A 72,089-nucleotide genomic window follows, 5' to 3' on the forward strand; every position below is an offset into this window, starting at 1 on the left:
CAGCTAACAATAGTTTTTTTTATTATTATTAATATTTTACAAATTAAAAGAATACACAATCTTAAACAACTGTACTCTATATGTTAACTTTGTCAATTATAAATGTAGTTAAAGATGATAATGATGCAGTTGTTGAAATGACCAGAAACGGCTCATACTCATGATATCTTCCAAATGATATTTAACTTTTTTCCAACCGGGTCCAATCTGATCATCATCTCTCTCGTTCCAGCTCCAAAGGGATTCTCGTTTTATTTTAATATGATGGATTATAAGGAACTACAGTATATATTAGTTTTCTATGATTGAGTTATTGTAATCATATGCAGCGTCACACCCTCAGTGTCATTATTTGCACTTGACACCTGAGTCAATTATGGATGTTCTGTCAAGGCCCAATAGGCTACTACACAGAGCTCAGCCAGGGGTGGACTGGTCATCTGGCATAATGGGCATCGTCCTGGTGGGCCGTCAACCTAAAAGGTGACCAAAAAAGGCCCAAAAGTGGCAAGAAAAGAGTAAAAAGTGACTAAAATGGGCCAAAAGCAGTCAAGAGGGGCCAAAAAATGGGCAAATAAAGAGGAACCAGGTGGCCTGTATTGGCAGAGGGTAGCTTAAATGAACAAAATGTGGCAAACATTGGTGAAAAACAGCAAAATGTGGCAAACAATGGTGAAAAGGGCAAAATGTGCAACAAAAATAGGCAAAATGTAGGGAAAAAATGAAACAAGTGGGATTTATTGGACAAGTTAGCTTATTTGGATGAAAAGTGACCAAAATGAAACTAAGAAAAGGACAAAAAAAAATCTAAAGTGTCAAAAAGAACTTGTAAAAATGGACAAAAAAAGGGATATGTATTAGCAAAAGGTAGCTAAAGTCTAAAAAGGCCAAAATGTAGCAAACAATATTGAAAAAGGGCAAAAATGTGTAACAAAAATAGGCAAAATGTAGGGAAAAAACAAAACAAGAGGTATTTATTGGACAAAAGTTAGCTTATTTGGATGAAATGTGACCAAAATGAAATTAAGGAAAGGACAAAAGTTGGATAAAAGTGTCAAAAAAGTTATTCATTGGCAAAAGGAGCTAAAGTCTAAAAAAAAGGTGTCAGAATCTTTTGAAAACGGACAAAAAATGGACAAAGAAAATAGGTAAAACGGGGTGAAAAAGTTCCCCCCTCTTAAGGTTTTCTGGGGGAATAATAATTAAAAATTAAGATATGAATCCTATGATAATGAGGTGGTCTGGTCTGGATAGAAAGCACTGGTGCACTGCTTTTTGTCCCAGTCCACCCGTGGTTCCATCCAACTGCAGGGCATTAAAAGCATCTGTCAGTCCAATTGATTTGTTATTCTTCATCAGAGAGTTGTAGAGTTGTGAGGTTTCTCATCACATATTCATGTGCGTAGTGCACTGCGTTCCCTTTACTGCTGCCTCGTATCCTTCCCTCTGCTCTGTTTCTCTGCAGCGTCCTTTGTGCATATTTCTATTGACAGTGACTGAGCAGCAATTAGTGGAACAGTGTTGCCTCCCCTCCTCCTCTGAAGGTTACGTTTGAAAGAGGGGCGTGTTGTGAAATTGCAAACTTTCCTCTTTCCTGACCTCGTGGTAATGCACACGGTTAGTCAGCAGTTCTTGAGTGTTATTTTTTTATATATTAAACTCCAACCTTGTTCATTTAACATGTGTGAAATAAATATTTAGAGGTCGAATCAGTGTGTGTGTGTGTGTGTGTGTGTGTGTGTGTGTGTGTGCGTGTGTGTGTGTGTGTGTGTGTGTGTGTGTGTGTGTGTGTGTGTGTGTGTGTTTATGGGCATTGTCTACAAAGAGAAAATGTCAGCTTATGTTATTGCACTAGGGCTGGGGTTCTCAACCTTGGTTTGAGGTTATGAGAAAGTGTGAGAGGGGGTCCTCAGATGTCTTCAAGAAACTAAGAGGTTTTTTTTAAACAATTTGAGCCCATTTTTGCTTATTTTTTATCTTTTTTTCTGCAACTACACCAAACTTTCCAGTGTATAACCTATTTTATTCACTTTAATACATTTTTGCTACATTACTCTCATTTCTGACACTTCTCCATCACATTTAAATGACTTTTTTGCACATTTTTCCACTTTCACGAGTTTTTCGGCACTTATAAACCATTTCCACTACTTTTCACAACCTTTTCCAACAAATGTGACCCAATATTTCACTTTTAACCTCTTTATACCATATTTCATACATATTTTTTGCCAACTTAACCACATCCATGATTTGTCATGCCTATTATTTGCCAGTTTAAACCAATTGTTTATTTTATGCCACTTTTAATATTGACACTTTGAACGGTTTTTTCACTTTTTCCATCCTTTTTTTCTGTCCTTTTTTTGCCCACTCTAATTTACAACTTTAAACCAATTGCTGTGGTTTTTAAAATCCTCTTTCCACCATGTTTGGTCAATTTTAAACCATTTTATTTTGAATTAAAACAAGAAATTACCTCCTTAAGATGACTATATATACTATGGTGCAAATAATAATAAACCTCCTGGATAACGGTGGATATTATTCAGATAAATATATACATGTGGTTATCACAGATTCATAGAACAATGGACCATCATTTTGCTGACTTTTAAAAAAAAAAAAACCCACACGACTGGAAACATTGAATAGTTAATTAATAGGTTAACGGTGCAATGGATTTACGGTAGAAAAATAAGTGTTTCCTTTGGTATGCAGATAACAAAATGTGTGAACATTTGCACTTAAATATATTGACACTCACAATTTCCAGAGGACACAATTAAAACTGTTGAAAATAAAAAATGCCTAAAAACCTGATTAGATATACTGTATATAAACAGATATTCAAGCATTACCAGCTATAAAACAAAAATATATCCACTTAATTTATTTAGAAATACAATTAAATAAAAATTAAAAAAAAGTCACTACGGCCGAAGTTGTAGCATTGACATATGGTTTAACATTTTACCTGTTTATTTTATTAACACGAGTAAAACAGAACAATAAAAATATATATATATATATATATATATATATATATATGATCAGTTACTCCCACATGAGGCTCATTAAGATTCACCAAAGGCCTTTTTCATTGTGTGTGGGATAAAAATAAAAGCAGAGAGAGAAAAATTAAAAGTAGCGAGAATCAGGTCGGAGCAAGTTAACCTTTTGCTAAAGACTTTGCTGCTCTGCTGCTCATAAACAAACACTCCTGAGCACTGAGATATTAATGCATGATAAACGCTGCTAGTAATAAACAGAAAACTAGCGTAAACTATAAATATGTATATAAAAAGATTACTAGGCTTGTGTGTGGCGCTGAAGGGGCTCTTGACAGTAAACTGTAAAAGAAATGTGAAAATGGCTAATAACATTAAAAACAAATACTATAACGGGGACTTTAACTGAAAATAATATTCCAACATTATATTATTCCTTGGCACCATCAGCCAAGCTGCGATTACAGTACCTTCATTATTCATTTTCCTTTTTCTTTTGGACACTTTAAAAATACCGTGGGGGATTGCAGCAGGACATTCCCTTTGTTGATAAAAAAAACGATAAAATACACTGTAGCTAAAAGGCGGAGAAACAAACGAATAAACATACAGTGTTTTTGATCAGTTTTTTATAGAAGCTTTGGATCATTTTGTAAACAAGAAGCCATCCTGTAAAACAAACAATACAATGATTGAATGAATTGTATGCAAATGTGTATTTTAGTGATTGAAATATAAAACACCTGTGCAGGCGTGGATTCAATGATAGTTTTAATCGACACGAGTATCCGAGCGGCCAAAATAGCTGGAGAGATAGTCTCTTCACTCAGAGATCCACGGTTACATCGTAACCATACGTTCTCTATCGTCTTGAGACTATCTCTCCAGCCAGATACATATTTCATATGTATGGGGTAACTCTTTAAGACACCCCGTGAGGAGACGGTGCAGCCCATAAGACAATACACCAATACGATAGATGAACTATTTACAAATATACACTATTTACATGTCAATCAGGTGAGGCCCTGCAAGACGCAAGGGCCAAGCCTGAAAGGCAGCAGAACTGCTTAGGTCGGTCCGCAAGACGCCAGAATGACCCAAGGGGCTCCGATTAAGCTCCGCAAGATGCGAGGCTAACACCATCAGGGAGACTTAGGTCGATAAGTTGGTCACAAAGGAGACCTCCCACATAGGCAGAGGCCTGCTCCTTGTCCAGTCATCTACCGACGAGCGACACCCAGCACCTGCTCCGCAAAGGAGGGACTGGCGGCTACATTTAGGCGGTAGAATTTAGCAAAGGTGGATTCAGAAGACCATGTGGCAGCTGTACAAATGGCAGCCAGGGAGGCCCCTCGCCATAAGGCCCAGGAGGTAGCCACGCCACGAGTCGAGTGTGCCCGGGACAGGCACCCCCGAGCGTACATACGCCTGCTGAATCGTCTCCACAACCCAGTGGGATAGTCTAGATTTTGACAGGGGCATGCCCATTTTGCTCTTGTCAAAGGAGACAAAAAGTTGATCTGTCTTCCTATAGGGCCGTGTTTTCTGGACGTACTCCGCCAAAACCCTAACCGGGCATAGCATTGCCAGGCGCAGGTCCTCCTGGCCTCCCTCAGAGGCGGTAAGAGAGCGCAGCTCAATTGACTGGGACAGGTGGAACTCGGATAAAACCTTAGGCAGAAAAGCTGGGTTGGGAAGGAGAATTACACCCGACCCCCCCGGCAAGAACCTGCAACAGTCGCTGTGAACTGACAGTGCGTGGAGCTCACTTACTCTCTTAGCGGATGCTATCGCCAACAAAAATGATACGATAGAGAACATTTGGCTGGTTTCTGGAAAATGTTAAGAAGAAAATCTAAACAAAATAGACTCAGAAAAGTTTTATTCGCCAAGTACAGTTTAAAACAGTACAAGGAATATTTACTTAGTGGTAGGTGCGATGAACAAAAGAGAACAAAATACAAATCAAAAAAGTAAAAACGTACACATTTTTATAAACTGTTGTGCTGTGTCAATGGAGTTACATCATTAGTTATTTTATTTTGAAATGGAGAGGATCTGTCCAACTTTGGATCGTCAGTTATCATTTAAACAAGTATCACTCTGAGATAATATTGTTTTTTTAGTGCAGTTGTAAGCTTTATTATGCATGTAATAGTTTCAACATTTCTTTTAAAGAGGTTTAGATTTGTGCTGGTTTTCATTGAGGTGGAGGCGTATAGTATAAAAAACAATCACTCACATAGTAGCCTACTGCTAATGTTACTGCTATTGCAGGTCTGTTAGTTAGGGTAACCATACGTCCGGATGTCCTCTTTTCACATCTTGTCCGGATCGTCCGTCCAGTTTTTATGAATAGATGTAAATGTCCAGGTTTCCGAGGGACCCTGAACGCATCTCGGAGAACAAGTCAAAGCAGAACTAAGTAACTTGCGCTTAGCGCTCCCCCTAAAGGTTCCTTTTGGTTATGTCACTGTCGTAAACACTCCGCACCCCCCGCCGCCTGCACCCCCCCCACAGCTACTAGTGCACCTTTGCCCTCCCAAGACAGTAGCAACTGATCACTGAAAAATCCTAATACAACAGTGACACTAAGGGTGCTTTCACACATATAGTCCCATGTGACCATGTGAAGGAAGAGAGACAAGTAAAATAAATGAATGTTGTGGGTATGGATGGATATTTGTTCGTGTGCTGCCTGATGGAGCACTGGGTTGCGAGTGTGTGTGCGTGCCTGTTGTCGCGACGACGGTACGCGATTGTTGTGTTGTTGCTGAGCTGTCACTGCGTGAGTATGGAGTTGCTCCGTTCCTCAGACAAAGGTCTTCTCTACCTTTATTGCTGGCTCCGCCATGATATAAGTTTGAGAAAAGTGAATTTGTAGACAACCGTGTGTAGCCACAGGGCTGGTCATAATCTAGCATTAGTTTGTATTGGGCTGACGTAAAGCAGTACGTCTGCCAACGTGTCAGACGCAGGGAAAGTTGCAAGTGTGGTTTTCTGGCCAGAGACCACAGGAAGAGGTGAAACCCCGCCCCCCAATCACCCCATAAACACTTGTAATACCTTCACAGGGACTACGAGAAGGATTTATTTAAGTGAAAAAGTTACTTAGTTCTGCTTTAATATAAAATACCCTAACTCTGCTAATATTTGCTCTATCAGATAATATCCACCAGTTTCCTGAAAGCTAATGAGTTGCTCTTTACAACCAACTATTACTATTACTATTTTACTCACACGTAATGTATTCATTAAAGATGCCACTTTGACAAAATCGTCACAAATGCAGCAGAGAGACGGGAAAGACTGAGAGAGACAAAACACCTGTGAATTTATTTGATAAATGTCAGCAGGAAAACCCTCCTGGATGATAAAACCTCCATGGAGGTTCAGAAGAGAAACTTATCATATTAATTAAGGCTATTGAAGTGTATATTTAATGATTATTTAATGTTCTGTGAGCCTTGAAGGTTTTTTTTGTTACAGTTTTAGTTTCTTGAAAGAGAGATTTGTCATTGTTTCAATGATTGAGAGATTTTAAGAAGGTTTATGTTTTTCAAAGACAGATTGTTGTAAACATAATAAAGGTAATTAACTTGAGTCACAACTGACTTCAGATTGTTTTTAAGTATTTGTAATAAAGAGAGAAATTGATTTTTAAACCTTATGGATAATAACAGTTTATTTATCTACTCTACCGTTACAAGGTAGATTCAAGAAAACGTTGAGTATTGTCGGGTTCCTCTTTTATGGAAATCAAAACCCTACTGTTAGCGGGTGGCGTATTTCACATGCTAGTAGTGCATAAGGACATCAACGTACATATAGTTTGTGCCAAACCATTCCTTTCCCATAGACTGAACATCTCCAACACATATAGTAACTTGTCCAGATCCAGAGTTTCTGTCCTTATCAGATATAAATGGTGCTTTTTGTTCAATGGCTTACAGGCACATTTCTCAAACTGACTCACACATTTTTCTTCACCCTGTTTTTCTGCAGTTTGTCCTCGTTCTCTGGCGTTTTCTTCACCTAAACGTATGCATGCAGATTTGTCTTTCTGTCACTGTTTATTGCTGAATCAATGGTTCACCCAGAGTCAAGAACATATAACTAAAAAGGAGCGTCACAGAAATATAGATTTATTTCACGTTGGAAATAAAAGAACAGCAATTTATGTGTTTATGTTGCCGCCACCAGCTGGACTGATATCAGCTGGGCTGTTATTTTCTTATCACTACACTCCTTTCTCTTCATTAGTGATGCAAATATTTTCACAGTGTAAATCAAATTTGTATCTTTTGTGTGTGATGCAATAAACCATTTTCTATGCATTCTACCTTAATGTTTTGTTTTTTTTAAATATAAAAACATAAAATATTATCTGAGTTAACTTTTCTTGTAGATGAGTGAGTGCTCCCTTTTGCCCGGGGCCATAAAATGCCTGCACTTGCAGACCACATTTCTGCACATCATTCAATTTTCAGAAGTGGTTGTGGCGGCTGCTGTTGTGTCTGTGGTTAAGACGACCTAAGTTGTCTTATTTCCAGTGTTTTTAAGGTTGTCCTTGGAAAAGACTAGAAAAAAGTATAAATGTTGCCTGAAGAACTTTGGTCACAAGTCGTAGGGATCGAGAATGACTGACATGAGACAACAAGTGTTAAAAATACCTCAGAGAATATGAGTTAAATTTACATGCATTTTTTTTGCAGGACAGTCTTATTTTATTGAAGCTAATAGCACCAAATGCTAATGAAAAATGTGGTGAAATGGGATTTTAAAAACCACAGAAATTGGTTAAAATGGGGTGAGGGAGGGTTGGGGTAATGTAATTTAAAAAGTAGGAACATTTAGTTTAAACTGGCAAATAATGGGCATGACAAATCATGAATGGGGTTAAATTGGTGAAAATAAGCATGAAGTACAATGAAGAGGTTAAAAGTGACAATAATGGGTTGACATATATTACATTAGGTGGCGAAGTGGTGGAAAGGGTTTATAAGTGCTTAAAATGTCTTGAAAGTGGACAAAATTTGATGGAGAAGTGGCAGAAATGGGAGTAATGGAGGAAAAATGTATTAAAAGGAGCAAAAATATGGCAAAAAAGTGATAAAATAGGTTAAAATATGGCAAGTTTGGTGTAGTTGCAGAAAAAGGGTAAAACTAAGCAAAAATGGGCTGGAATTGTAAAAAAAATATATTCTTAATTTCTTGAAGGCATCTGGCAGTGTCTTGCAATGACCTCAAGGTTGAGAACATCTGCTCTAAACCATGCAGCACAGAAGTTTGCCATCAGACTGTGAAGACTTTCATCAAAATATGTAAGGTAAAATTTAAAACTATAACTGCGCTTTAGTACCTGAAGGTGGTTGAACACAGACATGAACATTGAAGAACAGTCATGTGGAGACAGGACCATCTATAAGGGGGAATAAAGGGGGGAGATTTTTTTGGGTCCATCCATAAAGTCAGTAAAATGATGGTCCATTGTTCTATGAGTCTGTGCAGAAAAGGAATTGAACTTTGATAAAGAAGTGGCATGAATGGGTAAAAATGCACTAAAAGGAGCAAAAATATGACAAGAATCATAGGTTAAAATATGGAAAGTTTGGTAAAGTTGCAGAAAAAGGGTAAAAAAATAAGCAAAAATGGTTTCAAATTGGATAAAAAATATTTTTAGTTTCTTGAAGACATCTGGTGACCATTTGGTTTCAGTATTCCTTTAGTTATCTTTTAAGACCAACAGGTTACTTTAACTCCCTCGGACCACAGCGCGACGGGTGTGTCAGAGGCCGTTCTTTAGCAGTGGGAGTGGAGATAGTGGAGAAAGTGAAGCAGTAATAGATATAGATGGAAAAAAGATGAAGAGATGATGAGAGGAAGTGAGACTTTGGCCGTGTAGAAATGTGCGGAGAAAGAGAGGAAAAGGGATGAGAGAACAGGTGAGGCTGAGATAGTGTGGGATGAATAGAGAGTTGTGCTCCCCTGTTGTATGCACCAGATGGTGTTCATTGATTATTCAGTGCATGCAATGATGTCACTGTCACTGCATAAGCCTCTTCTCAACTGCGCTCTGTGCCTCGGTGCACCTGGGGGCCAGAGGAAGGGGCTCTGGGGGGCTGCGTTTAAGCAGCCAGACACTCATCGCTGTTTTGTTTTGAAAATGGAGCACAAATCTCCCAAATAAAATATTGGACAGATGACTGGAAAAGGCACACGCCTCTGCACAGCTGTACTGGAGGAGTCAGCCTGTAATGCGGTATTGGTTTCTGTTTAGCCACTGATCAATAGTTATTAGTCTGCAGGCGACACTGCAAGTCCAACGATTGTTGTGGGTAAGTAGTTTCACTGTCCTTTATTATTTCTGCTCATTATTTCAGAAAGTACTTGTAGATGCCTCTCAACGATCGAATCCACATTTTCTACACATTACCATGACCACAAGTATGTGGTGCCGAATGTAAAAACTCAGTCATATTTTGAACATTTACCTGACTTTCCTTACATTTAGCTAATTTTTCTGTAATTTGAGACAGGAATTCATGTAAAACAGCATGTTCAATATCAATGTTAAAAATGTGTACACAAGAACAATAAATGTAAATGATAAATATAAGTCGAATTATGTTACGTTTATATCTAAATGTAAATGTTAAATCAGTCACCAAGTAAAAAGCTAAATGCTTAGAAATTATGCAAAGTGGGCAGTTAGTGACCAATACATTGTTCAGATTTAACTTTTTCATTTAGATGCTGTTTTAAATGAAAGTGAGCTAAATGTTCAAAATATGTGTAGAATATTTAAATCAAGCGCCTCATTGTGAAGCTCTCAGGATCTCAGTGAGTTCATGGTTGGTAATTTAGTTTGAACAAATGTGTAAAGATTCTGGAAATGATTCCACAGTGAAGAGTCAAGGTTTTATAAGTGGGTGTTGGAACACTAACTCAGCCATTTCTTCCCCTTTGATATATTTCAGATGTAGTTACAGTATGAACCATACATTAAGCTGCTGGCAAACATCCCATCACCTCTTTAAACACAGATACATAGTGTAGGTGTCATTGTTCAATAAATCAAAGATATTTTGTTACGCAAAATGGTGGAATGTTCTCAAACAAATGTTGAAGGTACAAATTGCCGCTTGCAGGATTGTTTTTGACTCAGTCAAAAACATTGGGTTTGTTGTAAGGGTGTAAGAAGAAATTGATTTGGCAATGTATCGCAATATTTCTCTTGATTGAAATATCGCATCCAGCCATTACTGTTATAATACCTAAAGATACAGAAAGACTACATCAATGTACTCTTACTTTGAAAAATAATGTCTCTGTAGTCACATTTGTACAGGATTGGTTTAATTGTATAATTATTGGTAATTGAATCTGGAACAATAGAGATATGATCATGATATATACCAAGTGTTTGGTGTGATTCATAGACGACACCAATCGTCAAACACGCTCAGACTTCGCTCCCACTGGTGGACACACTCCCTCCCTCCCTCTTATAGGTCTTGGCAAAGCTGCTTAACTCTATCTGCCTGTGATGGAACTCGCGATTGCTCCGTCACTCCCAGTTTGGATTAGTGACGACTGAGCCGCAGACAGCCAGAGATAAAATGTGGCAGGGAGTCGGCAACGGAGACAAGTTACGTGATTACAAGTCTTGAAGAGATGCCACAGAGCGCTGCTAGGTGTTTATGTGTCTGATCTAACCTTTAGTGTGCACGTTATAGAGCCTGCACACTCTGAGGTGGATGGGCCTGAGCACCTGTTCACGCATTGATAGCGAACAGAGCGCAGATTGCTTGGAGGTATTGATCTGGGACATCTAATGCTGTTTTGACTGCTTTTGTCTAGACTTAAAGTGACAGGTGAAGCAGCGTAATCAGGCAGAGCTGCTATTGAACAAAGACGATCAACATTGGCCTGAATTAGTTTACAAATTGAATAAATTGGACGATATACGTAGAGCTACCATGTAAAGAGTTCCCTTTAGTGTCAAAGTAATTGCAGCGTGGTTAGCGTTGTCACAAAGTAGAACAACTTGCAGAACCTTGTCTCGTCACAGGTGAGGAATCTGTTTCATGTCTCTTATTAAAGCCCAGGATTGATTTAGAAACTGCAGGAAACAAGTGGGGAAGGAGAAGTTTACTATTTCAATGTAACCTTTACATTTTTTTATCATCATTATAGGTTGACACGACTTGTAATGCAATCTGTTGGCGACAATTGCACGTTTTTTCTTGCAAGAAATAAAAAATCAATGTATTATTTTGCATAACTGTGATGTCATTGGAAGGGTAAGCTAATATTTACTTATGGGGAAAGATAAAATAAGAGTGAACAGAGACAAACTCAAGGCCTGGGGGCCAATACTGACCCTTTAGAGCATCCAATTCAGATAATTATTGTGTTAATTACCAAATACCTCAGTTATAAATTGTCCAATTGCTCGCAAACTATTTCATAAAATTCCTATAAATTACACATTTGGCTACAAAATCAAGAACTTCTGAAGTGAAGATCCTGCAGTGACTAATATTGAAAACTAGGGCACAATTGATGTAAAAAATGTTTTTTTTTTCCCCATCTAAAATCGGTGGCCCACTTGAGATCAAACTGGTCTATATTTGGCCCCTGAACTAAAAAGAGTTTGACACCCCTGCCATAGGCGATAATAGGCTCAACATAAAGATACAATGCAATATTTTTTGAAAGGTAAAAAGACAAAAAATAACAGTTGGAAAAATAAACATGCTTTTATTTGACTTTAGACACGCTTACATACCAGTACTTATTCAAGTAAAATATAGTCTCTATAAAAGCAAGGAATCTCTGTCTGTTTGTGTTTGTGTTTGTTCCTCAAATATCTCTGTGGATCATGGTCAAACTGACCTGAGAGTTTCAACATGGCTGCTGCTTGGTTCAAGGGTGCTCAACGTCGGATTTGTTTGGACGCCCCACCTCCTAAGTCGATGGACTCAGTGATGATGTCATCAGTCTTTTGTTCCAATACTCCCTACAGCGTCCTTGCTAAAAGTCAAAATATATGAAAACACAATAGTTATCACTCTACACATTTTACAACAAACCTAAATGTCCCTGATGTCCCACCTTCAAACACAACCTCATTGGCCATCCATGAAAAAGCTACTGAACGTCCCACTTTTCTATAGCAACACATATTTCCTACGAGCAAAAAAAAATAAAGTATAAAAAATAAAAATCAACGAGAACAATCTGGTTTGTTGTGGATAGTATAGTATTTTATCTAACCCCCTCACAGTACCACTCATACCATCGACAATACACTGACTCAAGGAAGCTTGAAAGTCCCCACAAAGACCACAATGATACACCCCCATACCCCTCCGCCCCCCAGGCTCGAGGACCCAGTGCACTCAGCCGCTGTCTTGGCCAAGGGGCGGGGCCAGGCCAGGCCAGATAGATGCAACACCAGCAGCAACTCACCTACAAACACCAACTGCAATCTTTATGTTCGCCACTTTGGTTTCATTCCAGATGACCAGCAGATGCTGAATTATTCAGTTTTACTGACACAAACTGTCCTCAAATCATCAATATGCAGGGATCAGAAAAGGCCCAAACAGAATCAGAAGCTTTGAGTCACCTCTCGTCAGCGGAATTTGAGAAATCAAGACCTCTACAAAGACTTATTCGACAACCCTGAAACTAAACTGAAGATTTCCAGTCACAATTCACATCTTTCAAACAGTTCTAAACGAAGAGCTTGGCCTTCTCCTTAGAGATACAGTACTTATGAGCATATCTACATGCATGATAGACATTTATCCTGAAAATATTCCAGCAGGTCATCTGAAACTTGATTACGTGCAGAAACCCTTGAAGTTTTTGTTCTGTGGTTGACAAGTTACTTTTATAACAAGCAATTGAGGGTTTTGTTTGTTTCTTTGGTAGAAATATTTATCAAAACTACTTTATCTTGTAGTAAAGACCAATAACTATTGTCTAAATATTACCGTTGCGACCATGTGACCCGCTAACAGGCTGGAACTTGTCGCTTCTTTGTAATAATTGGCCAGAGTCCCCGATGAGACAACTGGCACGATTCAAACACAAAACAGGAGTGTGAGTGTGATATCTCCCGTGTGCACAGATGGTACACATTTTGTCAGCACAGCCTGTTAGCAACACACACACACACACACACACACACATGCATGGTTAAGCAAAAAATTGACACGCACAGACACAAAGCTTGACCCCGTGGCAGTACGGAATCCATGTCTCCACATGTGGCTCATGAAAAGGAAACGACAGAAAATATACGACACAATACGAGTATAAGACAACATTTGCATTTATACTGCATACAAACACGTCTTCACACAAATCATGCAGCCATAAAGACAAACACACACACACATACACACACGCACAACAGCAAATGACTTTTCCATGAGGTGATGCGGAGTGTGAGCTCGTTAGTCGTCCCTGAGCCTGAGGGCGATGGAGCCAAAGTCTTTTGAGGTAGTAAAAGTAAATAAAGACTTTTATGGATTTTGACATGTAAATTACTGAAAGAAAACCATAAATGTTAGGGCTGGGACTTTAACGCGTTAACGCTTTTTTTGCACTCCAAATAGCACAGAACTTCTCATTTTAAGAGTTCCCGGTATACCCATAATACTGATACACAGACTACAAGAAAAGACGTGAGAATTCTGCACTTTGTTTGTGTTAATTATGGCTTATAAAATAACACCGGATGGAAAACGAAAGCCCAGATTAATTAATTACAGAAATAAAAATGCACACACACAAAAAAAAAACCAGTTAATCGCTTTTTTTTGCACTCCAAATAGCGCAGAACCTTTCTCATTGCACGAGTTCCCTGTATACCCATAATACTGAAGCACAGAGCACAACACAACAAACAATAGAACCAGAGGAGAAGTCGTTTCTGTGCTAATGTTAATTTTAGTTTAAATAACAACACTGAACGGAAAACAAAAGCCCAGTTGTGTGCAAATTCTCACCTCAATGCTAAACATATAGCAGCTAGCACCTCAATGCTAAACATATAGCAGCAAGCACCTCAATGCTAACATGTAGCAGCTAGCACCTCAATGCTAACATGTAGCAGCTAGCACCTCAATGCTAAACATGTAGCAGCTAGCACCTCAATGCTAACATGTAGCAGCTAGCACCTCAATGCTAACATGTAGCAGCTAGCAGGGACAACAGTCCTAGTGGAGCAGACAGTGTCTCCAATCCACACTGACACTCAGACAAGGTTCAGAGCCAAAATGAATAAATCCATGAGTGACAAATGAACAAAGTCAGTGATAAATGATTGTAGTGGACAGGTAGAGGATGTGGGCGGGGCTAGAAGCGCTGCTACAAATTTCATTGTCTGACCCACCTTATCAACTGCTATGTAGAAAAACTATTTCAAACTAAATTAATCAGCTTCATCAGTTGCTCTGTTTATTTCATGATATCCACAGATATTCTAACTATTTCACAATGTTCAGTTTACACTTCTCTGGAATGTTCTGGACTAAATGCAGTTTTTTTTTTTTATTTATTTTTTATTGAAAGTGTCTAGAGATACGTTAAATGTAGCCATAGCCCCCGGGACTAAGGGTACGTTTCCGGACCGTGTCAGGATTGCCGAGTGGTCTAAGGCGCCGTACTCAAGGATTCTTCCTTCCGCTAACGTGGGTTTGAATCCCACTTTTGACATTTACATTTTTTCATTTCAACATATTTAACACAGCAAATTCCACCTTTGAAAACACACATCTGACAAACATAAACATTTTAGGGTTAGGGCTAAAATAAAAGGGTTAGCAGGGTAGCTAAAAATAAATATGAGCTATAATACTTTAAGTTGAGTGGTGCACCTATCACGTGATCTAAACTGGCCAATGAGGGGCAGTCTGTGGATAACGTATCCATAGACACGGCCTTTTTTGTTTAAATACACAAAAACATTTGTTTTAGAGAGTTTACAAAAAATCCAGATAAGCATGAATATAAGTTTGTGCTTTGTGGACAATTCAATCATAATATTATTTATTCATAATACACATTGTTAGCACTCAGTGATGGAAATAATAAACACTATTTTATTGTTTAAGATCATTTATTGTTTTCATTGATTCAGTCAAAAACCAAAATCCATTTTAATTGAAAAACGTTGCTTCTCATGTCAAGTATTGTTATGCAAAATAATTTAGATTAATCAAGATGAACTAATTACAAAGTCTCTAATGAATTAGAATTTTTTGTTTAATCGAGCAATAGTGAATATATAATATGGAGTTTCACTACAGTATGAACAAAAGACACATTCATTACACCGTTATCAGACATTACCAGGACATCCTCTCAGGTGAATCTATTTGTTGCGTTAATGGAATTTTAATTGACTTTAGCATTTATTTAGTTATTAAACATAAACAAAAACCTAATCTCAGTTAACCATAACGCTGATTTTACTTCTAAGCTTCTCGCTCAGCTCAACATTGATAATCAATACCCTTTTGCTCCTCAAAGTTAAAAGACAATTGGATTTTTCTTCAGTGTTTTTGTGCGCGCAGAATATAAAAAATATAGTTTCGGATAACATGGATTGCATTAGTTAAAGAAATATATGTGTGTGCTGTGCATAACAGACCTCAATCTGGAAAAATAATGCAGACCGCTAACGTGGGTAGAATAATGATCACCTTTAATCACAAAATGTTCCAACTGTACGTTGATGCATGCATTGAAGGAGGTTCTTTATTCCAGAACAGGTGTTGAAAATGCTGACGAGGATATTAATTAAAGAGCAGTGGTTGCACTGATGAACCAAAGGGACATCGGAGGACGTTTGTATCCAAGAATAATTAAATAAAAGGTCTTAGCTGCTGCTGCTGTGGCTGTATTTTTCATTTTTATTGATACATTATTGATTTATTGTGAGTTCCCACATTCAGCTTGTAAAAGGCTCATTTCTGAGATTACTCCCAGCAATGACAAAAGGGTGAAATCTGTCTCTTTTTTCTGCCAATGTGAAGGAAAAAGGTTTTTAAAATGACCTTGTGTCATTTTGAGTTCGACTTGTAAGAGCTCACGTTAATTGCATGGGTTTGGAGGAGGTCCAAGAGCATGGAAATGTTATTACTGCCACGAGACCGCTCGATCTTTGACAATAATCCGGATTTATATGCAAAAAATATATATACATCTGAAGCCCTGTGAAGCACAAAGAGATATTTCTGGCTCAAACTACTGATGCTTGCTAAAAAAGCAGATTTATCTTAAGTCTACATTTATCATAACCAGCAGCCAATGCAGAAATTTAGTATTTTAACATGTTCAAGACTTAAATACACATGGGAATCAAAATGGTTAAAAATAACAAATAAATACATTCAAACATGTAAATCCCTTTTGAAAAAATAAATAAAAACTAAGGATTGATGCAAACTCATCATCTGAGCCAATATTCTTTCCTATACCACACCATAATTGTTTGTAACTTTATGGGTTTGCATAATTTCATTGGAAGGATTCCTAATCTATTCAATCACATGTGTCAAAGTCAAGGTTTGGGGACCAAATCTGACCCTGTATCATCTAATTTGGCCCACAGGAGAACGTTGAAATGACATAGAAAACATAAATCATTGTGTAAATTACCAAATATGTCAGTTGTAGATGTTTCATCCCCTTGTTACGGCTGGTTCCTCCATGTCCTCTCAACCTCTGCCCCGCCTTCCTCTCACCTAACACACCTGATTCTGATCAGTAATCAGATCAGTGATAGGTGGAGAGGGAGGAGGAGTTTTGTCTTTGTCCTTCTAGTGGAGGCCATGAAAATGTATAAAAATAGAATCTAACCTGTCTGTATATATAATATAATGTAAAATTATCATTGTAATTTTTTAAATATTTTTCATATACTGTTTTAGTGTTGTTTTTTGTTCATTTAGGATTTTTGTTGTATTTTTTATATCCTTTTCTGTAATTTTTTTTGTGTACCTTTGGAGATTACCTGTTTTTTTTTTTTTCTGTCATTTCAATATGTTGGAGTCATATTGTATGTTTACTTTCTGGAGTCACACAAAAATAGACCAAGGGCTGCATGTTGACCCCAGGGCAAAGTCTGTTCGAGGAAGTCTTCACAAAATAAAGTGTCACAAAGTTAAGTCTCAGCAGTGCTGTGCAACCTTTTTGAAAGTGTCCAGTAGGCACACACACACACACACACACACGCACACACACAGTGGCTTTAGGCTGTATTTCTGACAGTAAATGGTTTTGTCATTGGGGAAATGATGCACCTTATACAGCTGAGCCAAGCCAAGGTCAAACCTCTAAACCCTCTAAAAACACACAAATGACAACAAAAATAATCAAAATAACAACAAAAATACACTACACGTCACTAAAAATACGCAAAATGACTTAAACACACCACAAAACAACAGAATAATTCCAAAAACACACAAAATGACAACATAAATACACTAAGGGTTTATGTTACAAATCTAGATTGGATTAATTTCCGTTAGCTGGCTTCAACTAACCAAACATTCCCTGTCAGACAGGAGATGTTTTAACGACTGTCGATCACCTATGATCACAACACGCTGATTGAAGCCAAGTGTTTACAGCCTCGCTAAGTGCATGTGCACATGAAAGGGGTGGAGATTGCAGCGTGTGACCAATCAATGGAGAGAACTGGCATCTTTACAATGAATGGAGGAACAGTTTATGATCTTAAACAAATATAATGAATATAAATTCATGATAACAGTGAAGAGCAACAGTGAATTAGTGCAGCACACAGCAGGAGGCGGAGCTTTCATACTTGCTTAGATCTGATCCACTTCATAACTTGGTACCGACCAGGTTCCTTAAGTTTAAAATGATGAATAATTAAAATCCATATTTCAGACCAAAGACAACCCTGTTGTTACAGAAAAGGCAGTAATGAGAGAACTCAGGCAGGAAACTGCTGACACTGTGAATGCGTAAAAGCGCATCGATTATTTATGATTTTAATCAATTGGATGATAAACGGACAGCGCTCTGCAGTTAAACTTTATTACAGCACACACGTGTTTCTATTCAAGTAGACCTCTATCACACACAGTGAGAGCACACTGCATGTTCCTGCTGATAATGTCAGGCCCAGCATATGAATTAATTAATGAATTAATTAATGAATTAATTAATGAATTAATTAATGAATTAATTAATGTAGTTCAGTTGTAGTCCAGCACACACTGATTACCATTAGCCGCCACCAAAAAAAGACACAATTATTCCAAAAACACACAAAATGACAACAAAAATTTGCAAAATAACAACACAAATACATTAAACCACACTAAAAACACACAAAATGAATTAAACGCACCAAAAAACACAAAATTATTCTAAAAACACACAAAATGACAACAAAAACCCCAAAATAACAGCAAAAATACACTAAAAACACACAAAATGACTTAAACACACCAAAAAACACAAAATTATTCTAAAAACACACAAAATGACAACAAAAATACACTAAAAACACACAAAATGACAACAAAAAACCCCAAAATAAAAGCAAAAATACACTAAAAACACACAAAATGACCTAAACACACCAAAATACAACAAAACTACACACAATCATTCCAAAAACACGCAAAATTACAACAAAAATACAGTAAATAACAACAACAATACACTAAATGACACTAAAAACACACAAAATGACTTAAACACACCTAAAAAACAACACAATCATTTAAAAAACAAACAAAATAATAAAACAATGACTATAAAAACACACAAAATGACTAAAACACACCTAAAAAACAACAATCATTTCAAAAACACACAAAATAATGACAAAATAGTAAAATATGACTCTAAAACATACAAACCCTTTCCTTTTTTCTGCTGTGATAAAGGTTGCCCATGTCTGATTTAAATGTATCTCTTTATAAACAAAGACGTTTGTTTTTGTCAGTCTAAATGGTTTTGTCATTGGGGAAGTGATGCACTTTATACAGCTGAGCAAAGGCAAGGTCGAACCTCTCACTGAGTCTGTCCTTTAATCTCTGATACTGCTGCAGTGAATGCAACTATCAGAGGACATGATATGCACCATATAATTTACCCAGTGCATCATTTAAAGTCTGGAGAAAACAACACACAAATGAAAATGCAATGGGTGGAGAATGATGAAATAAAACGCAACTGTCAAGCTCCCAGGCATGCACTGATAGTAGGGGGTGGGGGTTGGGGGGAGGGCGGGTTAGTGAATCCACTGAGACCGCCGCCATGTCTCTTGACTCAACCAATCAGCACTTGAACATGCAAATGTATTCCAGTCCTGAGTGAAGGCTCATTGTCAAATGCTTCCATAAATTCCACCCAAGCTGTTTCTATTTACATCCTCAACGTGGGTTTATTTCAGTCCATCTCCCTAAAAAAATCCTATCTCTGACTCCCTTTTTTTTTTTTTCGGGGGACGAACAAAAGCAGCTGGTGTTGTTGGCCAAGCACTCAGAGAGAAAATAGAAGCAATCATTTATTCATCGATTGAAACATCAGAGGACTAAGAGGCGGTGGGGGAGTGGGATCAACAAAGAGCGGGAAAAGAGGGAGAGGAAGATGGATGGTGGTGGAGGTAAGTGAAATTGAGTGGAGATCACTCAACACTTTCTTATCCGTCTTTGAACAGAACTGGGCTGTTCTGTCCCTGAAAAGAAGACCAACAAACGTACACGCTCAATAAAATACTATTGATGATGAAAACAGCAGGAAAGAGATTATTTGATACGACAGCCTTGTTAGAATGTGGAAAACACACTGTTTTAGCTTAGTTTGTAGCATCCGGCACGTAGAAATATACAGGATAGAATAGACATGACCCCCCCAGAGCACAGATCAACTTTGGTCTCCATTTTACCAGCGACTGACCACACATAACACCTTATAGCTTCTGTACATGCAAATAATCAGGACAAATGTCAAATCCATCACATTAAAGAACCATTTTGTGATTAATGACAATATTCAAGACTAGTCTATCATGACTATAGTGTGATATTTATCTTATAATGCTAGGGATAAGAGTTGGAATTAGCAATAGCTATAAACTGTACAACTCATCAGTTGCAGTTATTGTATTAGAATTATGTACAATTGTATCATTTTATTCTTGTCTAAAACGCAATCAAAAGCAGTGATTGTTTTTAACCTTTATTTAACCAGGAAAGTCTCAATCTGTATTTCACAACATGACTTGGACACACAAAATAACACCCAAAATAAACACAAAAACACACAAAATGACTTAAACACACCTAAAAAACAACATAATAATTTCAAAAACATACAAAATGACAGATAATATACACAATGACAACACAAATACATTGTACGACACTAAAAACACATGAAATGACAACAACAATATACATAATAACAACAAAAATACACTAAACACTAAAAACAAACAAAATGATTTAAACACACAGATAACAAAATATTTCCAAAAACACACAAAACAACAACGCACACAAAAACCTTTCTTTTCTCCCTGTATTAAAGGAGACATATCATGCTAAATCCACTTTTTTGGCCCTTAAATGCATTTTTTTGTATATTTAGAGTGTTTAGAAGTACAGAAAAGTTCAAATTAGTCTCTTCAGGTGCTCCGTTGATGTCTTTATATTCTGTTTTGCTCATATTTTTCAATCTGGTTTGATTTTTCTATTCTCTATTACGTTTTTTGAACAATAACGTCACAGTATTTGCAGCAGAACTGCCAAATTAAGACATCAACTCCAGGTCCAACACTTCGAGCAATCCGCCATTTTTATTTCTCGCTTTTATTTTGTAGTCCAAGCTCAAGGATGTAGAAGTTACGAGAGGATAAGTCAAAATGTTGGGTTGTTGGATGTAGTAACCCACACGCTTCATTACACCGTCTCCCAGCATCAGAACCTTTTCAAAGTGTCTGGTTGAGTTTTATTTTTTATAGAAATGTACCACATCTGTGGATAAGGTCATTTTTGTGTGTGTGAAGCACTTCAATGATGACTGCTTCATCAACCTCCACCAGTATAAAGAAGGATTTACAGAAAGACTTTGTCTGATTGAGGGTTCAATTCCTTCTATCTTTGGAGACGATGAACAGAGCACTTCGGTAAGCTGTAAATAACGCTAAAAAGTGTGATGATAAGACGTCCCTGTCATTGTTTTGTTAGCATTAGCAGTTGCACCGTCTTCATATGTTAGCGCTGTGTGCTCGTTTTAGATCCTTGATGATATGGCCTACGTGATTTAATTTAAGTCCAAAGTTTTCATTAATCATTTCATTTTGCCGTTTTTGTCTCCGAAAAGACTGTATTAAAATGCATTTCGTGACATTAGCTTGGCGCTAGCGTTAGCTTGGTGCTTGTGTTAGCTCACTTGTTAACATCCATATGAAGACGTTGTTATGCAGGTTCATCATCTTCATTTTCATCTCGCTCCACTGGGTCAGACTCTGGCTGGAACATGTAAGGCTGGATGGACAAGTCTAACGTTGTTGACATTTTGTAAATAACGTGTGAATAAAAAGTTTCTGCGCCACTACATAATCGTATCTCTTCTATCAAACTACAAAAATGGCCGAACAGGGTGGAGTTGAACCGAGCGGGCATTTAAAGAGACCGCACCAAAACGAGTTGCTCTCAGAAGCACATCAGAAAAAGGGTAGAAAAGGGGTGGAGCTATAATAATGAGGAATTCAGACCCAAGCATTGCAGTTCCGCTTTATATAGACCACAACTGTATGATTTATATGTAAAAAGGAAGGATTTAAAAGCATGATATGTCTCCTTTAATGTTTTAAATGGTCATTCTTCTAAAAACAAAAATGATGATAATGTGGCCCTTATATCAGATAATAATCACATTTTTGCTGCCCTATCAAGTTGCCCATATTTGATTTAAAAACTTCCAAATAAATGTTGTAGACAAAGCAATGTTTGTTTTGTCTCTTGGTTTTATAGCTTGTATGTTTAATCCTTATTGTTCAAACCAAAAGATTGAAAATAAGAGCATTAGTTTGGATTAAAAAAAAAAAAAAGTCTCTCAATATAGAGACACAGCAAACATAGTGACTTTTCTTTTTTTTTTTTTTTATTGACACAAATCTTTAACTAACTCATCTCAGATACAACACATGTCCAACCAAGCGCAAAAAAAAGTGTGAAAAGTTTCTTTCCTTAGCACGGGAATACATTTAAACATTATCCTTCACTATCAGTGAGTGGGTGGGGCGGGGGGGGGGGGGGGGGGGGGGGGGGGTGATGTGGGACCAGATTAACCTCTGAAAAACCTCAGCCTCATACAGGCATACCATGTAAAATGGAGAACGGCGTTATCAGGATATAATAATACTTAATACATTCTGTTGTTTCTTGTTCTGTAGAGATTTTAAGCTAGATAAAATCCTGCCACACATTCCAAATAAACAAACACAGACAGGCAACACTAGTGCCAACAGTGACAAAGATACAGGAACATTGTTTCACAAAAATGAAAAAAAAAGTGTAGAAATGAAATCAAAGGAAAAAAAACAAGTTTTTTTGCTCCCTTTTCCCCCCAGTAACTCTCTACCTCTTACTTTTTTTAAAGTATCATACACAGCAGAAAGACATTCAAGGAGTGATTAAAAAAAACACTCATGCAAAGAAAGCTTTGTTCACACAGTTACCAACACAGGAAAAATAAATAAAAAATCCTCTCGAGCAACATTGCCGTCAACAGTCATTGCCTTCAGGTCTTTTTAAAGTCAGTGTTGATATCGTCTGTTACTCTACAGACTTTTTTTTTAATTGCTACGGTACGGTAAAAATGATATGACGAACTGCATTCCTGTGGCTAATAAGTCACATGACCTCCATGTTCCAACAGTTTATCAGAACAAGTTTCCAGGTTCAGGAGGACCAACATCCACCAAAAGTTCAGTTTGGACGATGTGGTCAAAGGAACTAGAGCCAGGAGTGTTTTTAAGGATGGCATCTCTTCATAAAAAAAAGTTTCTTTTCTTTTTTTTTTTTTTTTTTTTTTTAGCACCTATTCTTATTGTTTTTGTTCTGATAAATATTTCACTTTTACAATCATTTTTTCTATACAGCAAACCAATGAAAGAGTTTCATTCCAGAAGAAAAAAGTGTCCAATGTAAAAATTAAAAAAAAAGATGGCGACTATTCCAAATAAGGTAGTTATGTAATGACCTATATTTACACAACAGTTTTCTTTCTTTTATTTGGTGAGTTGATACAGCATTTTATATTTGATCCTATATCTGGTATTTTGGAATGAAACCCTTCAGTTTAAGATTGTTCTTCTCTTTTTGCACATTCAATCGACTTAGCATTCCGTATAGATGTAGTCCGTCTGAAATGATTTTCCTAGATAAGATGGTCTTTCCATTAGGTATTTCACAAGTTCCGATGTTTATATAGTGATATTTCAGCACAGACAATAGGTATATATCTTTTGATTTAATCCACTTTCAGGGTTACAGTTCCACTGAGCGGATGACGTGGAACAGCGTGACGTTGTAAAGAACCTGGTGGCCATTGTTCCACGCGTATAGGGCTCGGTCACGTGGGTTGTAGTCCAGCATAGAGATGTGCGAGTACTTATTCTGAAAGGCAATGTCGATGTACTCGTACGTGGAGGAGTTGGTGGAGTAGGCGTAGTAGACCTTGGTTCCTCCGGAGTAGCCGTTGGTTACGTAAAGGGTGCCGCAGATCATAAAAGACTCACCGGCGCTCCTCTTCGGGTGGTTGGTGGTCCAGCTCTTGATGATCTGCAGCGTGTTGGGGTTCAACTTGCTGATGACAATGTTACCGGCGTTCTGGTGGGTGGCGTAGATGGCCCACAGGCCCCCCTCGTCCACCATCAGGTCAATGTCCGAGTGGCCACCCCAGGCGTAGTGATAGGCATTGTTGAACCCAGCGTAGTCCAGTGGCCGGGACTTGCTGATGGAGGAGGTGCGGAAGTCAAACTTGATGATGACGTGGCTCTGAAACTTGTTGAAGTAGATGGAGCCGTTGTAGACCACTTGACCTGTTCCCGACCAAGGGTGGGGAAGTCGGTGGGACGTGAAGTTGTCCGTCGACATAAAGTCCTGCATCGACTTGTACTCCCGCACGAACCGGTTGTTGTGGTAACCGTCCATATACCAGACCTGGACGGCAAGAGAAACCAAAAATTAGACAAATTGCCACTTCAGAGCTCAAAGCCCCCCATTATCCTCAGGCATGCGGATCACGCAGAGAATAAATCAAATTACACCGTCAACAAACATCGCAATTAAGGTTGGTTCTCAAGGGGCAAACAGAGCTGACGTCCGGCAGCTCTCGAGAATACAGCTGAGATGACAGACGTAGAGTGGTGTGTGCCAGGCCCCGCAGGGGGAACCGCTCATCATTTCACATAAAAGCCCCATCTCAGCTGCTGCCACCCAGCTTCATCCTGGCCCCCATGGTTACGGGTAGAGAGTTCTAATCCCAGCCCCACGGGATGCTGGAACACTTCCTCAGTCCCAGTGGGGCGGATACACCTGAAGCTATTCCTGGTTGACTTATGAAATGATTCAAAAGAAGAAGAACTGTACATCTCTAGGAATAAATAAACATAAGGAAAAGGGGGAGTGGCTATCTTTACCAGCCCATAGATCTACATATTTTTAGTTCAGGGGCTAAAAATGGAGCAGTTTCAACTCAATGGGCCACAAATTTTATGCTGGAAAACAAGTAATTTCAACATTATTTTGCCCTAGTTTTCACTTCTAGAAAATAGAAAATATGTAAGAAACTGACAAAATCCAAGCAATAAGTGACAAATATCAGTGCCACCAGGACATTCACTTTACATTTCACAGATTTTGTGACCAATTTATATTAAATCAAAAGAAATATGTCATAGTTTGAGGAATATTTAAGGATTTTGTAAGAATTTTGTGTTTTTTCAACTGTTTAACATTACAAATGAATGGAAAACTGTGACAACCCCAGCAAATATTGTTGCATTTAATATACACAATGATTCATGGGCCGTCTTGATGGAAGGCAAAAGTGCTAAACAGTGATTAAAAACTATGAACATGTCGCGAAAAATGATTAGGATTTAGCAAAGTTTGATTAAGATAATATCTGTGTTCTGATTACATACAGTTAGTTTTTGTTAAAGAAAAGTGATATAGTGGTATAGTTGCACTTTAAATGTGTTTCCATTGAAGGTTGTTTTTGATTTTGTGCTTTTCCAAGGGTAATGGAAATGCAGCTACTGTCGCTAATGGCTACCAAGAATATCATAAATAGCTGTTCAATTATCTTTTTAACAATAATTATAATTAAACAAATTCAAAACCAGTTGAATGTGTTTTATTTAAAGATTTTTTTTAAAAAGTACATTTTGGTGAAATCTAAAGCTAGACCACATGTTAGCTAACCTAGCTTCCAACCATTTTCCATTTTTTTTTTTTCAAATACAAGGTCACATGACCTGTCATGACTAGCAAAAGTGTTTCACAAACAATAAAACTGATCTAGTAACTTTGTGAGATAACTTGAAGCACACGGTCGATGTTTGCTTTACAAATTGGTACCAGTCGTTGCAGCAGCTAGCCGCCGTAAAGCTAACTGCGACTGTAACAGATACAAAGCTGCTGTCCTAACTGCTGCCCAATCTCTTTTATCACACTCTCAAGGTGATATGGAGTTGTGTCTTTTTACGAATGTGTCTCATAAACCTGCTGTAGAGAGAGTATGTTTTCTCTGGAGCAGAAAAACTTGACCTTTCATTCATCACTGTACACTGGACAGATTCCTGTAAAAAGTTAACTGGATTTGTGTCTGGAAAAATCATTTTATCATCTTACTGTGAGAAGAGTGAAGTAACAAAGTTACAAGTCACTATTGTTAGCATTAGCCTAATACAATTATAATACACTACAAACTCAATGAGTTTATACTGTCTACTCCCATTGAAGTATACGTCCAAGTTTCCCATAATGCATTTGGAACCTACAACGACAAAAACCTGAATCACACTGAGGCTGATTCTCCACCTTTGAAAGTTCTGAAAACATGTTAAAGTGAGAAAGTGAAGTAGAACAGAGGTGTCAAAATCATTTTAGTTCAGGGGCCAAATATGGACCAGTTTGATCTCAGATTTTAGGTGTAAAATTTCATCATCAGTTGTGCCCTAGTTTTTAATATCAGCCCTTGCCAGATCTTCACTTCTTGATTTTGTAACCAATTTTTGTGGAATTTTGTGGAACTGTTTATCAGAAATTGCAAAATTTTGGGAAAAGTTGAAAGTTCTTTCCACAAAATGCAATCAAAAATTACAACATTTACATGTTATAAACAAAGAAAAACTGAAAACCCCGAAAAATATTGTAGAATTTCAATAAATTTGGGAATTTAAGATGTCTATGACTGCATTATTTGGTAATTTACACAATATTTCATGTTTTCACTGTCTCCTGTGGGTCAAATTGGAAGCTCTAAAGGGCCGTATTTGGCCCCTGGGCCTTGAGTTTGACACAGGTTAAGTAGAATATGAACATGTGGTCATTTGATCCATAAAACTCACATATACACATTTCATTTCAACATTTTGGACATTTTTGAAGACCCACCATTGTGCTACTGACAAAACTTTCAGTTAACTCCAAAATAAGAGTCCTATTTACAAAAGAGCTAAAAAAAAAAACCTAATAGAAGACAAGAAGAGATGCTTTTGTTTTGAAAAGGGATGTTTGATTTTTAGCTTGAAGCCGGTGTCATGTACTGAGTGCGCATCGTACTAAGATTGTCTATGCGCGCACATGTGCACTACCGGAAAATGATTTTTTGCTAAAAATAATAATTCATTTTTGTTTATTTTTGTTTTCAAAGTGAACGGACGCATGTTTTATTTGTTTGTTTATTGGATTAGGTTAGGGTTAAGGTTATAATCTCAGTACGGATTTCTAAATTTTTTTAAATTAAATTTGAATGATTGTTTACTACGTATGCCTACGTGTAAGCCATAGAACTGTAACATGGTTCCCCAGTTTTTCGTTCAATTAAATTCTAAATGACAGTTTTTATATCATTTTCAAGCCAATTACAATCACAAAGTCAAATATCTAAACTCAATTACTACGATTACAACAGCAACAGATTTTTCCAATTACGATTACAATTAAATGACATCATAATTTTAATGAATTACCAATTATGAATGAACCCACCCATGGTGCCCACTGTGTATACTTGAAAACTGTCTCCATATACTGTAGTATACATCTGGGTATTTACTTAATCTTTTCATATGATCCAATGTGAACCCACTATATACTCATTTTGACATCAAACGTATATACTAATAGTACGTTAGTACGCCAAACATGTGATGATGATACATACCCTAGTGTCTCCTTCTGGTGCCAGGGGGTCGGTCATCCAGGACCCAAAGCGAGAGCCGGACGTCTTAATGGTGATTGGTTCACTGATACCCGTCAGTTTGCCACATGCTGTGGGAAAAGAGGTGAGATGGGAACATGTGTAGCGACACATTTTAATAAAACTCCAAAAATCTCCACAGTGCATGTCCAGCTAGTGTATTGTTACATCTGTGTCCTAGTCACACAAAGCTCCCATTGTTACCAGTTCACACGTGTCTGATTTACTCTCTGTGTGTAGAAGAGTGAGAGACCGAGAGGAAAAGTGAGAATCTGGGTGTATTTTCCGACTCTGCACAACGTGTAAGATGACCCAGTGTTCTAGATCAGTGGTTCTCATACTTTTCTTTTATTTATTTATTCATAACTACAACATTTTGCTCAGAATTCTATGAAAGAAAACCACTATAGAGCAGGGGTGTCAAACTCATTTAGTACGAAGTAGTTTGATCTTAAATGGGCCACAATTTTTAGGCGGGAAAATGAGCAATTTCAACATGGCAACAATATCCAGGCAATAAGTGAGTCAGTTATCAGTCCCTGCAGGATTTTCTCTTTTAAATTTCAATTGATTTTGTGATCAATTTTGGGAAATTATGTGAAATAATTTCAGGGAAATTAAGTTTTTTTGAACAATTTGAGATTTAAATCCTCCAAATATTGTGGAGTTTTATTGGATTTGTGTATTTAGAAGGGCTGAGGTATCTACACATAAATTATTTGGTAATTTAGACAATGATTTATGTTTTTTCTGTCTTTTTAAGTTTCTCCTGCGTGTCGAATTAGATGATCTAAAGCACTAGTTCTAAAACTATGTAGGCTCACGTACCCCCTTTCTCTTATTTCTGAATCTAAGTCCCCCCTTTATCCGAACGCAACATTTTGCTCAGAATTCTGTGAAAAAACATCTATAGATCATAATGATAGAATGAATGAGTGATAACACACATTTTAAAGAATCTCATTTTGTAAATAAGTGAACAGAAACACTATTTATTGCAGCGGTTCCCAACTTTTTTTGGATCGTGACCCTGTTTTGATATCAACAATTTCTGGCGACCCCAAAAACATTTTCATTTTCAAATTAGTTTCTGATCACGTTTGAGCTCAGATTTGTTTTACTGCATTTTAATTGAACTAGATTTATATTTCACAAGGTTAAAGTATAGAAATACTGTTGCTTAAGATTGTGTTGTTTTATTTTGATTTTTAAAAAGGAATAATAATTAGAATATTTCAAAAATCTATTTTAATTTTTCAGAAATTTCAGGTGACCCCACAACAGGTCTTGACCCCAATATTGAAAAGAACTGATTTAGTGACTCCTGAATAGATTTATTTCTATAATTTTAATATTTTGGGTCATAGACTGACCCTAAGAGTGCACGTACCCCCATTTGAGAAACACTGGTCTAAAAGTCTATGGAGCATCATGATAGAATGAGTCATTTAAAGAATCCCATTGTAAATAAGTGTATTTAGTGTCCCTGAATAGATTTATTTACATAGTTTTTGTGGGACCAAAACTGACCAAAGTTCTAATTAATATCTTTTCCATCATCATTATTATGATTATCATATTTAACCAAAAATAAACACTATAAAACCCCATATTTTTAATGCTTTTATTTGTTATTCATTTCCACTTTCTCTCTCTCAAGTACCCCCTGTAGTACCATCGCGTACCCCTATTTGAGAAACACTGTATAATATGTTGTACCAGTTTAACCAGTAACCTTTGAGTATCGTTGTTGAATTTACTTATCGTCATGCTTGCTTGTACATTGTTATTAATAACTTCACCTGTATAATAAATGCACAAATCATACCTGCTGTGTTATTAAAATTATGATTTATTAGACTGCTAATTAACATTTATTGATTTAATAACTTTGAAAATGATCTAGGGACACTTTAAACTCCATACCTCGATGCGCACTGTTAAATCTAACGTTAATATTAATAATAATCAATATTATCATTTTTCCTACAAAAACATCACCCTTAATAATTGTAAAAGGCATCTTTCATAATGTGGTCAATGTTAACAACCACACGTGAAACATTTCACCTTTTTCAGTTTAATTAGTGTCTTTTTATTCATCTATGAACCTGTTTTATTACATTATGTGATTTTCCTGCACACGCTCACAGAATACCAATGACCTTTCCCGCCCTATTATTCCTCTGTGTGTGGATTAAGTGTGCGTGTCCATGTGCAGCATATGTGTATCCTGTGAATATGTGAACATTCAGAGACAAACACATGCTCACACTCGTAGCACCTACTACGGCTCATCCATAACCGACAGTGGGATTAGAGGCCACGTTAATACATCGGACATTGATTTTTATGATTTTTTCCCTCTAATGGTGCGTCTATCTTTAGATGTCACTACTACTACAGCAGGCTGCTGATGGATTTACAGTCTGGAGACGCACACATGGTCTAATCCTCTTTTGGCCTGAATTTGCCTGGACTAAAGCACAAGGGCAGGACAAATGACAAATGGAAAAACCCTAATGGACATGTAACGACAGTGTCGGTATATCCCAAAATGGATTTACATTTATGACACACATTTGTTTCCATGGATTTTGAGTATCGCTAAATGGACAAATGCACCAAAATGGGAATGGGAACACTTCACTAATGAATGTTCTCCAATTAAACTGTGTGTGTTTTTTCAAATATGTACTTGCTCGTCTTTTTATAAATAATGTGACGCCACCCTCTGAGTATCTTTATGTATTAGAATTCACTTTTAAAACTTCAATAGGCCTGATTTAAAAATATATTCAAGTTATTGAAAAAAAAAAAAAGTATGTACAGTACATGTGACTCTACAACCCATCACATAAATATACCTAAAATCAGCAAAAATGAGCAAAAATATGGCAAGAAAAAGTGATTAAAAAAAAAGGTTAAAATATGGAAAGTTTGGTGTAAGTTAAAGAAAAAAGGTAAAAAAATAGGCAAAAATGGGCTCAAATTGTATAAAAAATATTCTTATTTTCTTGAAGGCATCTGGTGACCATTTAGTTCCAGTATTCCTTTAATTAATCAATTTGCAGTATGTGTTAGCAAATTAATTATAACAAAAAATAATAATAATTAATCCACTATTATGGCTACAAACTAGCCAATTGAAATTAACTCACGTTTTAGTTACATAATATATATAAAGTTTTTTTTAATTATTTTTATTTTGAAGTTACTGTATTTCGCTACGAACAACTGGGAGACATTTATGTGTACAATTTCAGAAAGGTTGACATAAAATATATTTTCCCACAAATTAAGTTTGTTGCTTGTAAAATTAGAAAAACCTAAATACTGATTATGGGTCACCGCATGATATTTCATACAATAGTCACTATTGGGCAAGGTTTGCATGAATATTATGATGGAAATAAAAATGAAAATACTTACAGTATATAGGACTATAATATAACTACAATAGGATAGGAAATACTATTGAATACAGTAATTTTAAATATTTTAGCAGTCATGATATATTTTGACACTTTGAGTAACAGAATAAATTACAGAAGTAATTCAGTAAGTTTAAAAAAAAGTGAGTGCATATATACTAAGTTACTTCATATTTTGTATCTTTTATGCATTCAAACCTTTTTTAACTAATATAAAATGCAGTTGGACACTATTTATGTCACGTGACATAATTTACTCAAATATAAAAACTGTCACGTATCCCTTTTTCCCACTGAATGTGTGTGAACGTTTTTGCTGTGAAGTTTCTGTGCCTTTGGGGTGACCTTGACGCTTTGGTTCATCAGCGTTTCTGCTGTGACTCTGCGTTTGCCGTTAGCCTCCTCTCTCTTTCTCCCTCTGTGGAGCTCCACATTCACCAGGGCACAACTCAGGGTGATTTATTTATTTGATTATCACCCAGCAAGCTGGCATGTCCTCTTGATCGATGGCCATTGTGTCCCCGCAGCCATCGGGGCTGTTAGTCTCCTCGGCACAAAACAGCTTGAAGGACAGCTCTGTGGGGACATCGCTTATACTCTCACTCACTTTTACCCTCAAGCCTTCACTTCATCAGCTTCTATCTGCAGGAACTCCAGCTCCTATATGTATAATGCACTATGTGGTAATCTTATTTTGTTTGCTTTCTTTGGAGAAATAATGTTGCTTGGCCTTCGTGGCAATTTTCAGACTAATTTCTTTGATTAAATATACATTTAACTCTCCTATAGTTTTACCCTTTGCCTCCCTTAAATTGTTGACCAAGTTCTTGCATTGGGCACTTTGTTTATTTGTTGAATACATAAATAACACCTTGACCTGTTCTCTAGTGCCACCATTGAGCCAAACTTTTAAATTAGAATTAATTTCTTCTTTCTTTTCTAATTTGGGGTACACATGCACGACTCTCTACGTCACTTTTACTGTGAAAGAGCTGTTCCAAAACGTCATTGACGCTAAACCTTTTCCTAGAGGACATTTTCATGAGACAGAGAGATAGAGTGCAGATTGCAATACACACAAAGCACATTAAGGAGTGATTTGGATAAAAAGCAATTTTACACATGCAGTTAAAACAGACTGGGGTCAAATTGACCCCAGAGAAACACTAATGGGTGCAATAATGTGTTCAGCATGTTGAAAAAATTTCATCAAGGTAATGTCATGCTTAAGCAATTGTAGACATATAACCATTCATTTTGGAAAAGTCCTGAAATATGATATCAACTATTATTATTTTTTTTAATGATAAACATCGAATGTGGTCAAATTGACCCCAAGGATAAAAGGAGGGTTAAGGAAGGAAATAGCAAGAGTTGGAATAAAATGTAGAGACTCTTTCTACATTTGCATCCATGTGATGGTGTGAGTCTGACCATGCACCAGTTATAGTGAATTATTTGGAAAGCTTAATATCTTAGTACATTAGATTTTCTATATAGTAACTGTATCTGATCTTGTATCTTATTGGACGACCTGGATTTATCTTTGGCAAATAATGGGCGTGACAAATCGTGAATGTGGTTAAAGTGGCAAAAAAATAAATAAAATATGACCTACTTATTTTGTATTGCACTTTCTTAATATGTTTATGCTGTTTTTACTGTTTATATGTTTTGTGTTTTTACCTGTAGCACCTGTAGCAGTTTGAGATATGTTTTCATGTGTAAAGTGCAATACAAATAAAATGCATTATTATTATTACAATAATGTTAATTTGTGGCAGAAATGGGAGTAATGTAGCAAAACTGAATTAAAAGGAGCCAAAATATGGCAAGAAAAAGGGACGTAAATCAGTTACTAATATGGCAAGTTTGCTGTAGTTGCCGAAAAAGGGTAAAAATGAGCAAAAATGAACTCAAATTGTATAAAAAATAGTGTCTTGTGATCCCAAATATGGTTCTGACCCTCTGCTTTAGATGATCACTAAACCTGAGTAATAAATCTTTGCTACTAATTTGTGTCAGAAATGTCTTTTGAGTCAGTTATATGAACTTTTGGCCTCTGAACATTTGTAATATAATATTATATACACTAAGGGGCCGAGGCCCACCTGTTTCTGTCACAGAGCTGAGATGGAACGTGTTCATCGAACCAGGAGAATAAGAAGAGAAAAAGAAAAAGTAACACGGACTAGCCGTCTGCTCCTGGTCACTGGAAACCAAACGTCATGTGAACTCTCCAAAAAGAACAGTGCTCGTAGTAACTCCAACCTCATCCCAGATTCTTCCTGCCATGATGTCGCCGTGTGAATGATTGGGAACAGGGACACAATATACCCGCGATGTACCACGTCCAAGTGTCTGTGCTGGTGTAATGGATGTTAGTCAGTGTGGCGTGGGTGCGCATCTATTAGCACTGTAGGCTGTGACAGAGGTGTGAAGAGACAGAGAGGGGCTAAAAGCAAAGAGAACATGAAAGCTGCAGGAGAACTGAGCTGCCCTGTGTGTGTGTGTGTGTGTGTGTGTGTGTGTGTGTGTGTGTGTGTGTGTGTGTGTGTGTGTGTGTGTGTGTGTGTGTGTGTGTGTGTGTGTGTGTGTGTGTGTGTGTGTGTGTGTGTGTGGCAGTGGTTTAGTCTAGGGCGCACCCTTTGTGGTTAGATTGTTGGACAATAACTCAGCAACTAAACTACTACTTAAGGGTCATTCCATGTCATTTCAACAAATTTTCTGAAAATTATTCAATAGGCACACTGTACATTTTTAGTTTGATCAGATAAACACTTTTTGAGATATGGACAATTTAGTGAAGGGAGTATGTGTAGATTTTGGCTCATCTTTATTTTTCTTCCATATTCAGCTTCCAATATCTCAGGAACTACATCACATAGAAAACATAAATTTGGTATAATAATACAGCTCCACCTACTCTCACAGAATATACAAAACATCTGCTATGCGTCCTATCTGGTGGACATGTCTGCTCCTCAAATTTGGAAATTAGTTTGTCAGGATTTGGTCCTTCAGTAAACAACTCAGTATATGTCTCAGCTCTCTGTAATTTGATCAGCTTTGAGCTATGAACATAGACTGTTAACTTCACTAATGATTAGTCACATATATGCATTGGTTCTTGGGTGACACGCTCTGAAAATCTGAAATAAATACCTTTTTTTTCACTATTTTCATTGGCCCATAACTGCATGTGGGAATGTAAGAAATAATCTGATCTCTGTTTTAACTTATAGTATAAAGATGAGTTTTGGGATATAAATCGATTATTCTTTATGCGACTTCCTCATTTTATTTTAGAACCCAACTTTGGGTCATTTCACTACTCGCAAATATAGAAAATCCTTTACATGAAGCCATTGTAGCTTGCCTCTATGCATTATAATTTTATATTGTTTATTCGTTTTTTCACTATTTACATATATATATATATATATATATATATATATATATATATATATATGCAGGGTTCTAATGTAGAGAATCTAAACAAAAACAATAATGATTTGGACCATCCTAGCGTGCAGTGGCTAAAAAAGGTTGAAAACCTAAATCCCATCATTGCTTATAATGGTAGATTATTATTATTATTATAATAAAGGTAGATTATTGACGGTTGCTATTGATGTTCCTGCAGATCTCCCTTCCTGCCCTGTCTGTGTTCCAGTGTTGGTGTTGGTGCATGCACATGGGTTTTTCAGCAAAAACGTGTGTGCCAATAAACTTTTCTGTGCCTACCTAATTTTTGCATGCACGCTCGCAGTCTCTCCTCAAGATTTGACACTCTGTTGTGGAGCTCCTCGTAGTCATAGGCTCCCATCTCCTCCTGAAGTTCGTTTAGAACTGACGTCAGATTCTGGACCTCCTCCTTAAACTGCAATACCAATTTGGCATCGGCTTTGTACTCCTCCAACACTGGTATCAACGGCCTAAGCTCCTCCATTTTCGCTTTTATGGCCTGAAAGGATTAGAATAAGCTCGGTTGAGTGTCATGCGCGACAAAAAACGGAAAAAAAAAAAAAAAACGCTGTCCATGAAAAGAAAGGAGAAGAAAAGAAATAAAAACACCTGTCTGTGCCTGACTACTCTGACTCTACCCCTGCCTTTAATCCCTGAGGTGACGACACACTTTTTGTGTTGCTGCTTGTGTATTTTTGTGCAGCTTTTTGTGTCGTGTCTGCTGTGCAGGTGTGTGTGTGTGTGTGTGTGTGTGTGTGTGTGTGTGTGTGCATGTGTGTGTGTGTGTGCGTTGAAGAATATTCTCCACCCGTTGGACGAGCAGAGCAGGTAAAAATAAATAAAAGCAAGCCCTCAGTACACGGACAACAATTGGGAAAGCTCTTTATTGGTCATCATTGTTTAAAATGCAACATCGTATTAAGGGTTACATGCTTTTACATGTCACACACAACAAAGTGACTCAAATTATTATTTTTTTACTTGTATAATTTAACGTAGAGATTTGTCGAATAACCAAATATGCATAGACAAAAGCCAAAAAATAAATAAAAATCCAACGAATAACATCAATTGTTCAATAAGAATAAGAATAATAGGAATAAGAATAATTTGAAGTCTGAAAAAAGCCTTTTGATGGAAAACTTTGACAGCAATAACATGCAGGAAGAGATCAGTGGTGGGTTGGTTTGGGAGAAGGGGTCAGGGTGGGGGGGGTGGTTCTTATTTTTAACGGTGCGGAAAAAAAGGGTTAAAATTAACTGTTTGACGCCCAAAATGCTCTCAGTACTGTGGCCCAGCTCAGGGGAATCTGGGATTGACCTGCCTCTTCTTCCCTGTGGCTCTCTTTACATGTCCTAAAGTTAGCCCTGCAAGCAAGAAAACGACACACTGTTTGTCAGGGGCTAACGGCTTGCTAACCTACCTAGCAACAGATACACATACAAACAAATGCACGTACACTTAGTATAGACACGGAAACAGAAAATCTTTAGCGAAACATGCACAGGCAGAGTGGGCATGCACTGATGGGAGGAACATATATGAATGCATGTGTAGGGTAACACATCAGGTCCAGAAACAGAACTGCAAATTAAACCATTTTTTAATTCTATAAATGTTGTTACTTATGTAATAAATGGGCTTGAGTTAAGCTTATGATTGTTGGTTTGGGTTCATTAAAAAGAAAACCAATGTCATTTTTTAAAGCGTAAGTACTAAGGGTGCAAGAAAACAAGTTCTGATGAACTACGGCTGGGCCCACAGAATGTCTATCCACCAAATAGCACATAACGCGTCACAGAGAAGTCAGTAAAGTGACTCAAAACACATGCAATTACAATGTTCCTTAGAAAAAAGGAAGTGCAATCACTTCCACTTCAAAAAGGTCCCCAAGAGACTCTTGACATCCGATCATAAAATATCCATGTCAAATTACAGCCCGATTCAACGAGCATTAACAGAGAAACAGTCAGAGTAATGGGCCCCATTTACTGTATATATTGGTATGTGTCAATGATTTGGTACCATCAACCGTCATAATATTTGACTCACAAATAAATGAGAAAACAACTTTGGTTTTTTTTCTTCTTTTGGGACCCCAAATATAAAATCGGGCTCAAAGCGTCGATGCGTACACATACATAGATTATACCGACCAAATTTCAGCCCGTTTATGAATAACAGATGAGTAGCGATGTTAACTAGTGTACACAACAACAAGAAGCGTTTTGAGTCCGGTAGCTCGGCCTAAATAATGTATTTATGTTATTTCACAGCGCAATTATCGTATCGATCCAAAAATTGTCCAAATCGATTTGTTTTTTACAGGTAAAAAAAAAAACCCTTTCATTGCAAAGCCCGTAGCACAGCTTGGAAAATTATTGCACTTTATTTTCATGAAACACACTTTAAGAATTTAAAAACAGAATCAGAATCCGTTGTAGAAGCGAAAAGTGCTGTTTGATAAACGTACCACTTGTTTTTGATATTGGTACTTGAATTACAGTTAGTCACCATTTACTTGTTCTCACAAGTTAAAATTATGGGCGTGGCTCCTAGAGTAGTTAAGACACGCCCAGTCACAGCAGCCCTGCCCCCAAAAACTATACAGTTCCACATGGAGCTGTCAATCAATGCTCACTGAGGGCTGTGATAGGAGGAAACCTAGTCCCTCCTCCCATCTTTTATTATTCATGGTTTTGGGTGTAATTACACTTTAGGTAAGAAATTGTCATGAGTTTAGTTTAGGTTTGTTGGTTGGACTCAATTAAAAAAAAAAAAACAATGTTGTTTTTAAGCCTTTCTCACATAAACATAAGTAGGAGATAGTTTAGAACAGATATAGCAGATAATTTATTACTAAACAGTTAAAGGTCTGACAAAAAATAAGTTTTGGGGAAAAACTAAATGAAAGAAGTTGGTTGATATGACGACAAATAGGTCAAACTTTTGGGGGATGAGAGAAAAAATATGAATATTAAGTATTAATTAGTAGGAGTATTAAAAAAAAATACTGAATGCATGAAACTGTGCATCTACGGTTTAATTTGGGTTTGTTAGTAGAGATGTGCAATATTATCAACCAATATTCACCATAAATCTAATATTGGTTGACGTCATTATCAAAAGGTTTTCCCACCGATTATGAAAATTTACGTGTTAAAAATGATCAGAACAGAAACATGTAATACGTTTTCATATTTTAACACAGATGATGTTTATTTGTGCAATACATCACATTAAAAGTAGGCTTAACCATTTTTTTCAAAGGAGAGATACATTATGTGACCTAAAATTAGGTCAGGGACAAGAGGGGGTTTATGTTTGTATCGTATCGGTTAATATCGGAAATCAAAAATTTAGCATTGGGCAATATTGACATCTCAAATATGGGCAAAAATCTAATCTTTAACATCTCTACTTCTTAGTATTTTCTTTATCCGAGAATGCGCTAAACATCCCATAGTTTACTCTAAATATGTAAAATATTATATTAATGTTAGACCAACCCCGAATTAAAAAGCTAAAAAAGAAGAACAAGTTGTACCCCATAATCCACATTTTGCTGATAAACTATCAACCATCATAAGTGATTTAATTATAAATTATGATATTTCATCTTCATTTTAACAGTTCATCTATTGGTGGAGGTCAAAAATATCAGTGATTAATTATTGCAGCTCTGTTTTCTTCACATATTTGTTGATGCATGCATTATGGATGGAGCTTTGGATCATTATGAAGCACACACACACACACACACACACACACACACACACTGGAATGAGCTACAGTGCAGCTATGGAGGGGGTGGAGGTCAAGGGTCAATGGTTCAGGAAGAGGTTTGAACCTTGTATTGCTTGGCGATGTTCTGCTTGTGGTTCTCCTCCACCTGCCGGAACTTGGTCTCCAAACCGCGGAGCTGGACCTCCATTTTCTCCACGTACTGCAGGTCCCGCTGGGTGCGCTGGTCCAGCACCTGGATGGACTGGGTCATGTTCTGGACCTGCAGTCGATCACAACAATGAATATCAAACTCTAACACAGCAGATGTGTAGCACATGTTTGAGTATGCTAAATCCATTTTTAATGGGAGCCACTTTCATTTAAATATCAGTCAGAAATCTAAATCAAAAGTTTGAGTTTAATCACTGTACATGATGGCAAGTGCTGCAAAATAAACACACCATTTGACTAATGCTTAAGCAGGCATGCAGCAGGATCACAATGGAAATAATCTTCCTGAGAAATAAATGAAAATATATATAATAATTCATGTTTTGATGGGGATTTAAATCAAATCGTTCACCCTTTAAAAGGCATCATTATCATACACAGTTGTGGCTGCAAAGAAATCGCAATTTCACCCTTTCCATGTGTAAAGCATTGTGTATGCAATTTACAGTATTTTACACTATTTCAATTCTTGTCCCCAAAAAGATCATGTTTCTACATCAAACAGAACCAAAGTTATGGTGAGTTTGAAATGGCGGCCATTTTGGATCTTGGTCTGAGCAGAATTTATGGTATTTTAACATATATTATTGAATTCCTTGACCCTGAAATCCTATAATTCGCCACTGAGATCATGCTTCTATATCAAATAGAACCAAAGTTATGGCAAAATATCCAAATTGTCAATACAGATGAGTGGGAACCATTGCCAGTGTGGATCCCATTAAAAATTAATTCAGCATACACAAACAACCCCCCCTTTATGTCTTAATTTTAATTATTATTTCCACAGAAAACCATAAAAAACTTCTAACACTGTTTACAGATTTTAACTACCTTTTGCTAATAAATGTTCCTTTTTTTTCTATTTTTTTGTCAGTTTTTGCAAGTTCTTCTTGATACGTTTATCAAATTTTTGTCCTTTCTTTAATTCTTTGGCCACTTTTCATTCAAATAAGCTAACTTTTCCCAATAAATACCACTTGTTTCCTGTGTACCCTATATTTTGCCTCTTTTTGTTGCACATTTTTGCCCTTTTTTACTGTAATTTACCACATTTGACCCATTTAAGCTACATTTTGCCATTAAATACCACCTCGTTCCTCTTTATTCGCCAATTTTCTGGCCACTCTTGACTGCTTTTGGTCCATTTTAGTCACTTTTCACTCTTTTCCTGCCTGTTTTGGCCACTTTTGGACCATTTTTGGCCAGGAGTAGGACACTCCAGCACAACTCCAACACACCCGGTTGAAACCAAAGTGTTGTCACCAAGTACTGCAGAAGCATGATAATGAGCCATTCATTTGATTCAGGTGTGTTGGAGTAGGGACACAGCTAAAAGTCTCAGGAATCCGGCCCTCGAGGACTGGAGTTGCCCACCCCGGTGTTACAACGTCTGCCTGCACTCACTCGTCAAAGAAGTCGCTGGGGCCTCAGACTCAGCGTGCATGTTTTTACACTTGGATAATTTCCTGTTTACTACACAGAAATCTGTTGATTTGGTCGTGCCATCGGTTTTCCATGCACGCACTATTGAGCCTGATGACATCATGAATTGAGGTTTTTATGATGTCACCAGGCTGTGCAATCGGCCCTTATGGAGAAAAACGCCTCTTGTGATGCTCTGAGTATCCAGGGAACTCATTAGAGCCTGATTTCTACGCTAGCTCTACAAACAGAAACCAATCACAGTAACACGGGGCGGTGTGTGGTGGTGGCTTTGATTGTTGAAGTGATGCAGACGAGTTAATTCAGGGGTGTCAAACTCATTTTAGTTCAGGGGCCAAATAAGGACCTGTTTCATCTCAAGTGGGCCGCAGATTTTAGGTGGGGGGGAAAAAGAGCAATTTTACAACATTATTGAGCCCTAGTTTTCAATATTGCTCCTTGCAGGATCTTCTCTTCAAAATTATTCATTTTGTAACCAAACATTGCGGAATTTAGTAGACTTATTTGTGAGAAAATTCAAGATTTTTTGGAAAAATTTAGATTTATTTCCATAATTTGAGATTCAAAGATGACTGAATTCATGTGATATAAAGTGTGGGAAAACTTCAAACCCCTAAAAATATTGTGGAGTTCTATTTGAGATATCTACAACTAAATTATTTGCTAATTCACACAATAATAAATGTTTTCTCAACCATTTTTACTGTCTTTTGTTGGCCGAATTGGATGCTCTAAAGGGCCCGATTTGGCCCCCGGGCCTTGAGTTTGACACATGTGAGTTAATTGATAATCACCTTCTCCAAAAGCTGCCTCAGCTGTTTGGTGCGAGCGTCCCGTGAGCACATGGACTGCTGGGGGGCCACCACCGTGCAGACGCACCTCCCCTCACTGTCCTGGGCTGAACTGTACACCTGCCATGATTCCTCTGGGTTCGCTGGCAACACCTGGAGACAACGAGGAGGTCAAATAAATAAAAAAGAAAAGAGCTTAAGATGAACGCAGGAGGATAAAGATGACATAATGCAAAACAAACACAAAAAACACACCTACAATTCCCCCATTTAAAGGTTTTATGACATAATAACATCAAAGCACCGTAAACAGGAAATAGATAACGTGAAAGATAAGAAAGCCCATCTTCACTAGTTCAAGCGGCATCCTGTTACTTAATATATAAATATTCACTGTGTATTGGCAGCCATTGTTCTGTCAAAGCCCTCCAGAGCATCTGTAGCTATGGATGTAGATTACCTCCACCCGTATCCAGTGTTTCTGTTTGTGTTTTAGGTGTAATTCAAATCACTATGTACTGTACATCCAGGCCATTTTAAATTAATACGCTTATATCTGAATTAGGGTTGCAAGGAACTGTATCCTAAATCCTGGACAGATTCTTAGTGCATGAAATGGCTAAAACACGGCTAACGCACAGCTTACAGACGGCTAACACACTGCTCAAATGTGGCTAACACATGGCTAAAACACGTTGCTAAATCACAGCTAAAACACGGGTAAAACACAGCTAGAGAAAAATAAATTCAAAAATGACCCATTCAAACCTATTGGGACAGTGACATCATACTGACTCCGAGGAGTTATACTGACTCTGAGGGGTAATACTGACTCCTCACCTGCATTTTCTTTGGGAAATGCAGTTTGTCTTTATAATCTATTATTATTATTATTATTATTATTATTATTATTATTATTATTATTATTATTATTATTATTATTATTAATAGCATTTTGTACATTGCTATAGCTTTTATTGTGAATTAACGAATAAAGTAAATAATTCATAATTACTGCCTCCAGCTACTGCTTTGACACTTGCAGGATAAGCAGGTACTGTACTTCTAACATACATTTCTAATTAATTCGCTTTTTCCAAACTCCAGTAAACTAAATGTGTGCAAACTTCTCCTTCCTGATATTAGCTTATTTTACTAAATGTGAGCCAGGCTAATATATTTATTGTTGTGTACGTTAGTGTGAACAGTTGAAAGTGGCTGATAATGTTGAGCCTTTTGGATCCAATTAAGATTTATAAATGAAACCAATTCAACATTTACAAAGAAATGATTAAATAAAATATCTATGGAAACACAGTTTTCTGCAAACACACAAGAAACCATTGGACTATAGCATTGTGTGTCTCCAAACTCACTCAAAGGATGCTTATAATGTGCATTATGTTGTTTTTAATGTGTGTGTGTGAGGAGGATTATTTTGTCCAGCTCTAAAGCTCCAGTTCTTACGCTGACGTTGACGGGCTATTATCAGGATGACGTGACTTTTCTCCACCGCCTCAGCACAGGTTGGACTTGCTGATCATTTCAATTAGTGAGATGGAGTGACTTCACTCAGCCTCACACTATGTTGGCAGCACATTTTCAGGAAGAATGTGCTGACAAAGAAAAGCCCACATTTAACACTCAGTGATTTACACAAAAGTGTCTCTAATGAGAACGGATGAAGGAAAACGGGCACGATGATGACCTCAGAATGGAAAGATCAGTGATTTGTGTTGATATGTTTAAATGACGTATGTCAAACTCATGGCTCGGGGCCCAAATTCGGCTCTTTGGAGCATCCAATTTGGCCCGCAGGAGAAGTGATAGTGTAAATGAAACTCAACAGTATTTACAGGGGCTCACAGTTTTCCCAGTGCTTATATCGCATGATTGTAGTCATTTTTAATGTTAAACTGTTGAAAAAAATCTGATTTCTTAGAAAATCGATCAATTTTCCTCAAATTATACTTAACATTTTGCTTAATTAATTAACAATCGGTCACAAAATGTAGGAAATTTAAAGTGAAGATCCTGTTGGGACTGATATGTCACTTATTGCTTGGATATTGTTGGTTTCTTACATATTTTGTATTTTATGTATACGTAGAGGTGCTAACTAGGGCACAATAATGTTGAAAATACTTGTTTTTCCACATAAAATCAATGGCACTCCTGAGATCAGACTGCTCCATATTCTGCCCCTGAACTTCAATGAGTTTGACAGCCCTCGGCACACAACCAGAGTCCAAAAAAACATAAATTGACTCCAAAAAAAACTAACAAAGTTACAAAACAAATGCACAATATGAAAACAAAGTGACTCCAAACACATGGCAAAAGGACTGAAAAATGCACCGAATGAATCCCAAAACACACAAATGAGAGTAAAATGCACAAAATAACAAAAATGTATTAAAAAAAAAAGAAGAAAGAAATAAACCAACAAAATATGCAACTTGACTCCAAAAACATACAAATTGACTGAAAAAATGCTGTTTCAGTGATGCACCCTTTGATCGCCCATTGTTCTGATTTCACTTTAAAAAAAGAATGTGCAGCTCCTGCTGTTCCACCAACACCCTGAACGAGACACTTCACTGTGACTCTGGTCTCTACCCTAGAATAGAACGTTTCTCATTCACACATTAGCTGTGACAGGAGGGAAAAATAACTCCTGCTTAGGGCTGTGCATTGCCATGAATCTGACGATACGATACACGATTCAAATACAAAATCGTATGAAATGAAATGTATTTCATTTTAAACTTGTGAGAAGAAGTAAATGGTTACCAACTGTATTGTGTTTATCAAACTGTCAGATTACATTTTTCAAAAAAGTGTAACTTCTTTTCTAATTCTGTTAAGTTTTTAAATTGTTCCAAATTATTAAAATTATGATATGATATATCCCGATACTAAACAATACGATATACATTGCAATATATTGCAATTTCAATAATTACAAATTTCACCTTCACAAGCACAAAGTGGTGTGAAATACAATTTATTAAAGTTGCAAGAACAAGTAAATGCTAACTAACCTTAATTCAAGCACCAATGTCTCAAGTTGTATGTTTATCAAACTGTCAAATTACAGTTTTCAAAAAAGTTTATCTTTTGCTTCTACAACAGATTCTGATTCTTTTAAGTTGTTCTTTTTTCTTTTTTTTTTAAGTAACCACATACATCTATAAAAGTGCCCAGTATGTTTTAAGAAAATAAAGTGCAATTAAAGATATTGTGGACGATGTTAATTTGGCTACAACTTCTGGGTGAATCATCTTAACTATTGGTCCTCCTAACTGTCAATCATTCTGACGATATGTTTACATAAGGCCGTCGTACGTGCTCGTGCTCGTGCCCGGTGCGCATCGGGTTCTTTGAAAACAGATTTTCACTTTTCACTGGTGGCGAGTATAACGTAGAGGGAAAAGTGCCAGGGAAGCAGAACCAGCAGCTTGTATGAGCAATGCCGACTCAAACTTGTAAAAAGAGCTGTGCACGAGGACAACTGGGCTCGTGCACGCAGGTGTTCCCTCTTGGAAGCAGGTAGTGTTCACTGACACCTAGTGACTGGGAGTGTACATGTGTTAGTGCGATTAAATGTTTTTTTTTTTTTTTTTTTTTAATTCTCTCGATATAAAACATAATTTTAAAAAATTGATTTGGACATTTTTTTTTGGGATATTAGCGAGGTGAAACATTGCGTTATATATCGCCAAATCGATTTTTTCTTACAACAAACCCAATCTTTTTGATTAAGTTAAAAATAATCCTGCTCGTGGCAATTTTTACCTTCGACATTTGTCAGTAAATTATACCATTAATGAGGCCGACACTATAGCATGATTAATTTAAAAAAATTATAAAAAGAAACGATTCAGCCCGAATTTGGATCGATACGGTAATCGCGATAAATCGGCGAATCGATTTGGTTTTTCCTGTTCTCAGAGGGAAAGTGCACAGCTTGATGTGACATTTTGCATTTCAATCCATCAAGTTGGAAAAACGCAAAATATCTTTGTGTGTCACGTCAACGCATCAAGAAGAAGAAGAAGAAGAAGAACCAGTGATTATGAAGCAGGTCCATCACATGTTGGGATTATTTCGATGTGATGAGTGGAGGCTGAAGGTGAAACTTACTCCGGTGCTCCGGTCCGGGTACCCTCCTCCTCCTCCTCCCTGCGCCGCTGTGAGCTTGGTGGTGTTGAGCCCCACCAGGGAGGGGAGGGTCTGCGACATCCAGTTGGTGATCATCGCCATGGTGCTTAGCACGACGCCGATCTTCAGCAAAGGCACCGACATCTTTGCTCTTTTTATTCACACTTGAATGAATTTTTTTTTTCTAAACTGATCCTGTTTTCATTCTACGGACTCCTCCGGGGTGAAGCAGGGAAGGGGCTCCATGGTGCCCAGAGCTGCAGGCTGGTGCTGGTGCTTCACCCGGGACTCCGGATCCGATGCTCGTTTTCTGGACATCTCCAAAGCAAAGCTGCGCGCACTGGCAGAGGCAGAACCCGGCGGTAGAGCTCCAAAAACAGGTGTGAATTACGCGCTGTGGTCCTGGTCCAGTGGATGGTTCACACACACACTGCTGCTTCTCTTCTCCACTTCTCTCTTCTTACTATTTGCCTGACGCACGACGGTCCGCCTCCTGCGCTCCGTGATTACACACAGGCGGGTCCAAAAGGACGAGAGAGGAGGGGAGGAGGTACTACGCGTCTATCTTTATCTCCAGACGCAATAATGTCAGCCAGGTTGGGTTCATCTGTTCATTGGTATATTATAGGGAGGGATGGAAAAAGAGTAGAGGACTATTTGGAGATCGATCCCAGCAGACAGTGACATTTCTATCCCCCAATGCGTAAATGGAGACGTCTCTGGCACAAGAGCGCACCGGCTTCCATTACGCACGGTCAATGCCCGTTTTTTTTTTTTTTTTTTTTTTTTTTAATTATTTTACCCGCTGCGTTTAAAAATGAGAGCCGATTGAATCCAGATGTTGGAAAGACCGCAGATGTTGTGTCGCATTGCTAGAACAGAGGCGCCATACGGCACAGAGTCATGTTTTATGGATGGGATGCAGGAGGATTTCAGATCCAGCTCCAAAATAACATTTGTGAGACTCCAGCGCCATCGTGTGGTTGGTTTTGGTATTACTGGAACCAAAAATGTTTGTTTTGGTTTTGTTTTTTTCTTTCTTTTCTTTAATTAGAGCAAAAAACACCAAAGCACTGGTTCTCAACTATTAAAAACAACAAGATGAATCCAAAAACTAACAAAACAGAGTAAAACACTTAAAAACCAAAAATATATATGCTGACAAAATTACACAATATGAAGATACAAACACACACAACGCTAGATTAAAAAACATACAAAATGAGAAAAATATACACAAAATGACTCCAAGAACACACACAAACCTGTTGTTTTTTCCTGTATTAATGCTCAAATTGGTAATAACTCTAAAGCTGAATAATGTGACTCTCAGATCAGATAATTATATTTTTGTGGCCCCCGCTGTGATAAAAGTTGCTCATCTTTGCTGTAGAGCAATAAAGAAAAAGGAGGTCAAACCAAAAGTAAACTAATAAAAGTTTACTACTGATTCCTTTATACGTGGGTCGATGGTGGAAAACTGTGAGAACACAGTGAACAACAGTGTGTGAGAACAAAAAAGAAAAAACAACAAAAGCATGGCCATCTATTGTAGAAGTGTGAATAAGACTGCACTCACATAGATAAAGCATGCAAAATAAAAACCCGTATTTTTTTCCTTATTTTCCCACACATGACACGCCCCTGAAATACCAGACATGGGCAACTGTTGGCCCGGGGGCCACATGCGGCTCTTGGGTCTAATTTTGTGTGACTCTCAAAGTAAACACACAAATTGACTAAAAATATATATATATATATACTGAACAAAATGCACAAAATGACTGCTAACGCGCAAAAAACTACAACAAAAAACAAAATGACAAGAAAATATACAGAATGACAACAATAAAACGTGTACACGAAAATCACTCTAAAATAGCAACAAACACATTAAATGACAACAAAAATATATAAACCATCAACAAAAGTGCACAAAACGAGAGACAAATGCACAAAATAACACAAAGCGCCCCCAAAAACACTCTAAACGACAACAAGAAAAAACACAAAATGACAAGAAATTATTTAAAATGACAAAGAAATCTGCAAAGCAACAAAAACACACACAACAATAACAAATGTACACAAAAATGACAACAAATCAAGACAAAAATGGCTCCAAACACACTAAGTGAGATAAAAATGTACAAAACGACCACAAAAAAATGAAAAAGTGTCACAAAAAATACTCTAAACAACAATAACTTGTTTTTTATTAAAAATGTTCTTTAAATGCTGGTATTTGACATTGTTGTTTATCTGGGTTTTATGTTTTATTGTGCAGCACTTTGGTCTATAAATACAATGGATTGGATCGGAACAATAACCCAACAAACAACAACAAAAGCACAAACAATGACCACAAATGCTTTGTTCATTCCTGCATAAATGCTCTGATTATAGTTGTTATTCTAAATGCTGACATGAATGTTGATAATGTGAAAATCGCCATTTTTTTGGCCCCTGCTGTCATGACAGTTAAACAATACAAATAACAGCATATTTGTAAAGTATTAACAAATGCAATCATTAAAAACATAAATAATATACTAGTATAAATCATTTTTAGGCATAAATATAAATAAATAATCCTGTTTATGGTCACTGAAATTATGGAATTGATCAGCTGGTCTCTCAATGCAATCGACCACATTTTTTCGACAAAAAGAACGGGCAGAGGTGAGCCCGCCTGTCCTGACGAAACATTTGTGGTGAGATCCACGATGGACTCCTGGAACAAGTGGAGGATCGTGTGTCTGTCAATCCTTTTCACTGAGGACGTGGAAGACGTTTACATAATTGGAATCATGGCTACAGGTATGCTGCTGATTGCAGCCGGCAGTTTTCCGACCTATCGCAACGTCCGGATTACGTTGGCAGCTGTTCTGGGAAGGCTGCCAGTCATTTCTGATGGATTGTGCTGGACTCCTAACACTTAGACTCATGCGATAAACAAACTCAAAAGTGAGCAGGATGCTACTTTGGAACGTCTACACGGGATGGGATCTAACTCGGACACCATATTGGATTTACTGCCTGAGACCTGGACTCCAAGGCTGACGAACAATTATGCTTAGCCTGTTTCTGAATCAGATCTACCCAAGGTCGTTTCACGTCATCTGCGACAGGCTGAACTATACAGAATGAAGCGATCAGGATCATATTTCAAGGCCTTTTTTGCCCCTCTTCCATCCCCCATAGTAGCAGCAGCAGGGGCGAGCGAGGTGCCTTTAAGAGGTTGCACGAGCACGCCCCCCAGCGGCCGGCTGCAATCCTTTTCTCCGCCCCCAAACCCTCAACCCTGGAGAGCCAAATAAGATGAAAGTAATGAAATCTTCCAGGTTCATTCATGCTTCTTTGTTAAACACTGATTCAGATGAATTAAAAGTTAAAAATATCTTCATCCAGAGCTTGAGTCCAAACCAACAGATCTGAATAACCTCATCCATGGCATCACAGAGGTTCAAAAGTGCTGCGTGAAACATGAATTCCCCAGAATAGCAAAGTGTGGCCCTGAGTCGAGGCTTTGACTCTCTAATGCATTTTCCTGGTAAACCAACAGATGGTTTGTGCTTCTACATTCCCCTACATCCCATTTTCTCTCTCTCTCTCTCTCTCCATAGAGCCCCTCGTGCCTCTGTGACCTTTCAGATGAGCACTCGCCGTCATAGAGCTTTATTGATTCTAGGCAGGGGTCAGTAGAACATCAGCAGTACCATTACAGCCCTGTGTTATACACTGCAGTTTAGTGAAGTGCAGCACACAGGTCTCTAATGGCTTTTCTCTTCAAAACGACTCTCTGAGCTGCGGCGGCTTTGATTTAGTATCTGCTGAACATGATCATTTAAACATCCAGGCTACTTTCAATGCAGAGCACTGTAATCTACTCAAACTGCACTTTTATTACTATTCAATCTGTAAATCCTTCACTTAGATTGGTAACATGTTGCATTTAAACCTCGTTAAGGTAAAAATGCACCGTAACGTTTATTAACACAAGAATTTAAAGATATATTCGAGATAACCAACGTGTGACAAAAATTAAATAACCAATCAAATAACAGAATAGATAAACACAAATAAAATAAGGGAATATTTAGAATTTGCAGAAAGAACTCATAAGGACACATCAAAGCGATCTGCAGAAGCCACTGAGGAAGACTGTCAGTTGACAGTCGAAACATGTCAGGAGATCAAAGTACTTGTGCTGAAAAACAGTTGTCTGAATAAATAAAACCATAATATATTATTTAAAAACAAAACACAAAAATAACAGAATTATTATACGGAAGTCAAGGAAACATCAAAGCGATGAGCAGACGCCTTTGAAGAAGACTGGCAGTTGACAGTCAAAATATGTCAGATCAAATTACATTTCCTGAAAAAAGTTGTCTGAATACATACTGCCAGTCTTCTTCGGAGGCATCTGCTGATTGCTTTGATGTTTTCTTGACTTCCGTGTAATAATTCCAAGCAAGTCTTATTTTTGAATAATAGGATGTTTCTTTGACTAATCAAGGAAACATCAAAGCTATCAGCAGACGCCTCTGAAGATGACTGGCAGTTCACAGTTGAAACATGTCAGGAGATCAAAGTACATTTCCTGAAAAACTGTTGTCTGAATAAATGAAGCCTTAACATATTATTCAAAAAGAATGTGCTGAAATTATTACGCGGAAGTCGAGGAAACATCAAAGTGATCAGCAGACACCTCTGAAGAAGACTGGAAGTTGACAGTTGGAGATCAAAGTAAACTTGCTGAAAAACAGTTTGGCAGTCTGTTTGGCTTCTGTTATGTAAGAAATAAATCCATTCAGAAATAAAAAGTAATGTCTCAAGAATCAATGGAACAATTTAAAACAATTAAATACGATATATAATTTAATCCACTAAATTACCTGAATACTTTCCATATAGACATGCCTATTAGCGCCACGCTAACAGTGAACAGTTGTTTACATTGCGTGCATACATCAGTGTGAGTGTGCCCTCACAGTTTGTACTCTAAGCATTTAAAAAAAAAGTGTTCACAAAGCAGCGATAAATCCCATTTCCAGCAGCCTGTGCAGCACAGAATGCAGCGTATACCTCCACCTACACGTCTTCTGCTCACTTTCTCTCTCTGCCTTTTGCTTGGTCGCTCAGTCAGCCATACGGAATAATAAATAGCTTCAACCCCAGCTGCCAATCACACCACGCACATTACAATTCAACCCGAGCCTGGCTCCGTTTCACCATAAAAATTGGAATGATTATTTAAGAGTCACTTACATTAACAATCTGGGACTGTTTTTAAACCTCTAAGAAAATATGTCAAGCGAAAATTTGAGGATGACTTCAAATAAAGCAGACATAGGCAACTGGAGGTCCACGGGCCACGTGCGGCCCCAAATCTGATTTTATGTAGTCCGCCCCAAAAAAATGACTCATAATGAAAAAAATACAAAATTAAATAAAAACTATACAAATTGACAACAAAAATCACAAAAGAATAACAGAAACACACAAAACAAAAAATACACAACAATAACGACTCAAAAAACAAACAAAATTACACAAATAATCAGACGATGACTATAAAAAACAAGCACAGGGAACACAAATATATAGAAAGTGACCACAAAAACACACAAATAATGACACCAAAAACATCTAAAATGAATCCAAAAACATACAAAACAACAACAAACATGCACAAAATAAATATGAAATTACAGAATTTTCTTTTTTTTAAATGAGAACAAAAAATACACAAAAGGACAACATAACACACAAAACAAAAAATATGCAAAAAGGCAACATATGCACTTAAATACTGACTCCCAAAACACACTTAACTACAACAAAAATACACAGATAGTCAGAAGATAAGAATAAGCAAAGCTAACAGAAATATAGAAAAATTACAAAATCAAAAAACATGGAATTACAGAAAAATGTAAAAATGATAACAAAAATACACAAAAGAATAACAAAAACCACAAGTAACGACTCCAAAAAAAACAAGTAGTCTAAAGATAACTACAAAAAAATTCAAAATAAACCTTGAAATCCTGGATTTGCAACAAACTGCACTAAAATCTATGGAAGATACAATGCGATAAAAAGAAAAGGACCCTTTGGTGCTCCTTGTCTGTGTGTTTTCTCCTGACAGACAGGACTGGAGGACAGGACTATTGACCTGTCTTCAAGCAGCAGACGACCCTCGCTCTGAGGACATCAGATGGAGGCCATCATTGTTACGATGGTTCTCAACCTGCACCACTCACTGTCATTGTCACTAAAAACTAAAAACTAAAGTACAACCAGCAGCAAGTCTCTGTCCCTCTGCCTGAGTGGTGGCTTCCATCTGTGTGTGTGTGTGTGTGTGTGTGTGTGTGTGTGTGTGTGTGTGTGTGTGTGTGTGTGTGTCAGACCACCACTATAGTCTCTCCTCAATAGAAAAACATCAGATCCTGTGTAGCTAGAGCTGGGCAATATATCGAGATTCAAGGTATATTGAGTTTTCTATTTTTGGCAATTTAGAAACTTACAATATTGAGATTTAAATTATATATCGGCATTTTATTTAGAAAAAATATTTGACTTTATGAAAAATATATGACTTTTGGTGCGTATTGCCCAGCCCTAGCATTATAGCTTTTAATAAACACACCAAAGATGTCAAAACCAAGCTGTTTACAAACCCAAAGAAAATATTGGTTCAATTAACAGCAGTTGACTGCTCTCATATGTCCCCAGTAGGGCTGGGCGATATATCGAGATTCAAGATATTGTATCACACTACTTGTTTTAGGAGTCGCGACTTTCACTATTTGTCAGAACAGCATGAAAAAAGCACAGTAAACTGGATTTCTGAACAAGCCACACTACAGAACTCACTCACACGTGCTGGCACATATTGATTGGCATTTTACATCAGAAAATATATCCCAGAATTGTCTTTCTGGTAAGACTTTATTTGAAGTAGGCCTGGGCAATATATCGAGAGTCAAAATATATTCTTTTTAGGCAATATAGAAAACTTATAATATCGCCTCTATCGATACATTTTTTTTATTTTATAGCTTATTTTGTATTAAAATACTTGCATCTTACCCTAAACAAGCCACACTACAGAACTCACTCACACGTGCTGTCCCTTAGAGGAGAAAAAGCCAAAATATTGTGAAGCTGCCAATTTAACCCAGAAGTATCTCTCTGGTAAAACTTTTATTGAGTTAAAAATATTGAGATTTATATCGTATGCCACCGTTTTGGTTCATATTGCCCAGCCCTAGCTTTAAAGCTGTTTACAAGCCTAAAAAAAGAATGGTTTAATCAACATGAGCTGACACGTGTCTCAGGTGTGGTTCACACAGGTGACATTAATACAGGTAACGACTCGAGTGGAGAATAGAGGAGCTTCACTTCTGTGAGAGACAGTTCTAGCTTATGTTTGTAGGTGCAAAGTATTTATTTTACGCAACAATTTACAAATAAACTATTTCAAAAAATCACACAATGTTATGATTTTTTTTTCACATTCTGTTTCTCACAGTTGAAGTGTATCAATGATGAAAATTACAGACCTCGCTCATCTTTTTCAGTGGTCCAACTTGCCAAAGTGGTAAAGTACATTAAAATAGAATTTTGGAAAGTAAAAAAACAAACAAATATGATTAGTTTAGTTTAGTTAAATGTATTTCAGTGGTGGGACTCGATTATACGAATTAATCTTTGTAATTAATTAATCGCCTCCCAATATTTGGCATGAGATGCAAAGTTATTCTCCAGTTTAAATGGGTTTTGATATTTATTTGTCGTTGCACTCTCACCTTAAAATAGTCGACTCTTTCCTACTTCTCCATTGTCCCACCCTGACTCCTTCTTCCCTGTTCCCTTCCCCCTCACCAGGGTGTAACACCGCCATCACTTTTCATATTCTCCCTTTAATAAAGTGTGTTTTATTCCTTATGGAGGGCTGGTGATGGTCACAATTATGCAATAAAATAAATTCATTGTAGGGGAAATTCAACTGTTGATGTATTCCTCTTGCTCAGCCACATTTTATTGACTTTATGCGTGAAAAACAGCACCACCCGTGTGCAAATTTATCGTCATAACACCTGAGTGCCATGCGTGATGTTTTGGTTCAATTACTGGGCCACGATTGGACTCGTAAAGCAAAGCGAAGGCCATAAAAGATGACTTTGTGCTCATGCAGGAGCAATTAATGCTAGCTTTGAAGGTGGGAGTGAAAGGGGGGAGGCACTGAAAGCATCCACTTATTCTTCTTCTTCTTCTTAATGCTCACACTTAATGTTTGTGATCATTTATGAAGGACAATGATAACGCAGCAGTAATGCAGTAAATGGCCTTTTACAGAGCAGCAGTAAGGAGGGAGGGAGGGGGGAGGAAGCGAAGAGAAGGGGAGTAGGGGTGGTGGTGGTGGTGGTGATGGTGGTGGTGATGGTGGGGGGGGTCATTTCCAGAAAACTACCACAGGTAAGGAATTGATTGATGCATTTGTGATTTGTTAATGAGTCCTGATGTGAGTGGACTGAATGTTCCACAGCATCAATAACACCAGTTCCCAGTTTGGTCACCAATAAAGCACTGGTTCTAGAACAATAACATTAAAGAGAAATATCAATATAAACATATATTTTATTTCTAAGGCTAAATGCATATTGATTATTCTGATTAGGAAATTGACCAATAACACACAATCCTTTCTAGTTTCTACTCATATGTTCCCAGTTTGGCGGATGCGGATACATTGGTTTTTACTGGTTCCACCCGCGCCCGTCAAACACAATAATAATGCATTCACATTGTAATCCGATTATAATCTGTTTAACCGGGGGCGGAGGTAATCTGGTAATCTGTCAACGGGATCCAATTAAACGCACGATGCTGATAATGACGGTTGTCCTTTATGTTTAAAAAAATAAATTAAAAAAAAAGGGGGGGGGGGTTATGATAAAGAAAGAATTAAAAGACCACCTACTTGGGTGAGTTCTGTGCCCATGACGATGAGGAGGATCAGAGTCAGGAGCTTCATCGCTTCCTCCGGCGTGTGTGTGAGGACCAGCGGTCTCACATGCAGCTCCGGTCCCTCTCCTCCTTCTCCGGTCCCTCTCTGGTCCTCTACTCCTCTCTCCTCCTTTCCTCTTCTATCCTCTCCTCTCTGATGTTAAACCTATGGATTCCTCAGTAAACCTGCAGCAGAAAACCACGGATCTGTTCCACCGACTCGTCTCTGCTGTGCGTGTTCATCATCTTCATCATCATCATCATCATCATCATCATCTTCTTCGCCTCTCCCTTCTGTTTCTGTTTATTTCTCACTGATGCTCGAGGTGGTCACACGCTTCTTCTCCTTCTTCTTCTTCTCCTTCTTGAATATAACGCAGATATATATTTTTATTTTTTTAAGTCCAAAGTTTAGCTCCTCAAAGCTGCCGTGAGAAGCTCCGGTAGAAAAATGACTGAAAGTGATGATGATGATGATGGTGAGGCTGCAGACGGAAGTAGCATCGGTCAGAGAGGGAGATTTAAACAGTTGTTCACTCAGCAGAGATAATAATAATAACCATACAGCAACAATAAACCCCTCCCACACCTGTAGGTTGCAAATAAATACATACATACACAAATAAACAAGTAAATAAATAGTGCAGCAGGGCTCCATGCAGTGGAATAATGGGCCAATTGTAAAGTTGCGCATGATAAAATAAACCAACTTTTTTTTTTTGCAACATTTAGCAGCAAATCTAAATGTAAATTTAAATGTTACATTCAAATATAAAGGTTGAATCTAAATCAAAAGGTTAAATATAAATCTAAATGTTGAATCTAAATCTAAATGTTACACATAAATTCAACTTGATTTTCAATTCAACTTGATTTATATGGCGCAAATTACAACAATAGTTATCTTGAAGCGCCAGATTTTAGATTCAACATTTCATTGTTAAATCTAAATAGAAATGTTAAATATAAATTTAAAGGTAAATCTAAATGTTACATTTTAAATGTAAACGTTCAATCTAAATGTCACGGCTGAAACTAAATATCTAGCTAATATGCAATTTCACTGGAAGCACCAAAATATTTAAAATTTAGATTTAACATTGAACATTTAGATTTGTATTTAAGATTTAAATTTAGGTTTAACATTTAGATTTTTATTCAACATTTGCATTTAAATGTAACATTTAGAAAAAAATTAATATTGAGATTTTGATTTCACATTTAGAATTAGAACATTGTATTTTTACAAGAAGGTTTTTCACACATTTCACAAATATTGCTGTAAATCTGGTCAAAATCTCATAAAATCTTTAAACGTGGTTTGTTGTTAAATGTTACTGTTTATTTCTCACTGATGTGCACGGAGCCCATTGCATGTAGCCCACTAAGCCCAGCGCAATATTTGTTTATTTATGTATCATGTATGTATTTATTTGCAGCCTACAGGTGTGGGAAGGACTTAATGGTGCTTATCTCTGTTAAATATTCAATCTACATCTAAATGTTCCAAATGAAGCTAAATGTCACGGGTGAAATTAAATATTTAGCTAATATGCAAATTCACCGGAAGTACGTTTAGACTTAACATTTAGATTTAACATTTAGACTTAAGATTTAGATTCAACATTTATGTTTAGATTTAACATTTACATTTCAATGTAAAATTCACATTTAACATTTAGATATGACATTTAGATTTTAATATTTAACATTTAGATTTAGTCTTTTTAAATGTGGTTTGTTGCTAAATGCAAAAAGCTTTACATTTGGTCCCCCAAATTTTTAATTTCATGCCAATCTTTTAAAATGCTTTTTTTCACCCACCTTCAGCTACAGTGGGGGGTCCTCGGTCTCTGAAACCTTAATTTTTTGGGGTCGCGGGCTGAAATGGTTGAGAACCACTTAAAAAATGTAATATGAGGATCGTCGCCGGCTGCTTTAAATCATAAAACAAAGGTTGCTGGTACGACTCTTTTTTAAAAAAAAAAGTCTGATTAAAAAACTATGTTATTACAACATTAAAAATGATGCAGCTTTTGGCCTGTTTTTAATAATGTCCTTTTATCATCCCTTTCTGATCACTAATGGCAACATGACTGTAATGAGGCGAGCAGTGAGGAAATCAAAGATATTGAATATCTACATGAGAAATGGGAGCTTGATGATGACCAATGTGATTAAGAAGCCATTCAATCTGAAACATCTGTTGATGAAAAGCATGGTCTATTCAGGAATGATGATTTAATGTGCACGCTTTTATGGACAGATTTATTCCCCATAACATCGAGCTGAAAATGTAAATTCATAATCTTTCTTGTTTACATGCGAAACATTGTGATTGCTGGTGAATCAGAAGATGCATCGCTCTGTTTGGGCTGGAAATGTATCATCGTTATTTAAGCTTTGAAAGAAAAATGAGTCAACTCTGGAGAATATGTCTTCATTTAAGGGTGAGAGGAAACTAGAAACATAGGAAACTTAGTTAGAGACACAGTTTAAATAGAATTAGTCTCTACAGTCGTCATCTGCTCATTACTCTCATGTTTCATCATTTTCTCTGCTTTTCGCTCTCTGCCGTGTCGAGGATGGAGAAACAGGGGTTCTCAATCTTGGGGTCACGAGACACTGGGAGGGGGTCGCCAGATGTCTTCAAGAAACTAATTTTATTTTTAGAAATTTGGGCCCATTTTTTCTTATTCTTTTTACAAATGTTCTACAACTACACCAAATTTGCCATATTTTAACATTTTCATCACTTTCATCCTGCCATATTTTTGCTCCTTTTAATGCATTTTTGCAACATGACTCCAATTTCTGACACTTTCACATCAAATTTCAATGCCTTTTCTGCACGTTTTTTTTCCATTTTCAAGGCATTTTCGATAATTATAAACCCTTTCCACTACTTTTCCACCTAATGTTGCATTTGTTGACACATTATTGTCACTTTTAACCACTTTTCACCATGTGTCATGCCCAGTTTAAACTAATAATTCCAATATTAACACTTTAATCCCTTTTTACCACTTTTTTTCTGTCTGTTTCTGGCCTCTCCAATTTTAACCAATTTCTGTGGTTTTTAAAATCCCATTCCACCACCTTTTCCATCATTTTTGGTCACTTTTAACCCTTTTTTGCACCTTCAGGTACAGGGGGGTCCCCAGTCTCTGGAACCTTGATTTTTGGAACCTACAGCTACTTTGCATTTCCATGTATAAATGACATAATATGTAGTATATAAGACGGAGACAATATGCAAAGAAATAGGTGACAGGTAGTGACTATATTTATCTAATTTGGTGAAATTTTGTTAAATAATTTGAGGCTTGAGCATGATTTTGGAAAAAATTGGTTTCTTTCAACAATTTGAGGATAAAAACTCCTACAAATATTGTAGGGTTTTGTTGAATTTGTCATGAATTCAATGAAATAAAACTGATTCATTGTAAAGTTCTACTTCCAATTAAAACTGTTGAAAAGTTGTTTTTTTAAAGTGTATTATTTTTGCATGAATGCCAACATTTATGTTTGGATATGATACAGTGGTTTAAAATTACTCCCAATTTCTGCTTAATTTCAACAGATAATTCCCATGAAAAGTTTCTATTTTTTCAAAATTCCTGAGCTTAAATTCACCTTGAAATTTGCCAGATATTTGCAACTCTACTGAGACCTCAAAAAGTATTAATCAATCAAATTAGAAATTTGTGCCAATTGAATAATCACAATTGGTAACAAATTCAGAATTTTAGACTGAAGTGCATGGGATATCCTGAGAATTTGTTGAAATGATATGGAATGACCCCAATGCATTTGGCCAACGAGAACCTTGATCAAACTTTCTTTTTCTTTACCATTTTTAGGGGAAAAAAGTGGGGAGAAAAAAATCCTACAATAACAATAAACTATAATGTGGATTTTAATGATTGTGAGCAGTATATTTTCTCGCTTTGCTAGGATTTTTCTTAATTTTGTATTCATTTTTGAATAAGTTATTGAATGTTCAGATTGATTGATTAAAACAAATAAATAATCCACATCAGTCTATATTATTCCACATAAATATGCCAAAATCTTTGGATTGATGGATAGATTATATGACAGGGGTCTTTTTATCTGTCAGTAGCTGCAGGTTGTCAAGCTCGGCACTTTTTTCTCTTTATCTCTGCACAAAGCATTTGATAATTCTCTTTTATCCTTCCTAAGCCTGAAGCCTGAATGCTGATTGGGTGATTACCCTTTGCATTAATATCGACTTGTGATCAACTTTGGCTCTCCCTGCTGTCGGGATCTAGTGTTGCCAACTTGGCGCTAAATCTGGCAACTTTTCAGATCTTCTTGGCGACTGTTTTTGTCAAAAGCTACTAGCTACAAATCCAGCTACTTTTCCTGGTGTTATTTGAGACTTTTCTGATACTCTGACGTGATGTGAAAGCATGTATCCTATGGTGACATGGGAAGTGGTGCTATACAAATAAAGATTGATTGATTAGTGAAGTTCTTTTGAGACGTAATGGCCTCTTTCAATAGCAAAATAAAAAAAAACAAGAATCAACAGAATAAAGTTAATTTGTAGTTCTAAACATACAGTAGTCACGATGGTTTTTTTAAAAAAATAATTTTTCGTCTCTCCCACGAGGTTGATTTTTTTCCTGCAGCGTCAATTACAATGACATGCAAATGGCCAATTATGCCATTAGGCCATGATGTCATTTAGCAGCTTCTAGCTCCTTTTGGAACAGCCAATAGCTACTTTCCTTACTGAGGAGTTGGCAACATTGACTGGATCTAGATCACGTGTCAAACTCAAGGCCTAGGGGCCAAATCCGGCCCTTCAAAACATTCTAATCGGCCAACAGGTTAAAGTAAAAATGTCTGAGAAACTAGGGTAAATCACAAAAATAATTTTTCTTCCATTTTCAGCTTCCAATATCTCAGGAAATACATCACATAAGAAACTTAAATGTGGTTTAGTAATACAGCTCCACCTATTCTCTCAGAATATACAAAATCTGATTTACATCCTATCTGGTGGACATGCCAGCTCCTCAAAATTGGAAAAAGTTCATATTTAAAAATACATTTTGATATTGTTTTTGTTAATTTATGGACTTTTATTATTAAATCAGAACTAAGTAACTTTTTTACCTTAATAAATTATTCTTGTAGTCCCTGTGAGGGTATTACAAGTGTTTATGGGGTGATTGGGGGGTCTTTCATCTCTCCCTGCTGTCTCTGGCCAGAAAACCAAACTTACGACTTTCCTGTACTTTCAAAATTACGACCCGGTGGCGAGACGCACTGCTTTACGTCAGCCCAATACAAACTAATGCTATATTATGACCAGCCCTGTGGCTGCACACGGTTGTCTACAAATTAACTTTTCTCAAACTTATATCATGGCGGAGCCAGCAAAAAAAAGGCAGAGAAGACTTGTCTGAGGAACAGAGCAACTCCATGCAGACAGCTCAGCAACAACACACACGCCCACACACTCGCAACCCAGCACTCCATCAGGCAGCACACACACAAATATCCATCCATCTATCTATCTATCTATCTATCTATCCATTTTCAGAGCCACTTTGTCAGCACACAAACACATCACACACATTTCCACACTCCCTTTCATATTACTCCCACATCATTCATTTATTTTACTTGTCTCTCTTCCTCTTACATTGTTGTCGTCTTGTGAGAGCAAAGGTGCGCATGTAACTGTGGGGTGGGGCAGGCGGCGGGGGATTCGGAGTGTTCACAACAGTGATATAACCAAAAGGGACATTTAGGGGGAGCACTAAACGCAAGTTAGTTAGTTCTGCTTTAATTTGTCATATTGTCACTTAAAAAAATTTAGTGAACAAAAACATGACAAAAACTTGTAGTCGACAAAATGAACACGAGTGTGTGTGTGTGTGTGTGTGTGTGTGTGCTTTCTCATTGCAGGTGTGTTGATGAGAGTAATTGGTGCACCTGAAGCCAATCACAGGCTCCTATAAAGAAGCAGGTCAAACACTGCCTCTGTTTGCCAGTGGGTCAACATAGAACATGTGCATGTGATGCAAACTCACGCATCGACCCAAATATTCAAAGAATCTTTGAAGAATTTTAGTCGTGAACATTCTGGTGCCAGACACTCGGCTAAATAAGCACAAAGAGACACAAGGAGTTAAGAAAGCATGAACTAGAAATCTAAATGTTGCACAAGTAGAAATAAACAGAAATATTAGCTAAATAAAGACCCACACAGAGCTGAAAACAAAGATAAACACACACCCTGATAGAAACCTGCTGTTTCAGTGTAAAGATGAGAAATGCATTGAATCTTGTTCCTGAAACTGTAGAAAGTCTTAACACAGTATTTTTATTACATCTTTTGAAGTTACAGAAAAGAAAATGTGAGATATTTGTGCTCCAAGTGGTAGATGTTTTGGTTAGCTTAAACTAGTTTTGGATTGTGGTCAGAAGCTGTTCCCATTATCATTTTAAATGTGCAAACTCTAAATGGCACAAAAAAACAAAAACTGGTAACGGAAACGCCTGAATTTTGAAAAAACACTCAAATATCGCAAAAAAGTTCTTACACTTTCATGAGGAGGTTTTTCAGACGTTTCAAGATTAAAATGTATCGGGAAAAGCTCAATGGAAACACTTTTTCTGCAATTACACGTCACTGACGAGACGTACCTGGTCACATGACCACTTCTCTCTGAAAAAACATGTAGTGGTACGTGTTGACAGAGGAGGAGACCCAGACATTTCTTAGCATTAAACTTATAAATGATTACTGCAGCATTCGACCGGAAACAACCTCGTCAATTATTACATTTCACAAGAATTACGAGGCTCCAAAACAAACTTCAATAGAATCACGTTCAAAGCTCAATTATACTTTATCAACGTTTAGAAACAGCACTTTTATTGTGCAAAAAATGGTGTTGGGAGGTCTGATATCTGATGCCCTACCACTAACCCTGGATTTCCATTGGATACGTTTGTGCTCCAAAACTGCTCCGCTGCGCAACTGCAGCATAATCTGCTTTCCGACAATCCCCACTGCGTCCGGTTGTGCTTCGTATCTGTTGCAGCAAAGACTTAAAAAATCCTGCTAATTCACGTGTAATTTTGTGATGTGATTCAACCATGGGTAATTGCAATGTTTATATGTGAAATACAATTTAAAAAGTACTTGGATCGGGCCAAACGTGTTATCAACGGATAAGTCTGTTCCCCCAGAGTCCGAATACGTGCTTGGTTTTTGGGTAGAATCTAAATTGCGCCCGTTAGAGTCAAAACATGTTCATTTTGTTGAAAATGTGCCATCAGCGGACAGCTCTTATTTCCCTGAGTCTGAATATATGTGCTCAGTTTTTGGAAAAAAAACTAAATTAATTTGGTTTATAAAAGGATACGGTATCTGCTTTTGTGTTCCTTAACTATCCATAATTGACAATGTGAGGCACCAAAAAGGTATCCCGCTTAGGGCCCTAAGATGTCTAGGGCTAGCCCTGCTGACGCCGTCAGTCAACTCGCCATGTTGGCTTTTGGAAATTCAAAAGAATAAATTGCAACCTTTGTATTAATCTATCTTGCTTCACGTTCTGCAGACATTGAATTTTGATGTTTTATTCTGTGACTGTAGAACTCTGTACCAGTAATGGGTCTGTAATGTTTTGGTTACCTTACCACAGATAAGGGTCCATTTACTGGGTGCCAATAGTGACTATTAAAACTCTCAATCAATAATAAAATAAAAGAACCTCTTTTGAACATTTCTGACTTCTTAAATTTTACATTGAAGTGATTTTTATTCATCTTGAATCTGCTGTAAGCCTTTCTTTAGGGCAGCATGGGGAGTTGAAGGCCAGTGCTCAAAGACTAACTCCTGCAGAGGAAGAAGAAGAAATGCTTTTCATTAATTTTTTTGGTAAAATCCTCACTCATCTCCCCCTTACAGACAAAAACTAAAAACCCTTTGTTGTCTTTATGTTGGTTGCCAGCTGTTAAATGTGTTCTGGATCTGGAGCGTTATAGATCTACATCTACACAAACAATACAACCAATGATTACACTGCAAGATTAGCCCCTGCTGAGGATGGTTACACTGTTATACGAGGAGGTTAGTACATTTTCCCGCACTGTGCTGGACAGAAAAGCCATCAGACATTAACCTTTTTATCTTCTAAGGTCATTCAGACTTTACTGCATGCAATGATAAAACAAAATAATAAAGCAAAGGCATCACTGGTTTTTGAAACCCAAAACAAATCCAAATCAGTGATAGTGTCCAACTATTGTGTCCCTGGTTGCACGTCCTGTTTGTTGGTTCTGGTTCTGGCAGAATGCAGGAGGTTGGTCAGGGTCTCCAAATGCTTGAAGCCCCTTCATCAAACAAAAAAGAGCACTGTTTATCCAGATTTGGTGATCCTGAAAAGTTTCTATCTGGATCGGATTGATCCAATGTTAGATGTATTACCTGATCATGAATAGCAAAAAAAGGATTACCAAATCCAGATCAATTTTATCCGGATTAAACCTTTTGAAAAACCAGGCCCAAGGAATGTAGAATGGTCCTGGGACCCCACTTTTCAAAACAAAAGCATCACTTCTTGTCTTTCATTAGTTTTTGTAAATAGGACTCTTGTCTTGAAGTTAACAGGAAGTTTTATCAGTAGCACAATGGAGCGTCTCTGAAAATCTCCAACATGTTTTATGGATGAAATGAGCACATGTTGATATTCTACATGGTCACTTTCTCACTTCAAATGTTTTCAGAACTTTCAAAGTAAAGGTGGAGAATCAACACAGATATTTAGCTTCAGTGTGCTTCAGGTTTTTGTCATTGTAGGTTCCAAATGCATCTTGGGAAACTTGGAAGTATACGTCAGTGGGAATGGTTTTCATACTGTAGTGTGCCATTTTGAAAACAGCCGCTGCCTTAGTCTCAGATCGTGTTGTCTTGTGTACAACTCTAGTGAGCAATATGCAGCGCTGTCTCATTAAAAAGCATGTCATTTCTAACACTACCCATGAGTGAATTCCCAACGTGAATGACTCAATGTGTCAAAGACTCAAGCAAGACTTCTTCCTACGTCCCACATCCTACGAGCTCGTGACTAGCTGATGTTGGCCAGATCTTGCAATGATAAGGCACTTTTTTCGTTCTTTTGGCCCGTACAAAATGGATGTGAGCCAAAATTGGCCCACATGCAATGCTGCAAACGTGGGATAGCTATCTTGAGACATATTTGGGCCAGTTTTGGCTGAATTATGGCAAGTTGGCGTCGACTAATCTGGATGTGAGACAAAAGTATATAAGATTTCAATTTATGGTGGTGAACGTGCCAAAAACCAAGAAAGAAGAAGTATATAAGGTACCATATCTGTTTGGTCTGTCCTTGGCTGACGTCTGGTATTCCATGTGGTATGTGGGCCAGATATTGACCAGATGAATTTTGATTCTAGTCTGCACAACAGGCAGCTTTGTATTTACTGGAGCCTTTTACTTTAGCTTTTCGTGTCTCGTCTACATCGACGATCATTATGCATCCTCACATACACTTTCAGATTTTTCAATATTTACTCATCTATTGTTTATTTTTATTTTTATTTATTTATTCAGTTTATTTCCGACATGGTTACATTCACTTTTTTTTTTTTTTTTTTTTTACATTTTTTGTACATGCCGAAAAAGGAGACGAGAGAAGCAGTTTGCTTATCCGGGTCCCGTCCCCTGTTTTACCATCGCAGATTTACATGGGTTTACATGTCTCTCTGGTCAAAACATTCTTGATTTCTTCTTTTTTGTCAAACATCTTCATGTATAATTACCCCTTGTAGACCAGTAGGGCTCCAGTGTGTCTGTATGGATCTTTGGGAAACTCTCTCCAGTTTAAATCTTTTATCATTGCCAGAGTTGGCAGTGCTAAGGCATAATAAAGCTGTGCAGACTATCCCTTGTTTCTCAGCCTCACCACTGCTCGTGTGTGTTTTTGCTGGGGGGCTTGTGTCAGCTGCTGCTGCTCTGATTAATGCTAGTGTGCGTGTGAAGTTTTTTTTTTTTTTTTTCCTCTGTGTGCGTGCGTGTGTGTGTCTGACATGGCACTGCTCTCATGCCTGAAGGGAAACCATGCTGCCTCAGAGACTCATGCATCTAAATGTATCAACGATATAAAATTGATGACCATAGGTTATGTAGGTCAGTCTGGAATTATGCTGGAATGATGACAATGGGGAAGATGGAGTAGTGGGGTTACAAAAATAGCTCCGCAGACGACCAGCCGAGTTCAGCCAATGTTGTTTGATGCCTTCGTTTGCTAATCACAGTCTGCATCTTTGTATGCTTGTGTCAGAGATGATCACAGGACGGTGCTGCCAGATGACCAAGGCTACGTCTCACTCTTATGCTTTCCATCCTGCTATGTTGCCAAATTTGCGAATGTCTTAATTATGTCTCCTAATCCCGCAGCGACTCGTCTTACTTTGTAATAAAATAGCATGATTAGACTTCAGACTTCTTCCTCTTGGCTTTACTTGAAGGTCAACGCTGACGATTCTCTGTGTCATTAAAACTCTTGTTACGATGATCCATTGAAGTCATAGCTGTTTTGTTTGAACCACTTTCCATCCTCTGTGGCTTTTACAAGAAACTCGAGATGAAGTTGTTGCAACTTCCATCTGTTCTCTTACTTTATTAATATTCAGTTTTTGGTCATTACACGAATAACACAAACAACCAGAATTTGTTTGCCCGGATAGTCCAACTTCTGTGGCCGGTGTGTATGGAACTTGTTTAGGTACCGACCGAATTCCTTTGGTTCAGTGACGTGCAGTCAGGGTAGGTAGGCAGTGCCTACTCAAGGGTGAATTGATATTTTTATTATTTGTTTTAAATATAATATAATTATAAATTTTTTATTTTTCAATTTCCGATAGCCTACAGTACCTATAAGTTTGAAAGTGTCAGTATTTTGTGCTGTTCATAGCCCAAAATGCTAAACATTGCTATTTCCTAACCGCTGTAAGGCAGGAGGAGGCCACAACCCTTCTCAAAAGCACACGACTACTCTGCCTCTGTTCCCATAGCGTGTTTTTATGTGTTTGCACATGCGCAGTCAGTTCCCCAAGATGACAACCATTTACGTCCAAAGGCAGCGTAGAGAGCTGCCTTTGGACGCAACCGTGCTATGCTAAATGCTATACCTACGTTCACAGTGCATTAGTGAATTGATATCATGTGACCGCTGCTGCTACGTTCTCTAGCGAGTGGGCGGGATAACACTACAGTCAGGATGACAGCGCTAGAGACAATAAAGAAACTTTTTTTGAGGGAAAATTACAGATTTTAAAAGATGGGAGACCAACACCTGAGTTATCGGACCTTCAGCAAAGATAAGGTCAGAACATTGTTGGTACTTTCTACAGTGAATGGAACAAAAGGAAGGATTGACTTTGTGGATGCTCCTCACTGAGGCTGTTCTGAGTTATTGTTGTTGTCTTTTTCTTCATGTTTCGGTGTTTCCAACACAAATAACGGATGCGCTGCCGTGTCATGAGATATATCTTGTTGGGAGAGTATGGAGGCTATATTAAATAATTGTTTCTTTAATGGTGTTTTACAATGTTGATTTTGTTTGATGTCTAAATACTTGTTCATGTGGATCTTGTTGGGTTTTTTTCTTTCTTGTTATGAATTTTATATTTTGATAAGCGCATTGAGATGACTTTGTTGTAAATTGCACTATACAAATAAAGTTGAATTGAATTGAATTAACGCTTGCCAGCAGAAACGTATGAAATTGTCATTGATGTTGACGTTGGTGGTCGATTTGGAACCCCCTGCCTACCCTACCCCAGTGCTCACGGCACGTCACTGCTTCGGTTCTACCTGGTAACGGTGCGATGTTTCAGTACTTAAACGCATCCTTGCGACTGTTATGGAGTGGAAGAGGATGCGATTTCTCGTGCGGTACCTAAACACAACATTGCACGCACAAAAGCATAATGACAGCAGTAGCTGCGGGTTCAGCAATGGCTAATAGAAAGGCTCCACTTATAAATGCAACAAGTGTAAATGCGAGTTTCACTCCGGATCAGCACGCTGTACGACTACAAGAGTTGTAGAACAAGCTGCTGAAGTCAAGCGCAGAAATATTTTCTTTTTCTGTGGCGCACACACACACACACACATGCTCCTGTGTCCAACAACCCGCTAAAATTATTTATTACATTATGTATTACAGGGGCCATATGTAGAATTATTGTTAATTTTCAACTTTTAAATATGTTTGAAGTACCTAAAATAAAAATTCAAGTGTTAAGAAACATGTCTGCTGTCATGGCATGTATTTTTTATTTATTTTTTTAAGATTACACAGTTATACATACAATAATAAATGTAATAACCTGTAGTACCTTTTTTCCACCAGTTGGGTGAATATAAGCCTATTTACAGCAGAGCTGTCCCTGAACTAGGCCATCTCGGGCGTGAACTCATTCTTCTCAGCCTCCGCTGGGAGCAGGATTACTTACTGGTTCACTTGAAGGTAGATGTCATCTTCTGAAATAACGGTTCACTTGTATTTGTCCCGTTGACGCCTCGAGAGCTTGAGAATGGAGGATTCTTCTTCTTTTTAATTTCCGGCAGACTAGACGCCTCAAAGGCGTATTGCCTTCTGGTGGTGGCAGAAATTGCTTGCAAATTCTACATATGGCTCTTTTTAAAAAAATAAAAATAAAGGTATGAAGGAGCGACTCACTCTGCTCTTTAATAATCAGACTCTCCTTCACCTTGTGGCTGCACGGGCCCAATAAGAATCATTAAACACGGGACGTGATGTTAAAATGTCCGGTAACACTTGACTTGAAGTGACTTACTTAACATTATCCGCTAAATTATGACAACCCTCACTAAATTATGGCACCTTTGGAGCTATGTTAACATTTTTTGGGTTAGGTAGGGTTAAGGTTAGGTGGGGTTATGGTTAGCGGTTAGATAGTGTAAGGACTAAAGTTAGGGATTTGGTTTAATTAGGGTTAAGGTTATGAGTTATGGTAAGGTTTGGGGTTAGGGTAACGAACAATATTAATGACAGCCTTTATGACACCTTATTCATGCTAATGACAGTGTATTGTCATTAACTTTATGTATAAAACTTCAAGTAAAGTGTTACCAAATGTCCTTTGTGCCAAAAGATGGTAGGCACATGAGGTTTACCATTTGAGAGTGGCGTGAGAGCTGTTTCTCAGATATGCTAAGGATGCACATTTTGGGACGCAATAAACAAAACTTGGGATAAACATAAATTACCACACAAAAGTACCGAAAATTTGTACCGTTGAGTACTGATTTACAGATACAGAGTATTGGTTCAAATGTGAAAGGTACCCATATCTACCGGTGTGAACATGCAAACAAACACTGAAATTAGTACATACTGTCTACTATATACTATAAGTATGATTAGGATAAAGTATACTTTAAAGTTGTATATTTTGATAGCGCTTTGATTTCTACTTTTGTTGTAATTAGCACTAGATCAACAACATTGAATTTAATTGAAGTTTCCCAAGATGCATTGGGAACCTACAAGGACAAAAACCTGAATCACACTGAGGCTAAATATCTCCGTCGATTCACCACCTTTTAAAGTTCTGAAAACATTTGAAGTGAGAAAATGGCCAAGTAGAACATCAACATGTGATCATTTGATCCATAAAACTCACGTAAACACATTTACTTCACACATTTAGATTTTCAGAGACCCTCCAAAGGGGATGTTTGAGTTTTAGCTTGAAGCCGGTCCCAGGAATATTTTACGTTCCGTTAGCAATGCATCCTCATGGAGCAGTTGAGTATGACTAGTGTGCCCACCGTGCATACTTAAAAATGTCCCTATATAGTATACGTCCAGGTATCTCTCGCATACTCACTTCATACTATTTAATGTGAACTCACATACATATTTTGACGTGAAACAGTATGAGTAGTATGTTAGTGTGAGTAGTGCGTTAGTGTGAGTAGCAGCGCGTTAGTGTGACATTTACAACACGGCCAAAAACTTGCCCAAGAGTCAAGACCAAAGACAATAAAAAAATCTATTTTAAAAACTATTACAGGTTCATTATTTAGATAACTTTCTCTATTTAGTTCTAGTTTTCTTTTGAATACAATTTATGGACAAATTGAAGGCATCTGCAACTCTTTCAAAGCACAAGATAAAAAAAAGTGAGTTTTCTGCATTAGGTTGCAGATTTCCTTCATACTGTCAGTGTTATTACAGCAAAGTGGAGCCTAACACCCAAAATAAAGTCAGTGCTAAAGTCTTAAGTCACATAAAATCAGAGGAAAGTCAGCAGACTCCACAGTCTAAGGATATTGCCCACTTTCTGCTGAGTCAGCAGCTGCACCTCCTACTGTATGTGTCTGTGAGATGAGCTCATAAACTGTATGGAGAGATTCATAGTGTGCTTCAGCCAGTCAAATGAAGAGTGTCAGGTGCAGTGATGTAAAGCACACTGTCAACACTAAACTCTAGAGCAGAGGAAACATGTTCGACCGAGATTAAATTACTTAGTCTGAGACATTTTGGACAATTTCATGCTCATGAAAACCTTGGGCACAGCGTCTTCGTATTTATTGAAGAACTTTACTGAAAAAATCTTTGACTTAAAGGCCCTAAAACCTTTGGCCATATTTGAAATGAATACGTCTTACATAGAATATGTATTGAGTTCAGTGAGAATAAAATAACAGATGTTTTATTAAAGCAGAGAGGAATCTGTTAATGAATAAACAAATGGTTTTATTGCACAGAGGAAATAAACAGAACGGCGTTAGGTATCGGTAACGGGGTAATCTAACTAATTACTTTTTACACCGTTATCGTTAATGAACGTTAAATGTGGTGCGTAACATGTATTGATTGAATAAACTGTGATCCGAAAGCATCCCCGGCTTCTTACTCAGCTGTAGTGAGGAGGTGGGTTAAAAACAAGGTGAGCGAATATGATTGGATTAGGCAACATCATGTTTCATGGTAGCCAATCAGAGCCAGTGTTTTTACTCATGTGCCAGCACACACACACACACACTGCAGATTTGATGAAGCAGCAGAGATGGTGAGCGTGGAGCAGTCTGATGAAAAGTGGTCATTTTTAAGGTGACGATACAAACATTACTTTAAATTAATTGTGGTCAAAGTCAAGAACGTACATGTGAAGTGTTCATTATAGCCAGGAGTGAAGACTTTGTCTACAGCCATGTCCACATCCAACTAAATTTAATGAAGCACCTCACAACGACACACGCATCTAAAAAATCTGAATACTTTGACATATAGCAACTTTTTTTTTTTTTTTTTTTTTTAACAGTAACGCAAATAGTTACTTTCCTTGGTAATGACTTACTTTTATTATAGAGTAATTCAGTTACTAACATTAATACAGGAAAAAACAAAAGGTTTTGTGTTTGGTTTTTTTGGAGCCATTTTGTTTATTTAACCCACATTTTGTGTACTTTTGTGGTTATTTTTTTTATAATTTTTTCTCATTGTATATATTTCAGTTAGTCATCTTTGTTTCTTCAATTATTTTGTGTATTTTTGTGGTCATTATGTATTTTGTGTGCTTTTGCAATGATTTGTATATTTTTCTTTCATTTTGTATATGTGGTCATTTTGGATATTTTAATCTTATTGTGTATGTTAGTAGTCATTGTGTATGTTAGTTCTTTTAATTATTTTTGTGTATTTTGGTGCCCATTTCTTATGTTACCCTTATTTTGTGTACTTTTGTGGTCATTTTTATATTTTCTCATTTTGTACATTTTTGTTGTTTTATTGATTTTTTTTCTTTGTCATATTGTGTATTCTTCTGTCACTTTGAGAGACTTTGGAATGAATTTGTGCGTTTTCTTTTGGGGCTGCACAAAATTAAGCTGGTTGCCTCCAGTTGTCCTCGTCTGCTCTAACATAGATGAGATTCTGCTGAGTTTTCTAAAATGACATTTCAGATTTCTGACTCTTTCGTGCATCATTTCTTTGCAGCAAATGCGCATCATGAAGCCAAGAAACCAGATGACTTGTATTAAATACAGCTTTCGCTCTCTGTTTAAAGGTGGTTCGAGGCGATCCTTTGTTACTCAGACGTCTCAGTGTGAGCTACAACTTCAAAGTGGCCGCTTCCAGTGAGGTGGGTTTAAACGTTTAATGTTGGGTGGTTCCGGAAACACTAGTAGACAATAATAACAACCCCCTGAGTAGAAATAAAGACGTCCTTTAAATCAGACCGCAGTGAGACATTTCTGTGTTTTCTGTGAAGTTGATGCGTGGGAACATCCAAAGGAGCTCAGGCTTTTATGTGCATGCCCTCCTCTCCTCTTGAGTCAGGGCTGTTTTTGACAAATGTCAGTGATACCTGTGGGACGTACTTTCAGCTCTGCAACAACACCTGTGCAAAGCTGATGCTGCATCATTTAAGCCTTTGATGTGTTGCTCAGGTTTGTTGACAGCTTTGTTGCTTTTCTTTTTTCCAGGCTATTTGTGATGCTGTAATGGATTGTGCAGCATTAAGTGAAGCTGTTTGTTCAGCTGTGTAGAAACCCTTCTTTCATTCATTTCTTACATCACTGTACTACTCAACGTTTGTATTTTGCACATCTGTACAGTATTAAAGCAAGGGAATCCATCATATTTAGACACTACATTATGAGTGTGTCATTGGCCTAATGATGAAAATCCTCATTATGTGAGGACTCACTCTGAAGTCTTACACTCAGTATATATAGCCCCGTAAACCAGAATAAATCAAGAAAAATCTAAATAAATTAATAATAAAACAAAATGTTTTCTACTTTAAAGAATTTTGCCACATGGGTGTTTATGAAATATAAATGACAAAGCTTTGAAAATAATAATTTTACTGACAATAATAATGACATCTTAAAATGAAATTTGAGAAAAACTGTCAAACATGCTAAAGAAATATTAGACAATTGCACAAAAAATGACTTGTTTTTTTTTTGCGTCAAAGGTCAACGCTACAAGAAGTGCAATCATTATGAGACAGCTATGCATGTTTTGTTATTGCAATAAAATAAATTGATTTATTTTATTGCTTAATTGTGACTATCACCAGCCCTCCCTAAGGAAGGGTAAGAAATCTTTTATTATAGGAAGGATGTAAAAAGGGAGAGCAGTGTTATACCTAAGTGGAGGGGGAGGGGAAAGGGAGCAGGAAGGAGAGACTCAAGATAGGAAATAAAAAGGGTGGGGAAAAATAGATTATTTTACAGTGAGGGTGAGATGTGCAGTTGTAGAACATATTGTGCTTATTATGTTGTGTAATCAAGCCTGTATGGTGACAAGTGTGAAGTTTAGCTATAATGGTGGTGGCTGTGGACAGGGGGAATGAGTGAGTGGTAGTACCTATAGCAGGTATTTGGGATTAACGTGTCTAAAGTTAAGCCCGGTATGAGTTTTATCCCACATCCCAAGGCGTGCCAGTGCATCGTAGACCAGTATATGTGCAAAAACCGCTCCCGCAAACCCAGGAACTTCCCCGGGCCCGCAGATGCAGCCAGGCCAGCAGAAAGAGTGGGGGCCCAGGCCAACCCCTCCATGGCCGAGCAACCCCCAGACGCCCCCGAGAAAATGACTGTTGACCAACTGCACAAAATTCTAACAGAATTCCAAAATCTTAGTTTTGTGTTTATATATATGTAAAAAGATGACACATTTTAAAACAAGAGCATCCAATAAATTAATATTTACCATGTTTTAGAAATAAATTTGAGTGTATTGTGTTTTTCAGTTCAGGTTCTCAACTTTATTTTTTTGGTCGCGAGACACTAGGAAGGGGTCGCAAGATGCCTTCAAGAAACCAAGAATGTTTTGAACATTTTGAGCCCGTTTTTACTATTCTTCTGCTACTACACCAAACTTGCCATATTCTAACATAATTTAATCACTTTTTCTTGGAATAATGGCTATGATTTATATAGACTCAAATTGCGTTACAGAAACCATTATTCATTCACACCCTTCATACCGGTGGTGGTAATCTACAATGTAGCCACAGCTGCCCTGGGACATACTGACAGAAGCGTTGCTGTCATTTTGCACCTATGACCCATCTGACCATCACTAACAATAATGCAAAATTCATACCCATTCATACGAGGCCATCTGGATAAAGTGAGCCACGGTCGCCATATTTATATATTACATATTATATTCTTGTCATTATTTTGCTCCTTTCAATGCATTTTTGCTACATTACTCCCA

At 37.4% G+C, this 72,089-nt stretch overlaps 1 protein-coding gene across 2 annotated transcripts; it reads right to left on the reverse strand.

Moving 5' to 3' along the window:
- Window positions 1-22,171: 22,171 nt before the first annotated feature.
- olfm1b (olfactomedin 1b) lies at window positions 22,172-54,305 on the reverse strand. 2 transcript variants are annotated; one of them, XM_028462649.1, is made up of 6 exons: window positions 53,780-54,305; window positions 40,624-40,773; window positions 38,277-38,432; window positions 34,706-34,925; window positions 27,489-27,595; window positions 22,172-24,256 (listed from the first exon to the last, which is right to left on the reverse strand). In XM_028462649.1, the coding sequence occupies exons 1-6, from the start codon at window positions 53,831-53,833 to the stop codon at window positions 23,582-23,584; spliced, it is 1,362 nt and encodes a 453-aa protein (XP_028318450.1). In that variant the 5' UTR covers window positions 53,834-54,305; the 3' UTR covers window positions 22,172-23,581. The 2 variants fall into 2 exon arrangements, with proteins under 2 accessions (XP_028318450.1, XP_028318449.1); XM_028462648.1 differs by lacking the exon at window positions 53,780-54,305 and adding an exon at window positions 44,767-45,332.
- Between the last annotated feature and the right edge of the window lie 17,784 nt (window positions 54,306-72,089).

Source organism: Gouania willdenowi, chromosome 12 (assembly GCF_900634775.1).
Source record: "Gouania willdenowi chromosome 12, fGouWil2.1, whole genome shotgun sequence".
Lineage (NCBI taxonomy): Eukaryota > Metazoa > Chordata > Actinopteri > Blenniiformes > Gobiesocidae > Gouania > Gouania willdenowi.

Bases quoted from the DNA above. Each gene is read 5' to 3' on its own strand.
- olfm1b (XM_028462648.1), bottom strand. From the start codon at position 44,928: ATGTCGGTGCCTTTGCTGAAGATCGGCGTCGTGCTAAGCACCATGGCG. The intron at 40,774-44,766 runs GTAAGTTTCACC...CGTTGTCTCCAG, and splicing joins ACCCGGACCGGAGCACCGGA to GTGTTGCCAGCGAACCCAGA. The intron at 27,596-34,705 runs GTAGGCACAGAA...CTTTTCCCACAG, and splicing joins AGCGTGCATGCAAAAATTAG to CATGTGGCAAACTGACGGGT.